We start from the raw sequence: 64,994 nt of genomic DNA, 5'->3' as shown, positions 1-64,994 counted from the left end.
GCTGTCCGGCAGCTTGTTCAAAACGAGATCAGTGTTCCACGTCCACCGCTGCAATCTACTTTGCCAAGCATCACAGGGAGGCCAGCGGATGTGATGCTCACAATTACGCTACAGCCAGGTGGTGAAGTTCAAAGTACTCTGGGCCAGCTGCAGGCCCCAGTTCAGCCTGCAGGGATCTCGCAAGGGGAATCCCCTCCCTCAATCCCACAAGAGGCTCCAGCTCAGACTCCAGGCCCTTCTGTAGACCTAGAGCCTTTCCCGAGTAATCAAGAGGAGTCTGCTCAGTATGCTGAGCCTTCAGTGGAGGTGGAACCTCTAGGCCAGCAGGTGGCCCCAATTCCTCCCGCTCCAGGCCCATCTGTGGGAACAGAATCTCTTCCAGGCCACCAGGTGACCCCAGCTCAGAGTGCACGTCCTTCTGTGGAGGTCACATCTCCTCCCACCCAGCTGGAACAGCCAACTCAGGATGCTGAGCCTTCGTTGGAGGCAGAACCTTCTCCAGGCCAGCAGGAACAGTTTGCTCAGCCATCCGAGTCCATTGGACCTGCTGAATCTCCTAAAGGCCAGCCTGGGGAGGACACAGTTCAGCCTCCAGAGCACCAGGAGGAAATATTCATAGCTTCAGCTCGCCACCACTGGCAACAACACATGGACTTACCCAGTATGGCTGCTAAACCTGCACATTTGCAGAATACAATGCAAGCAGATACAGAAGATGGCTTGCCAATAAAGCACAATGCTGAAGCTCAGCCTGAGGCCCCAGCTGCGCCTCCAGAAGCTTTTGAAGAGGTTGAGTCTATTTCTTCGCCGGAGGTGGTACCTCAGGAAGAGGAACCCTCATCTGAGGAAATCAGACTGTCTCCAGCCCAGCAGGAAGCTCCAGCTCCGGTGTCAGAGACCAAAGAAGTGAAATCTCCACCTGCAGAGTCTCATGAGGCGACAGTTCCTCCTGAAGGTCAGTCTCCAACATTGCCGAGTGTGTCTGTTAACCCTGCAGAGACCATGACCGAGGCTATAACTTTCAAGCCAACAGGAAGTTGCAGCTCAGGCCTCGGGGAACAATGAGCTGGACCTGACACTCCTGAAAGGAGGTGACCACTCAACAGTTTCCACAAGTATGGATAAGTCAGTAGATCCTGAGGTCACCTTCACTTCACCTTCAGAGGTTGAGCCTTACCCAGCCTTACCTTCTGCAGCTGAGCCAGAGGCCATGGATGAGACTGCAGCTTCCCCTAAGGAGATAGAGCCTATCCCTACAGAATGGGAATCTCCAGCTGAACCCCTGGAGGCCCTTCCGATCACCCTTCCGTCTCCACCACGGCTGAAAGTGTCCGCTCAACATCCGGAAATGACTGTGGGTTCCAAAAGCCAACCCCAAGTATATTACCTGACTCCATCTCCTACTACAGAGGGTGTCATTTCTTCGGAGCCCCTAACCCAACCTCCAGAGCCACTTCAAGAATCTGTAGATGAGGAGGCAACGGTCCCCAAACCAGCTCAGGAACAGGCTCCGTATCTAATATTACCCAGGGTCACCTTTCAGCCTTTGAAGCTGCAGCTGACTATAACTCCAGGACCCAGTGTGGAGGCTGAACATTCTACAGCCCTGAAGACCACAACAACTCTGGACTCTGAGATTTCACATCCAGACCAGGTCCAGACTCACCATGCAGCCCTGCCCAAGGTCACAGTTGCACATTGGGACCTGGGAAATACCCCAACTCCAGAACTCAATATAGAGGTTGACCAGGCTCCAACCACTCAGGAGACCCCTGTGCAGCTTACAGAGCCATCTACAGAGGTGGGAGCTCAACCTCCAGTGTTGCAAGAGGTGGCCGTTCCAACGCCAGCTCCACCTCAACCTCCAGTGACACCCAGTGTCACAGATCAGACCTTGAACCTACCACCTACACCTACCAATGGTCCAGAACCCACTGCAGAGGCTGAGCATGCAACCGCCCTGAAAGAACCTACAGGAACGAGTCCAGATGCAATTCTGACTCAGCATCTAAACCCGAGTCCTGCTGTGGAGGTCGAACATTCTACAGCCCCGAGGAATGCCAAAACACCACCTCCAGGTGTCCCTGAGGTGACACTTCCACAGGCAGAGCTGGTTCAGGCGCAGCATCCAAACCTGACTGAAGTCACAGTTCAGGCGTTTGATATTCAGCTGGCTTTTCAATCCAGAATTGCGGAAGTTGAATCATCTCCAGCCCTGCAGAAGACCTCAGCTCAGCCTCCAGAGCCTCCATTGGAGGTTGTAGCTCCAATTCAGCATATAGTGCCAGTCAGTGTCACAGTTGAAGCTGTGAAGACAGAAATTTTCAAAATCCCAGAACCCACCACGTTGGCTGAACAGTCTACAGCCCTGGAGACTACAGCAGCAGCACCTCCAAGGCATTCTGAGGTGCCACCTACATATACAGACCGGAGCCAGACTCAACAAGTCACAGGCAATCCTCTCAATTTATCTACAGAGGTCAAGCCTACAACTATTTCGGTTACTCTAACTCGGCCACCAGAGCCAACTAGTGATATAGTAACTGTAGCAACATCAACCGGAGTCACGGGTCAGCCTTCAGATTCCCGAGTCACGGGTCAGCCTTCAGAGTTGGAGCCTATCAAAGCTCCAGTCCCTGCTCCAGAGGTTGGCCCTTCTAAAATCCTGAAGACTACAGCTCCACCTGCAGGGCAGTTTCCAACTTTGTATCCTGAAGTCAAGGCTGCTGAGTATGCTACCCGGCTAACTACTTTCATTGAGTCAAAAGAAAGCACCCCCAACAGCACGGACATCTGCGAGCTCTGTACCTGCAAAAATGGAATGCTGTCATGTACCAATCTCAGCCCGTGGCAGAAGCTCCACCAAGTGCCTGTGCCAGGATCCTTCAGTGCCCACAATGACACCTTCACCATCTTGTAAGAACTACCCTTCCTCAGAGTTCTCTAGATCTTGTCTGTCATGGTAGCCTTTTGCTCAGTACCTTGCTGGGCCTTCCTCCTGACTCAACCTGTATTTCCTGACTTCCTATTGTGACATTTTTCTTGTCACCTTTCCTTCTCCTTCTCTTAAAAAAAAAAACTACTAGATTTACTGGAAAGGCAGAATTACAGCAAGAAGAGAGATCTAGAAAAAGTGATCTTACTTCTGCTGCTTTACTCCTCATATTGCCACAATGGCTGGGGCTGGGCCAGGCCAAAGGTAAGGAGCAAGAGCTTCTTCTGGGTCTCCTGTGTGGGTTCAGGGGCCCAAGCACTTGAGCCATTTTCCACTGTATTCCCAGGCACATTAGTGGGGAGCTGGATAGGAAGTGGAGAAGCTGGTCATCAAACCGGTACCCACATATGTATGGGATGCCAGCATCCTGACAGCCTGACCTGTTACCCTTGACTATTGGAATCAGCAAGGCTTAGTAGACAGCTTGTCTGCCAAGAACTGACTTACAAAGCAATGAAAGATATTAAATGAACAACCTTGAATATCAGCTACAGGGGTTTCAGAGTTATACTATGAGCTGCAGAAAACCCTGAAAGTTTTCAAGCAAGAGAGAGGTGATCAAAACAGAAAGATTATTTTTTTTTTAAAGATTTATTATTATTATTTTTTATTGGAAAGGCGGATATACAGAGAGGAGAGACAGAGAGGAAGATCTTCCGTCCGATGATTCACTCCCCAAGTGAGCGCAACGGGCCGATGCTATGCTGATCCGAAGCCAGGAGCCTCTTCCGGGTCTCCCACACGGGTGCAGGGTCCCAAAGCTTTGGGCCGTCCTCGACTGCTTTCCCGGGCCACAGGCAGGGAGCTGGAAGGGAAGCGGGGCTGCCGGGATTAGAACCGGTGCCCATATGGGATCCCGGGCGTGCCTGGCAAGGACCTTAACCACTGCGCCACGGCGCCGGGCCCAACAGAAAGATTATTTTTAAAAATTTTAAAAGAAATTGATCATTGTCTTAATTTTTTTCTGTGCATTTACTCAAAAGGCAGAGAGACAGATTCAGAGAGAGAGTTTCCATTTGCTAGTTCATTCTCTAAATGCCTGAACAGCAGGCACTGGGTTGGTCAAAGTGGGCTAAGAACCCAACCCAGGTCTGCCATGAGGGTGGCAGGAGGGCAGCTATTGGAGCCAGCTCCACTACCTTCTGGGTGTGTGTGGGCAGAAAGCTGAAGTCAGTAACTGGAGCCGGGTAGGAGCCCAGGCACTCTGACGTGAGATGTGTTTTAGTTACTAGGCCAAATGCCTGTTTCAGAAATATGATTTTAGACACTATATGGAGAGTCATCTAGAGAGGAAAGCTTACTTCAGGGACATTAAAAAAAAAGACCTCTAGTAAAATCAAGGAATAAAATGAGAATGAGACCAAGTCACCAGCTCTGATAGGAATGAAAAGAAAGTCCCTGAGATGAAAAAGGCCGGATGGACCTAGAAACTGATCAAAGGCTGGTGGGTGGATGTATGCACAGAAGAAAAAATATGACTGCAAGCTTTGTCCTGGGTGCTGGTGAGAGTGAGTGGCCTCACAGGTGCAGACAGCAATCAGAAAGGAGAGGCAATCTGAGGGAGGTGTGTTCAGTTTTAATACTTTATGTTGGTGAACATAGAGCAAAGCCTTCTGGTTGAATGGGAATGTCCACCAGGCAGAACACGCAGGTACAACCGTGTTGTACATAAGCCATGCAGGTGCACTGTTGATGATGGAGTGAAGACAGAAGCACAGGTAAAGACTCAAAGTTACCCAGACTTGAAACTTACAGTATTTAAGATTGCTTTGGAATGTGGATGATTCATGGGTACATTCTTACTTTGCCAAAGGATCATGGAACAAAGAGAAAAATATCAGAATCTACACCCCCACACCCTTTATCATCCTATCCTCTCTACTCCACTATCCATAAGTCACTCCCATCTCCATGAGGATATGTGTCCCTCCTTCCAGTTTCTCTCCCTTGCACTTTTCCCTGAGGGAGGTGATGTTTTGCTCCTGGCTCAGTCATTTGATTTTTCCATCCCTCACCATGGCTATGGCCAGTGACCCATTCGTGTCAACGCATTAGTCCATCTGATTTTGCATTGTCCATGTCCATTCACGTAGGTAGAATAATTGCAGTAGAAGGTACTTGGCCAAAGTGTTAGAATTACTGTACGTTGGAGTTTCTTTATTCTTATTTGCTGCTGAAGATAAATTGATCCATTGTTCTCAGCTGAATTATTTTCTTACTGATTTGCAAAAGGACCAGTTTAGACACCCAGGGCATTTTGGAGGCAGTATGTCCCTCAAATGCAACTGATTGGCATTATCTATCAAAGAGATTGCACAAAGAGGAAGTTAAGCTTCTGAAGTGACACCTCAATGTTTGTGCCAGGACCCCATGTTCTTCTTTCTTAATTGTGCCTGCCATCAGGTGAAGCTCTAGAAACTAGAAAGCTGGTAGTAATATCCATATTCAATATCCCCATGAAGTTGCTACGAGTGTTTTCCTTGTTCTGTTCATTGTGTTCCTATCTATTCAAGGATATGAACTGTGCTTCTTTACAGAAATTTCCAAGGGAACGCTATATCCTACATTGACAAAAATGTATGGAAAGCATATCGCTGGGCTGAGACTTTGTGAGTATATTCTCTCTAAATATGGATACAAAAACAAAGTAACTGCATCTTAAACTCTTTGGTCCAGTATTAGAGGTCAGAATGTCTTGGAAAAGGTATTTACCCCTTCATGTTAACAAATCAACCTCTACTTATTACAGTTCTAAAACACAGTATTTGCAATGAGACCACTGAAGTTTATTTTTCATCTTGTAAGTAATACATGATTATATTATTTTTTATTTAAGATTTCTTTGCTTTTGTTGGACAAATTATTCTTACAAAGAGGAGAGACAGAAAGATTCTGTTATCTGTTGGCTCACTTTCCAAGTGGCCTCCACAGGCAGAGCTGAGCCGAGGTGAAGCCAGGAGCCAAGAGCCTCTGCTGGCTCTCTCTTATGGGTTCAGGGTCCTAAGGCTTTAGGCCATCTTCTACTGCTCTTCCAGGCCCTAAGGTAGGGAGTTGGATGGAAAGTGGAGCAGCCGGGACGTGCACTGGTGCCCACATTGGATCCCAGCTCTTGCAAGATGAGGATTTAGCCATTGAGCTTTCATGCTGGGCTCCATGATTATGTTCTTAAGAGACTAAAAACTGATACAGTAAAAATCTTCTTGTAGTGTAACATTCCATCCCTGAAGTAAGCTGCTGTGACTGTGATATACATCGCTTCAGACCTTCTCTTATGTTTTTCTGCACATCATTTAGACACAGGAAAACTAGTGTGATATGTGGGCTTTTTTTTTTTTTTTTAAGATGTAATTGTTTTACTTGAAACTCATTAGAGTTACAGAGAAAGGGAGAAAGATCTAACTTGCATTTAAGTGGCACCCTACTGAGGGTTCCTCCACATCAGAGTTATTCCTGAATAAAAATTGTTGTTATTCTTCATTTTGATCCAGGATTCTCAGTGAAAATTATTTGACTGAATTACATAAGGATTCATTTGAAGGCTTGCTATTCCTGCAGCACTTGTAAGTTAGTTAAGCACATTTATTTCTGAGATTTTAGTTGTTTTCTATCAAATGAATAAGGTGTTTCAATAATCTCTAAAGTTTCTTCTAGTATTAAAATAACAATTCTGTAAGTATGTATAGGGTCTCATGCATTGAATCCATACTATTCATTTTGTATTCTTCAAGCGTAATAGCTGGGTATTTGGAGGGGTTGGTCAGGGGGAGGAATGCCAAGGATTTGGCCATCTTCCACTGCCTTTCCAGGCATATAGCAGGAATGTAGATGGAAAGTGGAGCAGTGAACTCAAACCAGGGCCCAACTGGGATGTTGGCATGGCAGGGCTGTTTTACCTACTATACCACAATGGGCTCCAAATGCCATGCATCTTTATTAGGCCGATTATTGCTACTCTTAGGAAATAGATTCTTCTTTCCAATTTATACAGCTGAAGGACAGTGGGTAGAAACAGCCTCATCTGACACTAACAATAATCCTTTGAATGACCAAGCTCTCTAGGCCTGAAGGGGACAATTGCTTCCATCTTTTTCTTCTGGACTCCCAAACCTTATAGACCTGATCTGGAGAAAAACAGAAGAGATAATAACTGTCCAGTACAACAGGCCCTTCCTTGCTTTTAGTGGGAAGTCCTTTGCAAGCTAGTTATTCTCTGTCGGCATCTATATTGTCATCCCTTTTTAAAATGCCATCATTTTTCATAACTGAAAGAGAATGCTAAGCACTTAGTCTAGTTTGAGGCTCTAAAATGTGTAAGGCAGGCTTCCTACCCTCCTAGGAGCTGCAAGATCGCTTGCAGGGGAAACACGCACAGAAATCAAACATGATCCAGCAAACAGGTCGATGACAACACACTGCAGAGGGTCAGTGGAGTAATGCAACCACATTCCTTAAACACTAGTGATTTAGAAAAAAAAAATTAAAAGAAAAAAAAACTAGTAACTTGTTCCTCCTTCCGTTCACTCACTCCTTAGCTATTCCTTTATTTCCTAAGTATCTGAGTTTGCTTTGTTTCCATGAGCCAGGTGGAAACATGGTAAGCAGTGCGCATGAACAAGGCCAAGTCCATGCTTTCAAGGTGTTTATGCTTTGAAGGAAGGGGAGAGGCAAGGGTAACAATGTGAAAAAGAAAAGGGCACAGACATGATGTGCAAATTGCTTCTGGAGAACAGAACAGGGAAAAGAGACTCCAAGTTGGATCAGGGGGCTGTAGCGAGAGTGATATTGGTTAAACAGGGCATCATTGGAAGGACACTGTGTAGAGCCACTGGGCATCATTGGGAGGACAGTGTGGGGCGATACCCTCAGACCGCAGAAGGAAAGTGAGAGAAGGGCAAAACATGGGAGAGTGTCTGAGGAACGCCATGAGTACCTGTGGAGTCCACGGAGGAAAGCCGTAAGGAGTGTGGGGCCACAGCCTCCAGGGCTTTGACTGTCATGCAAAAGTCACCAGCCAGGAGAGCCACGTGTTCCTGGCAGCGCTCTGAAGCAAAACCGAGCCTGCATCAACGTCATCCAGGGGCTTGCAGAACTAGGTTCTGTCTCTACCACCCCAGCCCTGCCGAGTTCCTGATTGAGTTCTAGATCCGGGCCGAGAATTTGCATCTTCGGTGCCTAAGTGAAGCCAGTGTTTGAGAACCACTTCTGGAGAGTTCCAGAAGAGAGACTAGAGATGGAGACAGCCACAGTGGGCAGTTGGCAGCCATGCGGGTGAAAAGTGAGGCAAGCTGGGATCCATGTTACTATGGTCACAAGTGAGTGTTTTCCAACAAGAATCCAGTTCATGCTGTTTTCTGTTCTGCTGCCACTGCGCAGCTGAAACAAATCTGCTTTTACGCAATGTCAAGACGACGTGAAATCAGAAAAGAATTCCTACTAAGGATAATATAATTCTGAATTAATTCAAAATGATGAGTTCATCTGAGGAGTAGCTTCCCTTCAAATGATTTGAAAGGTTCTCTGGTTTATTCTGGAACTGAACTAGTTCCAAAAAGAGAACCACACCAGGCAGGTATAAAAGTAGAATATTCGTCTGAATATTAGAAATTACAGATAGAGGTACAAACTTTGATCTCATTGTCTTGAATTTGATGAGACTACTAAAGGTCATCTGATCATATCTCTTGCTGCCAGGAAATTTTCCCTTCAGAGTCTTATCAAGAGCTATAGCCATGCTGTATATTTTATTTATAAAGACCCAGAAGGTGAGACTGTTAGGAGAGGTTATAAGTTTGATTAGGAGCTCTGGAATGTTCAAACAGATGCCCAAAGGTGTGGTTTAGACAAAAACTGCATATTCAACATTAAGAAATACAAATTCTGTTCATTCCTACTCACTAGAGATCTAATAGACATTTTGCTTTTTCTTTTCCTAGGGATTTATCCTATAATAAACTAAAATTTTTTGAAAGGAGTACATTTGAGTCACTCCTCTTTTTCACATCATTGGACTCGCTGAATCTCCTAAAAGCAAGCCTGAAGAAGACACAGTTCAGCCTCCAGAGCAAGCAGAGGAAATATTCGTAGCTTCAGCTCGCCACCACTGGCAACAACACATGGACTTGCCCAGTATGGCTGCTAAACCTGAACATTTACAGAATAACATAACATTGCAAGCAAATGCAGAAGATCGGGTTTTAAGATGGCCGACGTAGGAGGAAGGCTGTGAGGGAGAGCCCAGTGAGAGAGGGATAGAACGCTACAGAAGCAGCAAAGAGGAACAGCAAAGAACCGCAGGGAGAGGTGCGTGAAGTTCCCTGGACAGTGTGGAGCCAAAAAGATCCACACAACTCGGAAGAACAACGAGAACAAAACAAAACAAAAGGCAGGGAAGACGGCATCCCGCTCCAGACCTGCTGAGTCACCTTTAAGAGCAGCCGACAGGAGACGCAGCCGACCCAGAGACAAGGAAACCGGGAGGGATCGTCACCGGCAAAGGTCTTCAACAGCAGCAGAGGCAGACTGCAACAGCCGGAGGTTCGGGTGAGCCAGGGAAGGGTTAACAGCCTTCCAGGGGCGGGCACAAAGCCCAAGCCTCTGGGGTGCTCCTTTTACCCTCCCCCCCTGCAGAGGTTTCAGCCTCTGAGAACACAGGGCAAGCGCCTTGAAACTGCCGAATCTGTGCCTTGGAAGTGGCGCACAGTAGTCCTGGGTGCTGAGAAGGCACAAAGAAAGCGCCCCAAATATTCCCGCGCTGTGTGGGCCAGTGCATCTCAGTGCACAGAAACTACCAGCGAGGGTCTAGAATCCCCCACACCCTGATACCCTGTGGGTGGGTGACACACCAGGAGGGCTCTGAACACCGCGCTGGGCTAGGCGGTCCCGCCTGCAGAAACCGCCTCCGCAGTGCAGGGGCTACACAAGGAGGGCTGAACATTTACAGAATACCATCACAATGCAAGCAAATGCCGAAGATGGCTTGCCAATAAAGCACAATGCTGAAGCTCAGGCTGAGGCCCCAGCTTTGCCTCCAGAAGCTTTTGAAGAGTTTTAATCTATGCCTTCATCTAGGCAAGGAGTATTTCCACTTGCAGAGCCCTGCTGTCTTCCAGAGGTTCTTAAATTGTTTCCTGCAGCACTGCTGTTTTAGAAACATCTTATCAGATTCTGGAAGAGCAACCACTTCTGAAGAAGCACTTTCCTCAGACCTTGGGAGGAAAACTTTCCAGCAGAGGGAGAGGCTTAGGAGGTAAGTCGATGAGACTCTGTAGTGCAAGGAATTGAGGCCGCTTACTGACATTTTTGTGCTGAGGGAATTTTTCTCCTGAATGTTAATCTCAGTTTGACTTTGACGGTTCTGAAGACAGGATGAGGATCAATTTTACGTAAGCAGGAATTCACTCTGGAATATGAGCTTGGTTCTGTTGCCTCTTTTTGACTCTACCTTTGGATTTTCTAATGTAAGCATGGTGTCTTTTAACCATTTGTTTTTGAGCTCAGGGAGGGACTTTGCAAGGGCTGCAGAAGGTGACCCATCCGTGATGTGCTTCTTCAAGGAAGAGGCGGCTTGGCTTCCTGTTCCTCTGTGAGTTGGGGGCTCCAGGTAGGAGGAGTTGGCCACCAGGTGCCACGGCCTCTGCGCTGGCAGGGGGAGATTCTTCTGGCCAGCCATTCTATCCATCAAAGTGTTTAAATTTGCTGCAGCAAGGCTGGCTTCAAGAATGTCTTCTGTAGGAGATACTGGAAGAGCCATCGCTTCCAGGGAAGGCAAATCCTGAGAACTCGGGTCTCCAGAAGAGGGAGAAGGCTCTCGGGGAGGGGAATCTCTGTAGGCCAAGCAACGCAAGCCTTTTTCCATGGGTTTATGGAATTCTGACTTCCATGTGTTGAGGGAGTTCTTCCTTCTCAACTTTAGTCTCCGTTTGGCTTTGGGGGTTTTGAACACTGGAGGGAGATCAATATTACTTAAGTGGTAATTGACTTTGAAGCTGTGCATGGTTCTGCTGCCTCTGTCTTTTTTGTCCTACGTTTTGCTATTTTTAAAATATTCATGTGTCAATCAGCCTTTCTTCTGGCTCAGAGAGAGACTTTGCATGGGCTGCAGCAGATGGCCTGCCCTCCTCTTCAGGGAGGAGGCGTCCCTGGCATTGTGCTCCTCTGTGAGTGGGGGCTCTGGGTAGAAGGCATTGGCCACCAGGTGCCAGGGCCTCTGGGCCACATGAAGCTCCTCCTGCTCCCTGGCTCCTGCTCTTCCCAGCTGGCTTTGCAGGGTGCCCTCCACCAGGGGGCACACGTTCTCTTTCCTCCTGATTGTCTCACGCTGCTGCCTTTTCCTTAGGCCCTTTGGCCCCTTGATGGCTTTTTTCACTCTTTGTAATCTTTGCCTTGTGCTTGGGGTGGGCGCCAGGCTGATGTGCTGTGAGTGGGTACTTTATAACTTTCTTAGGAAGAATCGTCCTTTCCCTAACAGACTCTGCATCAGCAGGGCAGCTTTTATCTCTCTTTTAACCTCATCCATTTTTTCTTGAATGTTTCCTTTCCAGAAAGTGGATCTTTCTCAATTTCCTTTTGTAAGGATTTATAGATTAATCCCTTGACTTGCTTTTTAAGTAACCAAGGATCTATCTCCTTGTGGACTTGAAAAGAGCAGCTTAATGAATGATAGCAACACTGAGTCTTCTAGATTGCTCCCTGAGAATTAAGGCAGTGGTTACCTTAGTGCACTGATAACATCGCATTTCTCATTCAAGTCTAGCTGCTCATTTGTAGAGTCTGGAATATCAAGGTTGCATTTCTCTGAAGTGTCCATCTCTGGATCAATAATCAACTCTGTGCTGGTCTTCCACTTCCAGGCCTGCAACATCTCAGCAATGTCCCTTTGGGATTCCCCACAGATGCTTCTTCAACTGTCAGAAAGGAAGAGAATGCTTTTCTTAACAGGAAACTGACAGTCTTTGTACAATCATGTATTGCCAGCAGTTAAGTTAGGAGTCACCAATATACGGGTACCAAATAGGAAGAAAAATTAACCCAGACTTAAGCTTATGAAATGGCAGCAACACAAGAGAGGAAAAAGAGTGTCCTCAGAGGAGTCCCGAGTATGAAAAAGCAGTCGCTGTTTAGGTTTATTCCATTGGTTCCCTAGTGGCCAACCCCAAGACCTGACCCACTTGTCTACTGACAGGCACTGTATCCTACTCTGGCCTGGCCTGGCCTGCTCCCAACCATGGTCCTCACGCCCAGCAGCCGGGACTGCATCTTAATAGGGGAGTTCCCCTAGTTCCCCAGTCAGACCAACACTCAGTCACGGATCTTGTGCACATTGGTGGGTGTTTGGTTCAGCCTGATTTGGCTCACTTCTGTTCCCAACATTAGCCAGCAGTTACTGCAGCCTTGCCATTCCAGCTCAAATCTATCTGGCTCTCACTGCTACAGTCCAGTCCTCACTGGCTAGCAGTTTTACAGCCCAGCCCTGCCTGAACCCCCAGACCCGGTTCTCATGCAAATCAATGAGTGCCACAACCTAGCCCAGCCTATCACACACCCACTCTGGCTCTCATGAATGCCACAGGTGCTGGAGCCTAGCCCACTCTGACACACCTCAGGCCAAGCCCACACACATGCTGAGGGACTTTGCAACTATGTTCAGCCTGGTCTACCCCCATTCCCAGTTCTTGCATTCAGAACTGTAGGCCAGCAGGGGTTTGGTGGGAATCTCCTTTGCTCCCCTCCAAGGCTTGATCCCAGGGACAGATATTTACACATGCTGGTGGGTCTCCCACGCGGGTGCAGGTTCCCAAAGCTTTGGGCTGTCCTCGACTGCTTTCCCAGGCCACAGGCAGGGAGCTGGAAGGGAAGCGGGGCTGCCGGGATTAGAACCGGCGCCCATATGGGATCCCGGGCATGCAAGGCGAGGACCTTTAACCACTTGCGCCACCGCGCCGGGCCCATGTGGTATTTTTTTTTAAGATACAGTTTTAATGCCAACACAACTCACGATTTTACTTTTAAAATAAGCTGGTATGGGCCTGTCTTAGGTTGTAGACTCAAGGCACACGATCCGTCATAGGGAGGCTGCGTAGCTTGACGTAGTCCCTGTCTTAGACCGATAATTGTCTGGGTCTATCTTACCCGTCATGGGCTACAACCATGGCGGTTGTAAAGAGCAATGTCTCGACAAGGCAGTTATAAGAGTGACTACCCTCTCGCGTGCAATGGACAAGTCCTGCGAGGTGCAAGGGCTAGTCAGGTACATCATGCTCGAACTCAGTGCAATGCCATAATGGCCTGAGGTGCAGGAGCCATGATGTCCATGCTCTTAACTAAGCCTGTTGAAGCATGCTCAACCATACCATTGTTTTTGCATATCTTGTGGGACAGAAAAGGTAGTTACTGATTCCCGTCTCAGAAGTAAAGCCAGTGGTTGGTTTTTGCTTTCCAATGGCCCCACACTCAGACCTTCCCACAGCTAAACCAGAAGGGGAAGTGGGCACAGTGTGCGGTACACACACGCACACACACACACTCGACCACTCTCCCTCCCCCTGCACTCACCACTCACCAGCATAAAGGAATCCAGCTCCATCACCCAGATAGGTGCACGACCTTATCAAGTGCATTGCCAGTTACCTTTAAATTATAAATCTAAACCAAACCTGGCAATTAAAAAAAGAATAAATCTGGGAGCACACACAATGGCTGGTAAAACTCCTACAACGACTTCTGGGAGAGGGTTTCTCTCTCCTTGGGCCAAGGGACCCACAACCTTTTAATAATACAAGAACCCAAACCGGATTTATCTATGCAAAGTGAAGGCAGGAAAGTGGGCAGCCACGAAATTTATAAAAGCTCTTCTTCCATCTCAACCCCTGGGAAACCAAAATTATAATGAGTTAAAAAAGCAAAACATGAAAACTGCAACATGCTGTCCAACAAAAAAGGGGCAAACCACTAAACGCATGAACCCTAGACACAAGCGCAGCACTACCACCCTGTCTGGCTGCGTGCTGGAGGCCCCAGCTCCTGGTCCTGACCCTGGTGCCAGTGCGCCGCCCAGCTGGGCACTTCCCAGTAGGACGTCTGGGGCAGGCACAGGTGGGCGCCATCAGGAGACACTTGGAGCGAGGGGCAGAACTTCAAGGGCACTCCGCGCAGTGCCTTCTGCCATGTCCTCGCCCCTCCTGCGTCCACAGGGATCCTCGCCCCAGTCCACAGGGTCCGGCTCTAATGGAGCACAGTGATGCTCAGATAAAGTATGTACAGGGCTGGGAGGTAGATGTTTTCCAAGACTTGGGGTAAGACTACTAAGTTACTAAGAAAGGGGTGGTCATTGTAATGGGTCACAAATGAAGGAGTTGGGGAGAGGTAGGGAGTTTGGGATCAAACTGTGGGGAGCTGGGCAGGGACTGTGGGAGAATGGGATAACAAAGCCAAGCCAGAGACAAGGGACACCAGAAATGGGGGATCTTGGGCACATCCTGCATAAGGCTTTCAGGTTGCCAGAGCAATGAGTGGCAAGGGTAAGGTTGCCAGGAAACTAAGATAGGGTCATGAGAGCAGCAGTCTTCACTCATGACCGCTGGCATGGTGATGGGATAAGGCAGAGAGAGGGTCACGAGTGGGAGCAGCTGTCTAGGCCAGCAGCGGTGGGGTGGGAGCAAGCCGAGGGGCAGAGCTGAGGCGCGGGCAAGGACGGGTGAGGGCTCCGAGGGCGACAGACTCACTCCAGCACCAGCGCTGCAGATTCACGGGGAGGGCTGCAGGCCCGGCAAACTGCAGCTCCTGCACTGCGCTCCTTGCTCCCGGTGCCGACTCACCTAGGGGAGCAGGCACAACGGCAGGGAGCACTTTCGGCCGCGGTGCTCCTCGGCTCCCAACTGCCGCCCTCGGCACCTAACGGCCCAAGGAACCCGAGCCGCCAACGGCTCTCCCTGCGCCAACTCCTGGAAGTAGGTGAGCGGAACCCGGGCGCGAGACCTGGGGATTTGGCCAAGGCGCCCTTCCTCGCTCAGGTCAACCCTCGCGCGCTGGGTCCATAGAAGGATCCCGGGAGAGGAAGCTCGAGGCCGCGTGCCCTCCCCTCCCCTCTGGCTGCAGGAAAAGTGGCCGCGGGCGCCGGTGCTGGCGCAGCCCTGGCAGGCATCGGGCATCGCCACCCTCCGGGTGACTGAGGATCCAGCCGGCCCCAGAGACGCTCTGCTGCCAGCTCTGCGCCCTGGGAGACTCGGACGGGGTCGGCATTTCCGACATCACTCACAAGGGCGGTGCGACCGTCAGCTGAAGGAGGAGAAGCGGCAGCCCCAACATTGCGTAGATGGCACCGAGGGCAAACGAGGGCAGCAACCTGAAGCCAGAGCCCGGTCTCTCGCAGACGCTCGGGCAGGGTCAGCACCAAAGGTTCCCGGTTGCGCCCCCGAGTCTCACGTCCCCAAGCCAGCTGGCACAGTCCCGGACGTCTGCGCTGGGAGCGCCCCTGGTGGCGGCGGGTCCTACAAAAATCTTGGAGTCGTCCCTGATTTCATGGTAATTCCTACCAAATAGAGTGAGTGAATGATCAAACATGGACAGAAAGGATACTGAGGCTCTAGAGGAAGTGGACACACTTTTAAGTAAGTAGCCATAAGAAGCATTCTGCCCCTTTCCTAGCTGGCTCTGGTGAGAGGAAGAGCATCTCTTGGATTTCAACTCAAGAGGAGGCAGAGTTCTGGCTACCAGATTCCGACTAGCCATTCTGAATACTCCAAGAAGCCAGGCCTTGTGACTTCCTTGGGAAGCTTTGCCTCCTTCCCCCCACTACAATGGTCTGCTAGTGTCCTGGGGCCACCTGGGCTTGTGATCCTCAGCCTGCCTTGCGGATAGAGGGAATCTGGTGAGAACAGCTGTCTTTCCTGCAGGAGAAGGGCAGCAGTGACTGTGAGAAAAAGGTGCCCAAGTTCAGAGCAGCAGAGACCAACAAAGGCTGTGTAATGAAGATGTCATCAGTAAAGGGCGGGGCAGAAGGCAAGGTTACTAAGGAACAGGTGCCAAGGGACTCTCATATGCTTCACACCTTTGAATAAGGTGGATTGCTTTTCCCTTGGTAGTTTGATCTACTGCTTACAAAAAACCCTGACCCCTCCCCGCCCGCTACCAAAATGAGCCTTTGGCTTATACTGCTGTTGCAGTTAGTACAGGCAACACCTCCTCAGGAGTGGGACCAGAACTTGGTCCAGCTGACTCCTGAGGCCTGGTCTACCCAATCTATGGGTAGACTAGATGAGTTGCTCAGTGCGCTGACAACTGAAACAGACCCCAGTGGCTTTGATGACCTGGGGTCTACAAATGTTCTAGATGACAATGTCGTCTATCCTGGTGGCTTCCCGATGGAATTAGAGGAACACCCAGGTGAGCTCCTGGAGCCCTTTGATGGGGCAGAACCATCTGAACTTCAGCCAGAGGACATACCTCAAAGCCCCGAGACTCTTGAGGAGGGCCAGCCTTCGTTGCTCCAAAAAGAAGGCCTAGCCCAGGTTCCACAGCCTCTCAAGGAGACTACACCTTCTCCAATGCTGCAGGGGTCTCCAATTCAGATCTCTGCTGCTGAAGAAGCTGTCCGGCAGCTTGTTCAAAACGAGATCAGTGTTCCACGTCCACCGCTGCAATCTACTTTGCCAAGCATCACAGGGAGGCCAGCGGATGTGATGCTCACAATTACGCTACAGCCAGGTGGTGAAGTTCAAAGTACTCTGGGCCAGCTGCAGGCCCCAGTTCAGCCTGCAGGGATCTCGCAAGGGGAATCCCCTCCCTCAATCCCACAAGAGGCTCCAGCTCAGACTCCAGGCCCTTCTGTAGACCTAGAGCCTTTCCCGAGTAATCAAGAGGAGTCTGCTCAGTATGCTGAGCCTTCAGTGGAGGTGGAACCTCTAGGCCAGCAGGTGGCCCCAATTCCTCCCGCTCCAGGCCCATCTGTGGGAACAGAATCTCTTCCAGGCCACCAGGTGACCCCAGCTCAGAGTGCACGTCCTTCTGTGGAGGTCACATCTCCTCCCACCCAGCTGGAACAGCCAACTCAGGATGCTGAGCCTTCGTTGGAGGCAGAACCTTCTCCAGGCCAGCAGGAACAGTTTGCTCAGCCATCCGAGTCCATTGGACCTGCTGAATCTCCTAAAGGCCAGCCTGGGGAGGACACAGTTCAGCCTCCAGAGCACCAGGAGGAAATATTCGTAGCTTCAGCTCACCACCACTGGCAACAACACATGGACTTACCCAGTATGCCTGCTAAACCTGCACGTTTGCAGAGTACAATGCAAGCAGATACAGAAGATGGCTTGCCAATAAGGCACAATGCTGAAGCTCAGCCTGAGGCCCCAGCTGCGCCTCCAGAAGCTTTTGAAGAGGTTGAGTCTATTTCTTCATCAGAAATACCTCAGGAAGAGGAACCCTCATCTGAGGAAATCAGACTGTCTCCAGCCCAGCAGGAAGCTCCAGCTCCGGTGTCAGAGACCGAAGAAGTGAAATCTCCACCTGCAGAGTCTCATGAGGCGACAGTTCCTCCTGAAGGTCAGTCTCCAACATTGCCGAGTGTGTCTGTTAACCCTGCAGAGACCATGACCGAGGCTATAACTTTCAAGCCAACAGGAAGTTGCAGCTCAGGCCTCGGGGAACAATGAGCTGGACCTGACACTCCTGAAAGGAGGTGACCACTCAACAGTTTCCACAAGTATGGATAAGTCAGTAGATCCTGAGGTCACCTTCACTTCACCTTCAGAGGTTGAGCCTTACCCAGCCTTACCTTCTGCAGCTGAGCCAGAGGCCATGGATGAGACTGCAGCTTCCCCTAAGGAGATAGAGCCTATCCCTACAGAATGGGAATCTCCAGCTGAACCCCTGGAGGCCCTTCCGATCACCCTTCCGTCTCCACCACGGCTGAAAGTGTCCGCTCAACATCCGGAAATGACTGTGGGTTCCAAAAGCCAACCCCAAGTATATTACCTGACTCCATCTCCTACTACAGAGGGTGTCATTTCTTCGGAGCCCCTAACCCAACCTCGAGAGCCACTTCAAGAATCTGTAGATGAGGAGGCAACGGTCCCCAAACCAGCTCAGGAACAGGCTCCGTATCTAATATTACCCAGGGTCACCTTTCAGCCTTTGAAGCTGCAGCTGACTATAACTCCAGGACCCAGTGTGGAGGCTGAACATTCTACAGCCCTGAAGACCACAACAACTCTGGACTCTGAGATTTCACATCCAGACCAGGTCCAGACTCACCATGCAGCCCTGCCCAAGGTCACAGTTGCACATTGGGACCTGGGAAATACCCCAACTCCAGAACTCAATATAGAGGTTGACCAGGCTCCAACCACTCAGGAGACCCCTGTGCAGCTTACAGAGCCATCTACAGAGGTGGGAGCTCAACCTCCAGTGTTGCAAGAGGTGGCCGTTCCAACGCCAGCTCCACCTCAACCTCCAGTGACACCCAGTGTCACAGATCAGACCTTGAACCTACCACCTACACCTACCAATGGTCCAGAACCCACTGCAGAGGCTGAGCATGCAACCGCCCTGAAAGAACCTACAGGAACGAGTCCAGATGCAATTCTGACTCAGCATCTAAACCCGAGTCCTGCTGTGGAGGTCGAACATTCTACAGCCCCGAGGAATGCCAAAACACCACCTCCAGGTGTCCCTGAGGTGACACTTCCACAGGCAGAGCTGGTTCAGGCGCAGCATCCAAACCTGACTGAAGTCACAGTTCAGGCGTTTGATATTCAGCTGGCTTTTCAATCCAGAATTGCGGAAGTTGAATCATCTCCAGCCCTGCAGAAGACCTCAGCTCAGCCTCCAGAGCCTCCATTGGAGGTTGTAGCTCCAATTCAGCATATAGTGCCAGTCAGTGTCACAGTTGAAGCTGTGAAGACAGAAATTTTCAAAATCCCAGAACCCACCACGTTGGCTGAACAGTCTACAGCCCTGGAGACTACATCAGCAGCACCTCCAAGGCATTCTGAGGTGCCACCTACATATACAGACCGGAGCCAGACTCAGCAAGTCACAGGCAATCCTCTCAATTTATCTACAGAGGTCAAGCCTACAACTATTTCGGTTACTCTAACTCGGCCACCAGAGCCAACTAGTGATATAGTAACTGTAGCAACATCAACCGGAGTCACGGGTCAGCCTTCAGATTCCCGAGTCACGGGTCAGCCTTCAGAGTTGGAGCCTATCAAAGCTCCAGTCCCTGCTCCAGAGGTTGGCCCTTCTAAAATCCTGAAGACTACAGCTCCACCTGCAGGGCAGTTTCCAACTTTGTATCCTGAAGTCAAGGCTGCTGAGTATGCTACCCGGCTAACTACTTTCATTGAGTCAAAAGAAAGCACCCCCAACAGCACGGACATCTGCGAGCTCTGTACCTGCAAAAATGGAATGCTGTCATGTACCAATCTCAGCCCGTGGCAGAAGCTCCACCAAGTGCCTGTGCCAGGATCCTTCAGTGCCCACAATGACACCTTCACCATCTTGTAAGAACTACCCTTCCTCAGAGTTCTCTAGATCTTGTCTGTCATGGTAGCCTTTTGCTCAGTACCTTGCTGGGCCTTCCTCCTGACTCAACCTGTATTTCCTGACTTCCTATTGTGACATTTTTCTTGTCACCTTTCCTTCTCCTTCTCTTAAAAAAAAAAACTACTAGATTTACTGGAAAGGCAGAATTACAGCAAGAAGAGAGATCTAGAAAAAGTGATCTTACTTCTGCTGCTTTACTCCTCATATTGCCACAATGGCTGGGGCTGGGCCAGGCCAAAGGTAAGGAGCAAGAGCTTCTTCTGGGTCTCCTGTGTGGGTTCAGGGGCCCAAGCACTTGAGCCATTTTCCACTGTATTCCCAGGCACATTAGTGGGGAGCTGGATAGGAAGTGGAGAAGCTGGTCATCAAACCGGTACCCACATATGTATGGGATGCCAGCATCCTGACAGCCTGACCTGTTACCCTTGACTATTGGAATCAGCAAGGCTTAGTAGACAGCTTGTCTGCCAAGAACTGACTTACAAAGCAATGAAAGATATTAAATGAACAACCTTGAATATCAGCTACAGGGGTTTCAGAGTTATACTATGAGCTGCAGAAAACCCTGAAAGTTTTCAAGCAAGAGAGAGGTGATCAAAACAGAAAGATTATTTTTTTTTTAAAGATTTATTATTATTATTTTTTATTGGAAAGGCGGATATACAGAGAGGAGAGACAGAGAGGAAGATCTTCCGTCCGATGATTCACTCCCCAAGTGAGCGCAACGGGCCGATGCTATGCTGATCCGAAGCCAGGAGCCTCTTCCGGGTCTCCCACACGGGTGCAGGGTCCCAAAGCTTTGGGCCGTCCTCGACTGCTTTCCCGGGCCACAGGCAGGGAGCTGGAAGGGAAGCGGGGCTGCCGGGATTAGAACCGGTGCCCATATGGGATCCCGGGCGTGCCTGGCAAGGACCTTAACCACTGCGCCACGGCGCCGGGCCCAACAGAAAGATTATTTTTAAAAATTTTAAAAGAAATTGATCATTGTCTTAATTTTTTTCTGTGCATTTACTCAAAAGGCAGAGAGACAGATTCAGAGAGAGAGTTTCCATTTGCTAGTTCATTCTCTAAATGCCTGAACAGCAGGCACTGGGTTGGTCAAAGTGGGCTAAGAACCCAACCCAGGTCTGCCATGAGGGTGGCAGGAGGGCAGCTATTGGAGCCAGCTCCACTACCTTCTGGGTGTGTGTGGGCAGAAAGCTGAAGTCAGTAACTGGAGCCAGGTAGGAGCCCAGGCACTCTGACGTGAGATGTGTTTTAGTTACTAGGCCAAATGCCTGTTTCAGAAATATGATTTTAGACACTATATGGAGAGTCATCTAGAGAGGAAAGCTTACTTCAGGGACATTAAAAAAAAAGACCTCTAGTAAAATCAAGGAATAAAATGAGAATGAGACCAAGTCACCAGCTCTGATAGGAATGAAAAGAAAGTCCCTGAGATGAAAAAGGCCGGATGGACCTAGAAACTGATCAAAGGCTGGTGGGTGGATGTATGCACAGAAGAAAAAATATGACTGCAAGCTTTGTCCTGGGTGCTGGTGAGAGTGAGTTGCCTCACAGGTGCAGACAGCAATCAGAAAGGAGAGGCAATCTGAGGGAGGTGTGTTCAGTTTTAATACTTTATGTTGGTGAACATAGAGCAAAGCCTTCTGGTTGAATGGGAATGTCCACCAGGCAGAACACGCAGGTACAACCGTGTTGTACATAAGCCATGCAGGTGCACTGCTGATGATGGAGTGAAGACAGAAGCACAGGTAAAGACTCAAAGTTACCCAGACTTGAAACTTACAGTATTTAAGATTGCTTTGGAATGTGGATGATTCATGGGTACATTCTTACTTTGCCAAAGGATCATGGAACAAAGAGAAAAATATCAGAATCTACACCCCCACACCCTTTATCATCCTATCCTCTCTACTCCACTATCCATAAGTCACTCCCATCTCCATGAGGATATGTGTCCCTCCTTCCAGTTTCTCTCCCTTGCACTTTTCCCTGAGGGAGGTGATGTTTTGCTCCTGGCTCAGTCATTTGATTTTTCCATCCCTCACCATGGCTATGGCCAGTGACCCATTCGTGTCAACACATTAGTCCATCTGATTTTGCATTGTCCATGTCCATTCACGTAGGTAGAATAATTGCAGTAGAAGGTACTTGGCCAAAGTGTTAGAATTACTGTACGTTGGAGTTTCTTTATTCTTATTTGCTGCTGAAGATAAATTGATCCATTGTTCTCAGCTGAATTATTTTCTTACTGATTTGCAAAAGGACCAGTTTAGACACCCAGGGAATTTTGGAGGCAGTATGTCCCTCAAATGCAACTGATTGGCATTATCTATCAAAGAGATTGCACAAAGAGGAAGTTAAGCTTCTGAAGGGACACCTCAACGTTTGTGCCAGGACCCCATGTTCTTCTTTCTTAATTGTGCCTGCCATCAGGTGAAGCTCTAGAAACTAGAAAGCTGGTAGTAATATCCATATTCAATATCCCCATGAAGTTGCTACGAGTGTTTTCCTTGTTCTGTTCATTGTGTTCCTATCTATTCAAGGATATGAACTGTGCTTCTTTACAGAAATTTCCAAGGGAACGCTATATCCTACATTGACAAAAATGTATGGAAAGCATATCGCTGGGCTGAGACTTTGTGAGTATATTCTCTCTAAATATGGATACAAAAACAAAGTAACTGCATCTTAAACTCTTTGGTCCAGTATTAGAGGTCAGAATGTCTTGGAAAAGGTATTTACCCCTTCATGTTAACAAATCAACCTCTACTTATTACAGTTCTAAAACACAGTATTTGCAATGAGACCACTGAAGTTTATTTTTCATCTTGTAAGTAATACATGATTATATTATTTTTTATTTAAGATTTCTTTGCTTTTGTTGGACAAATTATTCTTACAAAGAGGAGAGACAGAAAGATTCTGTATCTGTTGGCTCACTTTCCAAGTGGCCTCCACAGGCAGAGCTGAGCCGAGGTGAAGCCAGGAGCCAAGAGCCTCTGCTGGCTCTCTCTTCTGGGTTCAGGGTCCTAAGGCTTTAGGCCATCTTCTACTGCTCTTCCAGGCCCTAAGGTAGGGAGTTGGATGGAAAGTGGAGCAGCCGGGACGTGCACTGGTGCCCACATTGGATCCCAGCTCTTGCAAGATGAGGATTTAGCCATTGAGCTTTCATGCTGGGCTCCATGATTATGTTCTTAAGAGACTAAAAACTGATACAGTAAAAATCTTCTTGTAGTGTAACATTCCATCCCTGAAGTAAGCTGCTGTGACTGTGATATACATCGCTTCAGACCTTCTCTTATGTTTTTCTGCACATCATTTAGACACAGGAAAACTAGTGTGATATGTGGGCTTTTTTTTTTTTTTTTAAGATGTAATTGTTTTACTTGAAACTCATTAGAGTTACAGAGAAAGGGAGAAAGATCTAACTTGCATTTAAGTGGCACCCTACTGAGGGTTCCTCCACATCAGAGTTATTCCTGAATAAAAATTGTTGTTATTCTTCATTTTGATCCAGGATTCTCAGTGAAAATTATTTGACTGAATTACATAAGGATTCATTTGAAGGCTTGCTATTCCTGCAGCACTTGTAAGTTGGTTAAGCACATTTATTTCTGAGATTTTAGTTGTTTTCTATCAAATGAATAAGGTGTTTCAATAATCTCTAAAGTTTCTTCTAGTATTAAAATAACAATTCTGTAAGTATGTATAGGGTCTCATGCATTGAATCCATACTATTCATTTTGTATTCTTCAAGCATAATAGCTGGGTATTTGGAGGGGTTGGTCAGGGGGAGGAATGCCAAGGATTTGGCCATCTTCCACTGCCTTTCCAGGCATATAGCAGGAATGTAGATGGAAAGTGGAGCAGTGAACTCAAACCAGGGCCCAACTGGGATGTTGGCATGGCAGGGCTGTTTTACCTACTATACCACAATGGGCTCCAAATGCCATGCATCTTTATTAGGCCGATTATTGCTACTCTTAGGAAATAGATTCTTCTTTCCAATTTATACAGCTGAAGGACAGTGGGTAGAAACAGCCTTATCTGACACTAACAATAATCCTTTGAATGACCAAGCTCTCTAGGCCTGAAGGGGACAATTGCTTCCATCTTTTTCTTCTGGACTCCCAAACCTTATAGACCTGATCTGGAGAAAAACAGAAGAGATAATAACTGTCCAGTACAACAGGCCCTTCCTTGCTTTTAGTGGGAAGTCCTTTGCAAGCTAGTTATTCTCTGTCGGCATCTATATTGTCATCCCTTTTTAAAATGCCATCATTTTTCATAACTGAAAGAGAATGCTAAGCACTTAGTCTAGTTTGAGGCTCTAAAATGTGTAAGGCAGGCTTCCTACCCTCCTAGGAGCTGCAAGATCGCTTGCAGGGGAAACACGCACAGAAATCAAACATGATCCAACAAACAGGTCGATGACAACACACTGCAGAGGGTCAGTGGAGTAATGCAACCACATTCCTTAAACACTAGTGATTTAGAAAAAAAAAATTAAAAGAAAAAAAAACTAGTAACTTGTTCCTCCTTCCGTTCACTCACTCCTTAGCTATTCCTTTATTTCCTAAGTATCTGAGTTTGCTTTGTTTCCATGAGCCAGGTGGAAACATGGTAAGCAGTGCGCATGAGCAAGGCCAAGTCCATGCTTTCAAGGTGTTTATGCTTTGAAGGAAGGGGAGAGGCAAGGGTAACAATGTGAAAAAGAAAAGGGCACAGACATGATGTGCAAATTGCTTCTGGAGAACAGAACAGGGAAAAGAGACTCCAAGTTGGATCAGGGGGCTGTAGCGAGAGTGATATTGGTTAAACAGGGCATCATTGGAAGGACACTGTGTAGAGCCACTGGGCATCATTGGGAGGACAGTGTGGGGCGATACCCTCAGACCGCAGAAGGAAAGTGAGAGAAGGGCAAAACATGGGAGAGTGTCTGAGGAACGCCATGAGTACCTGTGGAGTCCACGGAGGAAAGCCGTAAGGAGTGTGGGGCCACAGCCTCCAGGGCTTTGACTGTCATGCAAAAGTCACCAGCCAGGAGAGCCACGTGTTCCTGGCAGCGCTCTGAAGCAAAACCGAGCCTGCATCAACGTCATCCAGGGGCTTGCAGAACTAGGTTCTGTCTCTACCACCCCAGCCCTGCCGAGTTCCTGATTGAGTTCTAGATCCGGGCCGAGAATTTGCATCTTCGGTGCCTAAGTGAAGCCAGTGTTTGAGAACCACTTCTGGAGAGTTCCAGAAGAGAGACTAGAGATGGAGACAGCCACAGTGGGCAGTTGGCAGCCATGCGGGTGAAAAGTGAGGCAAGCTGGGATCCATGTTACTATGGTCACAAGTGAGTGTTTTCCAACAAGAATCCAGTTCATGCTGTTTTCTGTTCTGCTGCCACTGCGCAGCTGAAACAAATCTGCTTTTACGCAATGTCAAGACGACGTGAAATCAGAAAAGAATTCCTACTAAGGATAATATAATTCTGAATTAATTCAAAATGATGAGTTCATCTGAGGAGTAGCTTCCCTTCAAATGATTTGAAAGGTTCTCTGGTTTATTCTGGAACTGAACTAGTTCCAAAAAGAGAACCACACCAGGCAGGTATAAAAGTAGAATATTCGTCTGAATATTAGAAATTACAGATAGAGGTACAAACTTTGATCTCATTGTCTTGAATTTGATGAGACTACTAAAGGTCATCTGATCATATCTCTTGCTGCCAGGAAATTTTCCCTTCAGAGTCTTATCAAGAGCTATAGCCATGCTGTATATTTTATTTATAAAGACCCAGAAGGTGAGACTGTTAGGAGAGGTTATAAGTTTGATTAGGAGCTCTGGAATGTTCAAACAGATGCCCAAAGGTGTAGTTTAGACAAAAACTGCATATTCAACATTAAGAAATACAAATTCTGTTCATTCCTACTCACTAGAGATCTAATAGACATTTTGCTTTTTCTTTTCCTAGGGATTTATCCTATAATAAACTAAAATTTTTTGAAAGGAGTACATTTGAGTCACTCCTCTTTTTCACATCATTGGACTCGCTGAATCTCCTAAAAGCAAGCCTGAAGAAGACACAGTTCAGCCTCCAGAGCAAGCAGAGGAAATATTCGTAGCTTCAGCTCGCCACCACTGGCAACAACACATGGACTTGCCCAGTATGGCTGCTAAACCTGAACATTTACAGAATAACATAACATTGCAAGCAAATGCAGAAGATCGGGTTTTAAGATGGCCGACGTAGGAGGAAGGCTGTGAGGGAGAGCCCAGTGAGAGAGGGATAGAACGCTACAGAAGCAGCAAAGAGGAACAGCAAAGAACCGCAGGGAGAGGTGCGTGAAGTTCCCTGGACAGTGTGGAGCCAAAAAGATCCACACAACTCGGAAGAACAACGAGAACAAAACAAAACAAAAGGCAGGGAAGACGGCATCCCGCTCCAGACCTGCTGAGTCACCTTTAAGAGCAGCCGACAGGAGACGCAGCCGACCCAGAGACAAGGAAACCGGGAGGGATCGTCACCGGCAAAGGTCTTCAACAGCAGCAGAGGCAGACTGCAACAGCCGGAGGTTCGGGTGAGCCAGGGAAGGGTTAACAGCCTTCCAGGGGCGGGCACAAAGCCCAAGCCTCTGGGGTGCTCCTTTTACCCTCCCCCCCTGCAGAGGTTTCAGCCTCTGAGAACACAGGGCAAGCGCCTTGAAACTGCCAAATCTGTGCCTTGGAAGTGGCGCACAGTAGTCCTGGGTGCTGAGAAGGCACAAAGAAAGCGCCCCAAATATTCCCGCGCTGTGTGGGCCAGTGCATCTCAGTGCGCAGAAACTACCAGCGAGGGTCTAGAATCCCCCACACCCTGATACCCTGTGGGTGGGCGACACACCAGGAGGGCTCTGAACACCGCGCTGGGCTGGGCGGTCCCGCCTGCAGAAACCGCCTCCGCAGTGCAGGGGCTACACAAGGAGGGCTGAACATTTACAGAATACCATCACAATGCAAGCAAATGCCGAAGATGGCTTGCCAATAAAGCACAATGCTGAAGCTCAGGCTGAGGCCCCAGCTTTGCCTCCAGAAGCTTTTGAAGAGTTTTAATCTATGCCTTCATCTAGGCAAGGAGTATTTCTACTTGCAGAGCCCTGCTGTCTTCCAGAGGTTCTTAAATTGTTTCCTGCAGCACTGCTGTTTTAGAAACATCTTATCAGATTCTGGAAGAGCAACCACTTCTGAAGAAGCACTTTCCTCAGACCTTGGGAGGAAAACTTTCCAGCAGAGGGAGAGGCTTAGGAGGTAAGTCGATGAGACTCTGTAGTGCAAGGAATTGAGGCCGCTTACTGACATTTTTGTGCTGAGGGAATTTTTCTCCTGAATGTTAATCTCAGTTTGACTTTGACGGTTCTGAAGACAGGATGAGGATCAATTTTACGTAAGCAGGAATTCACTCTGGAATATGAGCTTGGTTCTGTTGCCTCTTTTTGACTCTACCTTTGGATTTTCTAATGTAAGCATGGTGTCTTTTAACCATTTGTTTTTGAGCTCAGGGAGGGACTTTGCAAGGGCTGCAGAAGGTGACCCATCCGTGATGTGCTTCTTCAAGGAAGAGGCGGCTTGGCTTCCTGTTCCTCTGTGAGTTGGGGGCTCCAGGTAGGAGGAGTTGGCCACCAGGTGCCACGGCCTCTGCGCTGGCAGGGGGAGATTCTTCTGGCCAGCCATTCTATCCATCAAAGTGTTTAAATTTGCTGCAGCAAGGCTGGCTTCAAGAATGTCTTCTGTAGGAGATACTGGAAGAGCCATCGCTTCCAGGGAAGGCAAATCCTGAGAACTCGGGTCTCCAGAAGAGGGAGAAGGCTCTCGGGGAGGGGAATCTCTGTAGGCCAAGCAACGCAAGCCTTTTTCCATGGGTTTATGGAATTCTGACTTCCATGTGTTGAGGGAGTTCTTCCTTCTCAACTTTAGTCTCCGTTTGGCTTTGGGGGTTTTGAACACTGGAGGGAGATCAATATTACTTAAGTGGTAATTGACTTTGAAGCTGTGCATGGTTCTGCTGCCTCTGTCTTTTTTGTCCTACGTTTTGCTATTTTTAAAATATTCATGTGTCAATCAGCCTTTCTTCTGGCTCAGAGAGAGACTTTGCATGGGCTGCAGCAGATGGCCTGCCCTCCTCTTCAGGGAGGAGGCGTCCCTGGCATTGTGCTCCTCTGTGAGTGGGGGCTCTGGGTAGAAGGCATTGGCCACCAGGTGCCAGGGCCTCTGGGCCACATGAAGCTCCTCCTGCTCCCTGGCTCCTGCTCTTCCCAGCTGGCTTTGCAGGGTGCCCTCCACCAGGGGGCACACGTTCTCTTTCCTCCTGATTGTCTCACGCTGCTGCCTTTTCCTTAGGCCCTTTGGCCCCTTGATGGCTTTTTTCACTCTTTGTAATCTTTGCCTTGTGCTTGGGGTGGGCGCCAGGCTGATGTGCTGTGAGTGGGTACTTTATAACTTTCTTAGGAAGAATCGTCCTTTCCCTAACAGACTCTGCATCAGCAGGGCAGCTTTTATCTCTCTTTTAACCTCATCCATTTTTTCTTGAATGTTTCCTTTCCAGAAAGTGGATCTTTCTCAATTTCCTTTTGTAAGGATTTATAGATTAATCCCTTGACTTGCTTTTTAAGTAACCAAGGATCTATCTCCTTGTGGACTTGAAAAGAGCAGCTTAATGAATGATAGCAACACTGAGTCTTCTAGATTGCTCCCTGAGAATTAAGGCAGTGGTTACCTTAGTGCACTGATAACATCGCATTTCTCATTCAAGTCTAGCTGCTCATTTGTAGAGTCTGGAATATCAAGGTTGCATTTCTCTGAAGTGTCCATCTCTGGATCAATAATCAACTCTGTGCTGGTCTTCCACTTCCAGGCCTGCAACATCTCAGCAATGTCCCTTTGGGATTCCCCACAGATGCTTCTTCAACTGTCAGAAAGGAAGAGAATGCTTTTCTTAACAGGAAACTGACAGTCTTTGTACAATCATGTATTGCCAGCAGTTAAGTTAGGAGTCACCAATATACGGGTACCAAATAGGAAGAAAAATTAACCCAGACTTAAGCTTATGAAATGGCAGCAACACAAGAGAGGAAAAAGAGTGTCCTCAGAGGAGTCCCGAGTATGAAAAAGCAGTCGCTGTTTAGGTTTATTCCATTGGTTCCCTAGTGGCCAACCCCAAGACCTGACCCACTTGTCTACTGACAGGCACTGTATCCTACTCTGGCCTGGCCTGGCCTGCTCCCAACCATGGTCCTCACGCCCAGCAGCCGGGACTGCATCTTAATAGGGGAGTTCCCCTAGTTCCCCAGTCAGACCAACACTCAGTCACGGATCTTGTGCACATTGGTGGGTGTTTGGTTCAGCCTGATTTGGCTCACTTCTGTTCCCAACATTAGCCAGCAGTTACTGCAGCCTTGCCATTCCAGCTCAAATCTATCTGGCTCTCACTGCTACAGTCCAGTCCTCACTGGCTAGCAGTTTTACAGCCCAGCCCTGCCTGAACCCCCAGACCCGGTTCTCATGCAAATCAATGAGTGCCACAACCTAGCCCAGCCTATCACACACCCACTCTGGCTCTCATGAATGCCACAGGTGCTGGAGCCTAGCCCACTCTGACACACCTCAGGCCAAGCCCACACACATGCTGAGGGACTTTGCAACTATGTTCAGCCTGGTCTACCCCCATTCCCAGTTCTTGCATTCAGAACTGTAGGCCAGCAGGGGTTTGGTGGGAATCTCCTTTGCTCCCCTCCAAGGCTTGATCCCAGGGACAGATATTTACACATGCTGGTGGGTCTCCCACGCGGGTGCAGGTTCCCAAAGCTTTGGGCTGTCCTCGACTGCTTTCCCAGGCCACAGGCAGGGAGCTGGAAGGGAAGCGGGGCTGCCGGGATTAGAACCGGCGCCCATATGGGATCCCGGGCATGCAAGGCGAGGACCTTTAACCACTTGCGCCACCGCGCCGGGCCCATGTGGTATTTTTTTTTAAGATACAGTTTTAATGCCAACACAACTCACGATTTTACTTTTAAAATAAGCTGGTATGGGCCTGTCTTAGGTTGTAGACTCAAGGCACACGATCCGTCATAGGGAGGCTGCGTAGCTTGACGTAGTCCCTGTCTTAGACCGATAATTGTCTGGGTCTATCTTACCCGTCATGGGCTACAACCATGGCGGTTGTAAAGAGCAATGTCTCGACAAGGCAGTTATAAGAGTGACTACCCTCTCGCGTGCAATGGACAAGTCCTGCGAGGTGCAAGGGCTAGTCAGGTACATCATGCTCGAACTCAGTGCAATGCCATAATGGCCTGAGGTGCAGGAGCCATGATGTCCATGCTCTTAACTAAGCCTGTTGAAGCATGCTCAACCATACCATTGTTTTTGCATATCTTGTGGGACAGAAAAGGTAGTTACTGATTCCCGTCTCAGAAGTAAAGCCAGTGGTTGGTTTTTGCTTTCCAATGGCCCCACACTCAGACCTTCCCACAGCTAAACCAGAAGGGGAAGTGGGCACAGTGTGCGGTACACACACGCACACACACACACTCGACCACTCTCCCTCCCCCTGCACTCACCACTCACCAGCATAAAGGAATCCAGCTCCATCACCCAGATAGGTGCACGACCTTATCAAGTGCATTGCCAGTTACCTTTAAATTATAAATCTAAACCAAACCTGGCAATTAAAAAAAGAATAAATCTGGGAGCACACACAATGGCTGGTAAAACTCCTACAACGACTTCTGGGAGAGGGTTTCTCTCTCCTTGGGCCAAGGGACCCACAACCTTTTAATAATACAAGAACCCAAACCGGATTTATCTATGCAAAGTGAAGGCAGGAAAGTGGGCAGCCACGAAATTTATAAAAGCTCTTCTTCCATCTCAACCCCTGGGAAACCAAAATTATAATGAGTTAAAAAAGCAAAACATGAAAACTGCAACATGCTGTCCAACAAAAAAGGGGCAAACCACTAAACGCATGAACCCTAGACACAAGCGCAGCACTACCACCCTGTCTGGCTGCGTGCTGGAGGCCCCAGCTCCTGGTCCTGACCCTGGTGCCAGTGCGCCGCCCAGCTGGGCACTTCCCAGTAGGACGTCTGGGGCAGGCACAGGTGGGCGCCATCAGGAGACACTTGGAGCGAGGGGCAGAACTTCAAGGGCACTCCGCGCAGTGTCTTCTGCCATGTCCTCGCCCCTCCTGCGTCCACAGGGATCCTCGCCCCAGTCCACAGGGTCCGGCTCTAATGGAGCACAGTGATGCTCAGATAAAGTATGTACAGGGCTGGGAGGTAGATGTTTTCCAAGACTTGGGGTAAGACTACTAAGTTACTAAGAAAGGGGTGGTCATTGTAATGGGTCACAATGAAGGAGTTGGGGAGAGGTAGGGAGTTTGGGATCAAACTGTGGGGAGCTGGGCAGGGATAACAAGGCCAAGCCAGAGACAGGGACACCAGAAATGGGGGATCTTGGGCACATCCTGCATAAGGCTTTCAGGTTGCCAGAGCAATGAGTGGCAAGGGTAAGGTTGCCAGGAAACTAAGATAGGGTCATGAGAGCAGCAGTCTTCACTCATGACCGCTGGCATGGTGATGGGATAAGGCAGAGAGAGGGTCACGAGTGGGAGCAGCTGTCTAGGCCAGCAGCGGTGGGGTGGGAGCAAGCCGAGGGGCAGAGCTGAGGCGCGGGCAAGGACGGGTGAGGGCTCCGAGGGCGACAGACTCACTCCAGCACCAGCGCTGCAGATTCACGGGGAGGGCTGCAGGCCCGGCAAACTGCAGCTCCTGCACTGCGCTCCTTGCTCCCGGTGCCGACTCACCTAGGGGAGCAGGCACAACGGCAGGGAGCACTTTCGGCCGCGGTGCTCCTCGGCTCCCAACTGCCGCCCTCGGCACCTAACGGCCCAAGGAACCCGAGCCGCCAACGGCTCTCCCTGCGCCAACTCCTGGAAGTAGGTGAGCGGAACCCGGGCGCGAGACCTGGGGATTTGGCCAAGGCGCCCTTCCTCGCTCAGGTCAACCCTCGCGCGCTGGGTCCATAGAAGGATCCCGGGAGAGGAAGCTCGAGGCCGCGTGCCCTCCCCTCCCCTCTGGCTGCAGGAAAAGTGGCCGCGGGCGCCGGTGCTGGCGCAGCCCTGGCAGGCATCGGGCATCGCCACCCTCCGGGTGACTGAGGATCCAGCCGGCCCCAGAGACGCTCTGCTGCCAGCTCTGCGCCCTGGGAGACTCGGACGGGGTCGGCATTTCCGACATCACTCACAAGGGCGGTGCGACCGTCAGCTGAAGGAGGAGAAGCGGCAGCCCCAACATTGCGTAGATGGCACCGAGGGCAAACGAGGGCAGCAACCTGAAGCCAGAGCCCGGTCTCTCGCAGACGCTCGGGCAGGGTCAGCACCAAAGGTTCCCGGTTGCGCCCCCGAGTCTCACGTCCCCAAGCCAGCTGGCACAGTCCCGGACGTCTGCGCTGGGAGCGCCCCTGGTGGCGGCGGGTCCTACAAAAATCTTGGAGTCGTCCCTGATTTCATGGTAATTCCTACCAAATAGAGTGAGTGAATGATCAAACATGGACAGAAAGGATACTGAGGCTCTAGAGGAAGTGGACACACTTTTAAGTAAGTAGCCATAAGAAGCATTCTGCCCCTTTCCTAGCTGGCTCTGGTGAGAGGAAGAGCATCTCTTGGATTTCAACTCAAGAGGAGGCAGAGTTCTGGCTACCAGATTCCGACTAGCCATTCTGAATACTCCAAGAAGCCAGGCCTTGTGACTTCCTTGGGAAGCTTTGCCTCCTTCCCCCCACTACAATGGTCTGCTAGTGTCCTGGGGCCACCTGGGCTTGTGATCCTCAGCCTGCCTTGCGGATAGAGGGGATCTGGTGGGAACAGCTGTCTTTCCTGCAGGAGAAGGGCAGCAGTGACTGTGAGAAAAAGGTGCCCAAGTTCAGAGCAGCAGAGACCAACAAAGGCTGTGTAATGAAGATGTCATCAGTAAAGGGCGGGGCAGAAGGCAAGGTTACTAAGGAACAGGTGCCAAGGGACTCTCATATGCTTCACACCTTTGAATAAGGTGGATTGCTTTTCCCTTGGTAGTTTGATCTACTGCTTACAAAAAACCCTGACCCCTCCCCGCCCGCTACCAAAATGAGCCTTTGGCTTATACTGCTGTTGCAGTTAGTACAGGCAACACCTCCTCAGGAGTGGGACCAGAACTTGGTCCAGCTGACTCCTGAGGCCTGGTCTACCCAATCTATGGGTAGACTAGATGAGTTGCTCAGTGCGCTGACAACTGAAACAGACCCCAGTGGCTTTGATGACCTGGGGTCTACAAATGTTCTAGATGACAATGTCGTCTATCCTGGTGGCTTCCCGATGGAATTAGAGGAACACCCAGGTGAGCTCCTGGAGCCCTTTGATGGGGCAGAACCATCTGAACTTCAGCCAGAGGACATACCTCAAAGCCCCGAGACTCTTGAGGAGGGCCAGCCTTCGTTGCTCCAAAAAGAAGGCCTAGCCCAGGTTCCACAGCCTCTCAAGGAGACTACACCTTCTCCAATGCTGCAGGGGTCTCCAATTCAGATCTCTGCTGCTGAAGAAGCTGTCCGGCAGCTTGTTCAAAACGAGATCAGTGTTCCACGTCCACCGCTGCAATCTACTTTGCCAAGCATCACAGGGAGGCCAGCGGATGTGATGCTCACAATTACGCTACAGCCAGGTGGTGAAGTTCAAAGTACTCTGGGCCAGCTGCAGGCCCCAGTTCAGCCTGCAGGGATCTCGCAAGGGGAATCCCCTCCCTCAATCCCACAAGAGGCTCCAGCTCAGACTCCAGGCCCTTCTGTAGACCTAGAGCCTTTCCCGAGTAATCAAGAGGAGTCTGCTCAGTATGCTGAGCCTTCAGTGGAGGTGGAACCTCTAGGCCAGCAGGTGGCCCCAATTCCTCCCGCTCCAGGCCCATCTGTGGGAACAGAATCTCTTCCAGGCCACCAGGTGACCCCAGCTCAGAGTGCACGTCCTTCTGTGGAGGTCACATCTCCTCCCACCCAGCTGGAACAGCCAACTCAGGATGCTGAGCCTTCGTTGGAGGCAGAACCTTCTCCAGGCCAGCAGGAACAGTTTGCTCAGCCATCCGAGTCCATTGGACCTGCTGAATCTCCTAAAGGCCAGCCTGGGGAGGACACAGTTCAGCCTCCAGAGCACCAGGAGGAAATATTCGTAGCTTCAGCTCACCACCACTGGCAACAACACATGGACTTACCCAGTATGCCTGCTAAACCTGCACGTTTGCAGAGTACAATGCAAGCAGATACAGAAGATGGCTTGCCAATAAGGCACAATGCTGAAGCTCAGCCTGAGGCCCCAGCTGCGCCTCCAGAAGCTTTTGAAGAGGTTGAGTCTATTTCTTCATCAGAAATACCTCAGGAAGAGGAACCCTCATCTGAGGAAATCAGACTGTCTCCAGCCCAGCAGGAAGCTCCAGCTCCGGTGTCAGAGACCGAAGAAGTGAAATCTCCACCTGCAGAGTCTCATGAGGCGACAGTTCCTCCTGAAGGTCAGTCTCCAACATTGCCGAGTGTGTCTGTTAACCCTGCAGAGACCATGACCGAGGCTATAACTTTCAAGCCAACAGGAAGTTGCAGCTCAGGCCTCGGGGAACAATGAGCTGGACCTGACACTCCTGAAAGGAGGTGACCACTCAACAGTTTCCACAAGTATGGATAAGTCAGTAGATCCTGAGGTCACCTTCACTTCACCTTCAGAGGTTGAGCCTTACCCAGCCTTACCTTCTGCAGCTGAGCCAGAGGCCATGGATGAGACTGCAGCTTCCCCTAAGGAGATAGAGCCTATCCCTACAGAATGGGAATCTCCAGCTGAACCCCTGGAGGCCCTTCCGATCACCCTTCCGTCTCCACCACGGCTGAAAGTGTCCGCTCAACATCCGGAAATGACTGTGGGTTCCAAAAGCCAACCCCAAGTATATTACCTGACTCCATCTCCTACTACAGAGGGTGTCATTTCTTCGGAGCCCCTAACCCAACCTCGAGAGCCACTTCAAGAATCTGTAGATGAGGAGGCAACGGTCCCCAAACCAGCTCAGGAACAGGCTCCGTATCTAATATTACCCAGGGTCACCTTTCAGCCTTTGAAGCTGCAGCTGACTATAACTCCAGGACCCAGTGTGGAGGCTGAACATTCTACAGCCCTGAAGACCACAACAACTCTGGACTCTGAGATTTCACATCCAGACCAGGTCCAGACTCACCATGCAGCCCTGCCCAAGGTCACAGTTGCACATTGGGACCTGGGAAATACCCCAACTCCAGAACTCAATATAGAGGTTGACCAGGCTCCAACCACTCAGGAGACCCCTGTGCAGCTTACAGAGCCATCTACAGAGGTGGGAGCTCAACCTCCAGTGTTGCAAGAGGTGGCCGTTCCAACGCCAGCTCCACCTCAACCTCCAGTGACACCCAGTGTCACAGATCAGACCTTGAACCTACCACCTACCACCTACACCTACCAATGGTCCAGAACCCACTGCAGAGGCTGAGCATGCAACCGCCCTGAAAGAACCTACAGGAACGAGTCCAGATGCAATTCTGACTCAGCATCTAAACCCGAGTCCTGCTGTGGAGGTCGAACATTCTACAGCCCCGAGGAATGCCAAAACACCACCTCCAGGTGTCCCTGAGGTGACACTTCCACAGGCAGAGCTGGTTCAGGCGCAGCATCCAAACCTGACTGAAGTCACAGTTCAGGCGTTTGATATTCAGCTGGCTTTTCAATCCAGAATTGCGGAAGTTGAATCATCTCCAGCCCTGCAGAAGACCTCAGCTCAGCCTCCAGAGCCTCCATTGGAGGTTGTAGCTCCAATTCAGCATATAGTGCCAGTCAGTGTCACAGTTGAAGCTGTGAAGACAGAAATTTTCAAAATCCCAGAACCCACCACGTTGGCTGAACAGTCTACAGCCCTGGAGACTACATCAGCAGCACCTCCAAGGCATTCTGAGGTGCCACCTACATATACAGACCGGAGCCAGACTCAACAAGTCACAGGCAATCCTCTCAATTTATCTACAGAGGTCAAGCCTACAACTATTTCGGTTACTCTAACTCGGCCACCAGAGCCAACTAGTGATATAGTAACTGTAGCAACATCAACCGGAGTCACGGGTCAGCCTTCAGATTCCCGAGTCACGGGTCAGCCTTCAGAGTTGGAGCCTATCAAAGCTCCAGTCCCTGCTCCAGAGGTTGGCCCTTCTAAAATCCTGAAGACTACAGCTCCACCTGCAGGGCAGTTTCCAACTTTGTATCCTGAAGTCAAGGCTGCTGAGTATGCTACCCGGCTAACTACTTTCATTGAGTCAAAAGAAAGCACCCCCAACAGCACGGACATCTGCGAGCTCTGTACCTGCAAAAATGGAATGCTGTCATGTACCAATCTCAGCCCGTGGCAGAAGCTCCACCAAGTGCCTGTGCCAGGATCCTTCAGTGCCCACAATGACACCTTCACCATCTTGTAAGAACTACCCTTCCTCAGAGTTCTCTAGATCTTGTCTGTCATGGTAGCCTTTTGCTCAGTACCTTGCTGGGCCTTCCTCCTGACTCAACCTGTATTTCCTGACTTCCTATTGTGACATTTTTCTTGTCGCCTTTCCTTCTCCTTCTCTTAAAAAAAAAAACTACTAGATTTACTGGAAAGGCAGAATTACAGCAAGAAGAGAGATCTAGAAAAAGTGATCTTACTTCTGCTGCTTTACTCCTCATATTGCCACAATGGCTGGGGCTGGGCCAGGCCAAAGGTAAGGAGCAAGAGCTTCTTCTGGGTCTCCTGTGTGGGTTCAGGGGCCCAAGCACTTGAGCCATTTTCCACTGTATTCCCAGGCACATTAGTGGGGAGCTGGATAGGAAGTGGAGAAGCTGGTCATCAAACCGGTACCCACATATGTATGGGATGCCAGCATCCTGACAGCCTGACCTGTTACCCTTGACTATTGGAATCAGCAAGGCTTAGTAGACAGCTTGTCTGCCAAGAACTGACTTACAAAGCAATGAAAGATATTAAATGAACAACCTTGAATATCAGCTACAGGGGTTTCAGAGTTATACTATGAGCTGCAGAAAACCCTGAAAGTTTTCAAGCAAGAGAGAGGTGATCAAAACAGAAAGATTATTTTTTTTTAAAGATTTATTATTATTATTTTTTATTGGAAAGGCGGATATACAGAGAGGAGAGACAGAGAGGAAGATCTTCCGTCCGATGATTCACTCCCCAAGTGAGCGCAACGGGCCGATGCTATGCTGATCCGAAGCCAGGAGCCTCTTCCGGGTCTCCCACACGGGTGCAGGGTCCCAAAGCTTTGGGCCGTCCTCGACTGCTTTCCCGGGCCACAGGCAGGGAGCTGGAAGGGAAGCGGGGCTGCCGGGATTAGAACCGGTGCCCATATGGGATCCCGGGCGTGCCTGGCAAGGACCTTAACCACTGCGCCACGGCGCCGGGCCCAACAGAAAGATTATTTTTAAAAATTTTAAAAGAAATTGATCATTGTCTTAATTTTTTTCTGTGCATTTACTCAAAAGGCAGAGAGACAGATTCAGAGAGAGAGTTTCCATTTGCTAGTTCATTCTCTAAATGCCTGAACAGCAGGCACTGGGTTGGTCAAAGTGGGCTAAGAACCCAACCCAGGTCTGCCATGAGGGTGGCAGGAGGGCAGCTATTGGAGCCAGCTCCACTACCTTCTGGGTGTGTGTGGGCAGAAAGCTGAAGTCAGTAACTGGAGCCGGGTAGGAGCCCAGGCACTCTGACGTGAGATGTGTTTTAGTTACTAGGCCAAATGCCTGTTTCAGAAATATGATTTTAGACACTATATGGAGAGTCATCTAGAGAGGAAAGCTTACTTCAGGGACATTAAAAAAAAAGACCTCTAGTAAAATCAAGGAATAAAATGAGAATGAGACCAAGTCACCAGCTCTGATAGGAATGAAAAGAAAGTCCCTGAGATGAAAAAGGCCGGATGGACCTAGAAACTGATCAAAGGCTGGTGGGTGGATGTATGCACAGAAGAAAAAATATGACTGCAAGCTTTGTCCTGGGTGCTGGTGAGAGTGAGTTGCCTCACAGGTGCAGACAGCAATCAGAAAGGAGAGGCAATCTGAGGGAGGTGTGTTCAGTTTTAATACTTTATGTTGGTGAACATAGAGCAAAGCCTTCTGGTTGAATGGGAATGTCCACCAGGCAGAACACGCAGGTACAACCGTGTTGTACATAAGCCATGCAGGTGCACTGTTGATGATGGAGTGAAGACAGAAGCACAGGTAAAGACTCAAAGTTACCCAGACTTGAAACTTACAGTATTTAAGATTGCTTTGGAATGTGGATGATTCATGGGTACATTCTTACTTTGCCAAAGGATCATGGAACAAAGAGAAAAATATCAGAATCTACACCCCCACACCCTTTATCATCCTATCCTCTCTACTCCACTATCCATAAGTCACTCCCATCTCCATGAGGATATGTGTCCCTCCTTCCAGTTTCTCTCCCTTGCACTTTTCCCTGAGGGAGGTGATGTTTTGCTCCTGGCTCAGTCATTTGATTTTTCCATCCCTCACCATGGCTATGGCCAGTGACCCATTCGTGTCAACGCATTAGTCCATCTGATTTTGCATTGTCCATGTCCATTCACGTAGGTAGAATAATTGCAGTAGAAGGTACTTGGCCAAAGTGTTAGAATTACTGTACGTTGGAGTTTCTTTATTCTTATTTGCTGCTGAAGATAAATTGATCCATTGTTCTCAGCTGAATTATTTTCTTACTGATTTGCAAAAGGACCAGTTTAGACACCCAGGGAATTTTGGAGGCAGTATGTCCCTCAAATGCAACTGATTGGCATTATCTATCAAAGAGATTGCACAAAGAGGAAGTTAAGCTTCTGAAGGGACACCTCAACGTTTGTGCCAGGACCCCATGTTCTTCTTTCTTAATTGTGCCTGCCATCAGGTGAAGCTCTAGAAACTAGAAAGCTGGTAGTAATATCCATATTCAATATCCCCATGAAGTTGCTACGAGTGTTTTCCTTGTTCTGTTCATTGTGTTCCTATCTATTCAAGGATATGAACTGTGCTTCTTTACAGAAATTTCCAAGGGAACGCTATATCCTACATTGACAAAAATGTATGGAAAGCATATCGCTGGGCTGAGACTTTGTGAGTATATTCTCTCTAAATATGGATACAAAAACAAAGTAACTGCATCTTAAACTCTTTGGTCCAGTATTAGAGGTCAGAATGTCTTGGAAAAGGTATTTACCCCTTCATGTTAACAAATCAACCTCTACTTATTACAGTTCTAAAACACAGTATTTGCAATGAGACCACTGAAGTTTATTTTTCATCTTGTAAGTAATACATGATTATATTATTTTTTATTTAAGATTTCTTTGCTTTTGTTGGACAAATTATTCTTACAAAGAGGAGAGACAGAAAGATTCTGTATCTGTTGGCTCACTTTCCAAGTGGCCTCCACAGGCAGAGCTGAGCCGAGGTGAAGCCAGGAGCCAAGAGCCTCTGCTGGCTCTCTCTTCTGGGTTCAGGGTCCTAAGGCTTTAGGCCATCTTCTACTGCTCTTCCAGGCCCTAAGGTAGGGAGTTGGATGGAAAGTGGAGCAGCCGGGACGTGCACTGGTGCCCACATTGGATCCCAGCTCTTGCAAGATGAGGATTTAGCCATTGAGCTTTCATGCTGGGCTCCATGATTATGTTCTTAAGAGACTAAAAACTGATACAGTAAAAATCTTCTTGTAGTGTAACATTCCATCCCTGAAGTAAGCTGCTGTGACTGTGATATACATCGCTCCAGACCTTCTCTTATGTTTTTCTGCACATCATTTAGACACAGGAAAACTAGTGTGATATGTGGGCTTTTTTTTTTTTTTTAAGATGTAATTGTTTTACTTGAAACTCATTAGAGTTACAGAGAAAGGGAGAAAGATCTAACTTGCATTTAAGTGGCACCCTACTGAGGGTTCCTCCACATCAGAGTTATTCCTGAATAAAAATTGTTGTTATTCTTCATTTTGATCCAGGATTCTCAGTGAAAATTATTTGACTGAATTACATAAGGATTCATTTGAAGGCTTGCTATTCCTGCAGCACTTGTAAGTTAGTTAAGCACATTTATTTCTGAGATTTTAGTTGTTTTCTATCAAATGAATAAGGTGTTTCAATAATCTCTAAAGTTTCTTCTAGTATTAAAATAACAATTCTGTAAGTATGTATAGGGTCTCATGCATTGAATCCATACTATTCATTTTGTATTCTTCAAGCGTAATAGCTGGGTATTTGGAGGGGTTGGTCAGGGGGAGGAATGCCAAGGATTTGGCCATCTTCCACTGCCTTTCCAGGCATATAGCAGGAATGTAGATGGAAAGTGGAGCAGTGAACTCAAACCAGGGCCCAACTGGGATGTTGGCATGGCAGGGCTGTTTTACCTACTATACCACAATGGGCTCCAAATGCCATGCATCTTTATTAGGCCGATTATTGCTACTCTTAGGAAATAGATTCTTCTTTCCAATTTATACAGCTGAAGGACAGTGGGTAGAAACAGCCTCATCTGACACTAACAATAATCCTTTGAATGACCAAGCTCTCTAGGCCTGAAGGGGACAATTGCTTCCATCTTTTTCTTCTGGACTCCCAAACCTTATAGACCTGATCTGGAGAAAAACAGAAGAGATAATAACTGTCCAGTACAACAGGCCCTTCCTTGCTTTTAGTGGGAAGTCCTTTGCAAGCTAGTTATTCTCTGTCGGCATCTATATTGTCATCCCTTTTTAAAATGCCATCATTTTTCATAACTGAAAGAGAATGCTAAGCACTTAGTCTAGTTTGAGGCTCTAAAATGTGTAAGGCAGGCTTCCTACCCTCCTAGGAGCTGCAAGATCGCTTGCAGGGGAAACACGCACAGAAATCAAACATGATCCAACAAACAGGTCGATGACAACACACTGCAGAGGGTCAGTGGAGTAATGCAACCACATTCCTTAAACACTAGTGATTTAGAAAAAAAAAATTAAAAGAAAAAAAAACTAGTAACTTGTTCCTCCTTCCGTTCACTCACTCCTTAGCTATTCCTTTATTTCCTAAGTATCTGAGTTTGCTTTGTTTCCATGAGCCAGGTGGAAACATGGTAAGCAGTGCGCATGAACAAGGCCAAGTCCATGCTTTCAAGGTGTTTATGCTTTGAAGGAAGGGGAGAGGCAAGGGTAACAATGTGAAAAAGAAAAGGGCACAGACATGATGTGCAAATTGCTTCTGGAGAACAGAACAGGGAAAAGAGACTCCAAGTTGGATCAGGGGGCTGTAGCGAGAGTGATATTGGTTAAACAGGGCATCATTGGAAGGACACTGTGTAGAGCCACTGGGCATCATTGGGAGGACAGTGTGGGGCGATACCCTCAGACCGCAGAAGGAAAGTGAGAGAAGGGCAAAACATGGGAGAGTGTCTGAGGAACGCCATGAGTACCTGTGGAGTCCACGGAGGAAAGCCGTAAGGAGTGTGGGGCCACAGCCTCCAGGGCTTTGACTGTCATGCAAAAGTCACCAGCCAGGAGAGCCACGTGTTCCTGGCAGCGCTCTGAAGCAAAACCGAGCCTGCATCAACGTCATCCAGGGGCTTGCAGAACTAGGTTCTGTCTCTACCACCCCAGCCCTGCCGAGTTCCTGATTGAGTTCTAGATCCGGGCCGAGAATTTGCATCTTCGGTGCCTAAGTGAAGCCAGTGTTTGAGAACCACTTCTGGAGAGTTCCAGAAGAGAGACTAGAGATGGAGACAGCCACAGTGGGCAGTTGGCAGCCATGCGGGTGAAAAGTGAGGCAAGCTGGGATCCATGTTACTATGGTCACAAGTGAGTGTTTTCCAACAAGAATCCAGTTCATGCTGTTTTCTGTTCTGCTGCCACTGCGCAGCTGAAACAAATCTGCTTTTACGCAATGTCAAGACGACGTGAAATCAGAAAAGAATTCCTACTAAGGATAATATAATTCTGAATTAATTCAAAATGATGAGTTCATCTGAGGAGTAGCTTCCCTTCAAATGATTTGAAAGGTTCTCTGGTTTATTCTGGAACTGAACTAGTTCCAAAAAGAGAACCACACCAGGCAGGTATAAAAGTAGAATATTCGTCTGAATATTAGAAATTACAGATAGAGGTACAAACTTTGATCTCATTGTCTTGAATTTGATGAGACTACTAAAGGTCATCTGATCATATCTCTTGCTGCCAGGAAATTTTCCCTTCAGAGTCTTATCAAGAGCTATAGCCATGCTGTATATTTTATTTATAAAGACCCAGAAGGTGAGACTGTTAGGAGAGGTTACAAGTTTGATTAGGAGCTCTGGAATGTTCAAACAGATGCCCAAAGGTGTAGTTTAGACAAAAACTGCATATTCAACATTAAGAAATACAAATTCTGTTCATTCCTACTCACTAGAGATCTAATAGACATTTTGCTTTTTCTTTTCCTAGGGATTTATCCTGTAATAAACTAAAATTTATTGAAAGGAGTACATTTGAATCACTCCCCTTTTTGACATCTATGTAAGTTATAATGTCATCTTTGGAATTACAGTAAGTCTTAATTGTAACCCCCCTTGGTAGTCAATCATATTTCGCAATATCATTATAATTCTTACTTGTAGAAAGTTAGCTAGAATTATGTAGCAAATCTTTCTAATCTCCAGAGATATTTTGGGCCAATGTCAGGGTGCTGCGAAATCACCTGCCATGAATTGTTCTAGAACAACTGCCATGTACAGGACAGACCTCCACAAAGAAGAATTACCCAGCTCAAAACTCTAAAGTGCTCAAGTTGTGAAACCTTGTTCCAGAGAGAGGAAATGAAAATCACTGAGCACAAGTATTTGTCGCGTGTGGTTTGGTGTACCTAATGCACCGCCTGTGTAGATGTGAAAGTGTTAAGTCAGAAGCCAGAGTCTTCCAACTGGGAAGTCTTGAGTGTGTGGAGGCGATGTTTCACCTGTACAAATTAGGATCACTGCTGAAAGATGAATGTTCTAAAAGAGTAACTTTCTTCTTAATTTGTGTCTTTTCACAGAAATCTTGGTTGCAATTTACTCACAGAAGTGAGTTTTGGCACATTTCAGGCATGGCATGGAATGCATTTTTTGCATGTGATGTAAGTGAAATACAAGATAAACACATATTAAAGAGCTGTGTATATGTAAAATCTATATAGTTATCTTTAGCTGAGTGTAAGTCATGAACAAATTCTGCAAAGTATGGCTTAAGTTCCACTCTTTTTTTTTTTTTTTTTTTTTCCAATGAGGACACCAAGGTGCATTGAGGCTCAGGACTTTGTGTGACAGCTGACATGCTCTGCTTTTCCTAGTGCTGATCTTGGCCTTGGGCAAGAGAGCATAGCTAGCAAATACTATCCAGTTAGCACTGCTGCCAGAGTCCCCACAGTGCTGCTCGGATTCCCAGTGCTCCTTGAGATTCCAGCCCGAATTTAACTGGGATTGCTGCTCAGTCTGGGGAGCCGAGGTGCTGGTGCTTTCTCAGGGTCACTTTCTTCTAAATGATAAAGCAGAAAGAACAACTGAAAATTCAACACAGTCACCCAGCTCATGGTGTGTTTTGACAAGTGAAGTTATAAACCATCTGTGGGCAAGGGAACTTTTGAAGTAGCAAAGGTGGTGTTTATTTTAAGCTATGATGTGAAAAGTAATAGGAAAGCATTGCTCTAGCCTGATTTTGTGTACATCCAGGGCACACTTGAATGAAATGTTGCAGTTTTATTCCCTCCCTGCTTAACAATTCTGTGATGGTCCACGGCCAGGGGAATTGAGATTTGAGATAGAGATTTTCTTCCAAGCCTGACCTTGGACAAGATAGCCACCTGTCCTGTGGTTCATGATTTCACAGTTCCATTTGCATTCGAGGGAGGGGTTTAAGATGTGCTGGGAGTGAGTGGACCAATACTTGTTGCAGATCCTGGCTGTATGGCCTCCTCCCTCCCTCCATTCATGTGGTGCAGGGTCCCAAGCCTTGGGCCATCCTTCACTGCCCTCTCAGGCCACGAGCATGGAGCCGGATGGGAAGCAGGGCTGCCAGGATTAGAACCAGTGTCCGTATGGGATCCCAGCATGATCAAGCCAAGGACTTCAGTTACCAGGCTACTGGGAAGGCCCATTAAATTATTTTTGTTAATTTATAAATTCTCTGTCATATATATGTATATGTATATAAACTTTTGCACATGTTTATACATAGAGAAGAGGTGTATAATTTTTATCCCATTGCATTTTTCAGAAATCTTGATCAGAATCCATTGACAACTGTCGAAGATCCCTATCTTTTTAATTTGCCAGCATTAAAATATCTGTAAGTATGAAAAATAAACCGCATGAATCATGGGGTGATTTATACTCCTTGTTTTTACTTTGATCAAAATTTAAGTATTTTGCATTGAGGCTAAAAAGTTGCAATTTTAAGTTGAACTGGGCTCCTGGATTAAGAAAAGATGTACAATGTGTAAAACAGCCCCAGCAGACAGTGTTGTTGAGCATATTCAGATACATGTAGAGATACAAAGCAGATGAAAAGATATCAAGTAACCAAGGAGTGAAATAGGCAAATGAAAAGGAAGATAATGGCAACAAACCAAACGGTACAGGTTCTGTCCCTCAGTGCCAAGGTCACTGACTTGACAGTGCAGAGTAACTTAAATTTCTTCCATGAGAACTTCCTGGAAGGATCTGCCCTGACAGACTCTTAAGCTGTCTTGTTTTATAGAGTAGCCAAAAGTTAATGCAACTGCATGCTCTTAACTCTTTTTACTTTTTAAAATATCCTAGTTTTTTGTTTCATTTCAATTTTATTAGATTTTGTTCCTTGAAATCATCTTTTTAAGGACAGAACTTTTTCTTGGGGGGTCACATCATGACTGCTTGGGCTTTCTCCCTCAGAGACCTCGGAAGAACACTGGTGTCAATCAGCACAGTTGAGAACATCCTCATGAAGTCTCTCGAACTGGAAAAACTGTAAGTTGTTCTCTTAGGCTTATGTTTTTGTCATTTTGAAGATTTAATTGCTTTCTTACATCAGAGTTATTCAGGAATAATTTGCACATAATAAAACTTAAGTATGCAGTGTGATAAATTTCATCATTGTATCGTTATAAAACCACCACTAAATTCCTAGATTGCTTCTGACATGCCAAAATGGGCCCTCTGGACCCTTTGCAGTCAACCCTTTCCAACCCAGACACCTGTTGCTTTTGCCTTTTCAACATTGCTGAGTTTTTTTTTTTTTTTTTGATGTTAGAAAGATTTATTTTTATTTAATAGCAGATATACAGAGAGGGAGAGACAAAAATCTATTTAATGGTTCACTCCTGAAGTGGCTGCAGTGATCAGAACTGAGCCAATCTGAAGACAAGAGCCAGGAGCTTCTTCTGAGTCTCCCATGTGGGTGCAGGATCCCAAGACTTTGTGCCATCCTCTGCTGTCTTCCCAGGCTGTAAACAGGGAGATGGATGGGAAGTGGAGCAGCCAGGACATGAAATGGCACCCATAGAGCAACTGGTGCTTGGAGGAGGCGAATTAGGCAATTGAGCCGTTGTGATAGGCCCTCGTCAGTGTCTTTTAAGTCATGCAGTGTATGTAGTAGGCTTTAGTGTTGGGCTTGTTTAACTGAGCACAATCTTTGTGAGATTACGCTATTGCCCTGCCATTGGCTCCAGCAGCAGTGCTGTTGCTGAGCAATATCCCAGTTGTGTGAATAGGCCAGTTTGTTTCAGTCACTCATCAGTTTGCATATCTGGACTTTCTCAATTTTTGCAATAATGAATAAAGCTGCTAAAAGCACTCCTAGGCAGACCTTTGTGTAAACATGTTTTCCCTTCCTAGGTGATAAACACAAGGCTAGGGTCGCTGCAGCAACTACTAACTGCATTTTTTCCTCCTTAAGAAACCGTTCAACTGTTTCCTAAAGTGACAGTGCTATTTGCATTGTCACCAGCAGGTTATGGGAGTTGTGATTGCTCCTCTTCTGGTTGCAATCTGTGTGTTTCCATTTCAATTTATTTTATAGTGAGTGGGCAGTGTGGCACAGCAGTTAGAGACGGCTGTTCTCTCCCTGAAACTGTCTGCAGGAAGCCTTAACTCATAAGACAATCAGCTTGGCTATCTTTCACTGCAAGATTTTGTTGTGAGAAAATTCATACCTACATGGGGCCCAGGGTTGTGGCACAGCAGCTTAGGAGTGCTGGTTTAAATCCTGGCTTCTCTGCTTCTAACCCAGTTTTCTACTAATGTGATTGGGAAGGCAACAGAAGAAGACCAAAGTGCCGGGGGTAGGAGACTCAGATGGAGCTCCTGGCTCCTGGCTTCAGCCTGGCCCAGCCCCATCGGAGGATGGAAGATTAACTCTCTTCCTCTCTCTCTTGTGGTATGTGTGTGTCTGTCTCTAACACTCTACTTGTCAAGTAAATATTTTTACCACTGTATTTTTTAAATTATAAATAATCAGTCTCTTATGGATGTTTGATTAATGGATTACATCACAAGATCTTATTACACAATCGCTTCTCCACCTTTTGTCTAAGAGTGAGTGAAGATCTTATTACTCAAAGTACAGGTAAGTATGAAGTGACATAGAGTAAGATTCACATATAATATCCCTAGATTTGACATCATATTATATTAGAGCAAACATATGATATCTGACCTTTTGGGATTGGCTCATTTCCCTTAGCATAATGGTCTCTAGTTTGGCCCATTTGGCCACAAAGTATTGTATTTCATTTTTTAACACCCAAGTAGTATTCCATAGTGTAGATGAACCACAGTTTTTTATCCAGTCCTCTGTTGGTGGGCATTTAGGTTGTTTCCATGTTCTTGCAATTGTTGATTGTGCTGCAGTGAACATTGGGGTGCGTGTTGCTTTCTCATGTAACAAGTCTTTTGGATATATTCCTAGAAGTGGTATTGCTGGGTCATATGGTAGGTGGATTTTTAATTGCCTAAGTGTTCTCCATACTGACTTCCACAGTGGCTGCACCAGCCTGCATTCCCACCAGCAGTGGAGTAGGGTTCCTTTTTCTCCGCAACCTTGCCAGCAGGTGTTGTTGGTAGTTTTCTGCATGTGGGCAATTCTTTCTGGTGTTAAGTGGAACCTCAGTGTTGTTTTTAATTGGAATTTCCCTTATTGCCAGAGAGCTTGAGCATTTTTTCATGTGTCTGTTAGCCATTTGAATTTGTTCCTTTGTAAAGGTCTGCCCATTTACCCCTGCCCATTTCTTGACTGGTTGGTTTGTATTATTGTTCTGGAGTTCTTTGTATATTCAGGAAAGTAGCCCTTTGTCTCCCATGTAGTGTGCAGAGATCTTCTCCCATTCTGTTGATTGCCTTTTTACTTTGCTGATTGTTTCCTTTGCTGTGCAGACGCTTCTTAGCTTAATGAAGGTCCCATTCGTTTATTTTGGTCTTGGCATCCTTTGCTTTTGATGATTTTTCCAGGAAGTCAGTACATACACCTATATCTTGTAGAGTATTTCCAACTTTTTCTTCCAAATGTTTGATGGTTTCTGGGTGTAGATTTAGATTTTATCCATTTAGGTTTGATCTTTGTGTGTGGTGAAAGGTGTGGGTCTTGCAGACTATTACCAGTTATCCCAACAGCATCTATTGAAGAGACCTTCCTTTTTCCCAGATTGTTTTCTGTTTTCTTGCTGAAGATTAGATAGTTGTGCATGTGTGGGTTCCCTTCTGGATTTTCTATTCTACTCCATTGATCTACCTCTCTGTTTCTGTACCAGTACCAGGCTGTTTTGATAACTACCACCCTATAATATGTCCAAAGATCTGGGATTGTGATCCCTCCCGCTAGGTTCTTATTCTTCAGGATGGTTCTGGCTATTCGTGTTTTTTTGTGTTTCCAAATGAACCTTTGTATCATTTTTTCCAGCTCTGTGAAGAATGTTCTTGGTATTTTGATTGGAATCACATTGAATGCATATTTTGCTTTTGGGAATGTGGACATTTTGATGATGTTGACTTTGCCCATCCAGGAACATGGTATTTATCTTCACTTTTTTGAAGTCTTCTATTTCTTCTCTTAATGTTTTGTAGTTTTCCTCATGGAGATCTTCCACATCCTTTGTTAAGTTTATTCCCAGGTGTTTCATTTTCTTCTCTGTTGTGTATTCTCATTTTGGTTACCTTCTATTCTGAAATTCTCTCCTCTGCAACACTGAATCTGTTGTCAAGCTTGCTGCCATATTTTTCAGTTCTGAAATTTCATTTTGGACCCGTTTAATTTCTGTGAGAACTCTTTGAGCTCTTCCCAATACTTCTCATTGTCTATGAAGAGTTTCATGTTCATTTTTAATATTCCTTTTCCGGTAGTTCCTCAATGTCTTTTTCTTGCAACTCTGAGACAGGTTATTTTTTGGTCATTTTTGGGGGGAGTACTGGCTCTTTCATCTGAATAGTTTTTCTGGTACTTCTTCCCATTGTTTTGTGCTTTCTTGTCGTTTTGAGATTTTAGCTCTGGTGTGCTTTGGGGGCTTCTGGGAGCACTGAATCTGTCAGCTGCTCTGTGGGTTGTGAGGCCTCTCAGCCAGCCAGGTAACTAGGATGTTTGTCAGCTGCTGCCACCTTGTGGGCGACCAGTGCTTTCACTCTCCTCCTCATTTGCGTTTCCCAGTTTCAGGCAGGGTGTGGAGCTTTGCGACGGAAAGCCTGCAAATTCCAGTTCTGTGTGCAAGCCCCTGCTGCCCGGCGCCTTCACAGCCTCTGCCCGCTGTGCAGTTGCCGAGAGTGGAAATGACCCAGCCTCTGCTACACAGTGTGCAACCAGTGGCTGGGATCTCCGCACTCTGGGGTGCACCACGCCTCATCTCCAATGGGCAAGCGCCGGCTCGGGGTTATGTGGCTTTGGTTTGCCCTGGAATTTGTACCTGCACCGCTGGGTTCTCCTGCGGTCTGCTGGGTATTGGCACTAACCTACCCTCATGCACTTTTGGAGTCTGCTCTTACGCTGCTGGGTCACTGAGAGAAACCTCTGACCCTGGGGCTCCCACATCTCTGTGTTGGGGGATTCTGGCATCCCTCTGGGTGGCCCAAGTCTGAGAAACCTTGGGTGGGGGTGGTCTCAGGTCTTGCCGACTGTGTCTCCAAACTGCACCTTTCACTTCCCAACTATCCTTTCTCCAATGCCGTTCCCTCCTCTGGGAGAGGCTGCTCATATCTGTGCCTATAGCTTCCTCATTGGGCCATTTTTTTAAATCCCACCAGTGTCCTGATCTGAGAGTCCTTCTGACTCCCTCTGTCTCTTATGGGCAGGCTAAGGCTCCTGCTGGTGTCTTCCCTGCATCGATTCATGACTCACCAGGTTTTTACTGAGTCCTTGCCTGTCCCGGATGGTATCCTGGTATCCGTCTCCACAAGCTCAAGCGGCAGGTTGCCATCCTGAGAGTTCTTCCAGGTTCTCTCTTGCCTGTGTGAAAGTTGCCTCAGTTTCGCCGACTCCAGGGAGCTTCGGACATCTTTTCCTGCAATTCTGCACTTCCTGCTCTCTCTTCTGCTTAATTCTGTCCCTATCTCTCCACACACTCAGCGGCACCCTCAAGTAAATATTTTTACAAATTCAAACTTACTAGACAGAATATAATGGTTGCCCATATACCTGTCACATAGATTTGGAGTAGCCTGTCTTCTTCCCTTCCTTATTCTCTTCTTCCCGCCTTCCCTTCCTTCTTCCTTCAGACAGTTTCACAATAATGCCAGAGATGAAAGCATAATTGAGACCATAAATAAGGTATAGATATATGTATATACAATGAAGTCATCACCCAACTCCAAATGTCTACCACATCAACAGGTCCTTATATCTCTTTGGAACCCTCTGTTCCATCACTCTTGCTCTCCCCGGTGCCTGTGTAAGTCTCAGCATCTTTCTGTTACTATCATATGCATTTTCTAGAATTTTATATGAATGGAATTATATGCTATGCACTCTTTCTAATCATCTTTATTTATGTAATACGATTAAGACACGACTGTTGTCTGTTGAAATAGCTCATTTCTTTTTCTAGTGGAACAACATCTCATTATGTGAACTCAGTATCATTTATCCACTCATCTGTGGCCAGACACTTGGGTTCTTTCCATTTTTGGCTATCCCAAATGAAGCTGTTACAAGAGCAGCAGTAAGCCACCACCTGGGACACTCATACTCACATCAAAGTGATTGAATTCAAGTGCCGGATTCATTTCCAACTCTGGCTTCCTGCTAATGTGCACCCTGGGAGGCAGTAGCTGATGGCCCAATTTATTGGGTTCTTGCCTCCTATGGGGGGGAGACCCAAGTTGAGTTCTGGGCTCCCAACGTCAGCCTGGCCAGCCCTGACTGTGGTAGATATTTGGAGTGAACCAGCTGATGGAACGTTTCTGTTTTTCTCTCCACCTTTCAAATAATTTTTAAAAATATGTCTCAAGAAAAGCTTTTAATCAAATTAGTTTCAGAGTATTCATAAAAACTTTAAGACCTACCATATGTTCCAGCTATTCTACTTCTGAGTATTTATTGAGCTTTACCTGACACCTCCCAGGGTGTTCACTGGAGGAAGGGGAGACAGGATTCAAACCCAGGTGCATGGAATGTGGGTTGCTAAGCAACATATTCACCATTGGGCTAAATGCCTACCCCTGGCAAACTTTTTGTAAACCCCAACATTGACTGAGAGATCCTTTTACTCTGTATCTTTCTTCAACAATTGCTAGAGTCAGTCTTTTCTGCAGCTAGAGTAATTTCTAATATTAGATCCTTCGAACAGCAGATGAGAAAGGCATTCCCAAGGCTGGGGGCTCTGACTCCTTCTCACAAGTCTGACATTATCCCAGAGTGAGACTTGTGAGCTGGGAGGAGATACTCCTGAGTGACAGTACTGACCAGTGGCACTCGCTTCCAGCCCCTGTCACCTTTATCCCGAGCATACCACACCCCCTGCCTTGCTTACCTTTCTGTTGGGCACCTCTGCATCCTTCCCATATTTGCAACATTTAAGAGCAGCACTTGGTCATCAGGTTCCCAGCCACATAGCCTGATGCCACATCTCAAGATTACCTTTTTCACAGCCTTGGCCTGCCTCTTGACCTACTCAGATAATCCTTTAATTATTAGCTGAATTTTCTGTGTTTCCTTTTAACAGGATCTTACCGAACTCCATGGCCTGCTGCCTCTGCCAATTTAAAAAGGATATTGAGGCTGTCTGCAAGACAGTCAAGCTGCACTGTTGCAGTGAGTGTCTGACAAACACTCAATCTTGTGGTGAGTCTCAAATGCCTGGTGATTTTAATTTCTTATTTGTAAATTAGGGATAAATGCTTAAAGCTATTATGTAATTATTTTAGTTCATTCCTTCAGAGTAAAACTCTCAATTTCTGAACTACTCTCTCAATGAACATCAGGCTCCCAGTGACTGATAGGAAATTTGATGCTCTAACTGTTCCTTGTGCATAAAGAATCACAGGAAAGAAATGGAAGGGAAGGAATTAACGCTGAGGGCCACATGGTGCACTGTGCTCTCAGCTTGGTGCTTTGCTTCCATGAGCACTCATTTGTGCACTGCACCACAGTGTGTAGCCTGCTTTTATACACAGTAGGCCTCCAGTGCCTCTGCCCTAGAGAACAGGTGTAGAACATTGTTGTTGGCTTGTTTTTGCAATTGTGGAGAAGAGTATAAGTGACACTGCTTTATTCTGAGCCTGGGAGTTGGTGGTTCCAAGACAGGCATGGCTGCCTGGCTCCTCTGATGGAGTGGAATGCCATCCACCAGTAGACAGCCCAGCTCTGAACCTGCTCCGAGGCTCAGGCTTCTCATTGGGCAGTCACCCAGGGACTTTGCTGTGGTTTTCCGGATATCTGGAGTCCCACTAAGTAAGTAACTAAACTCCACCAACTAACTTGAAGTCCCACTAATGTTGGGATTCCAGACAAGACTGCTCTATTCTCCCTAGAGCTTGGATACACATCTCTGTCAGGATCCAGGACTTCAGCATACTAGTGAATGCCAAACAGTGCTGTTTGTTGTCGAGCACACTTTTCCACCTATTAACCCCTTCTCTCCAAGAGGGGGCAGAACAAACAATTTAATGGACTCACAGAGAGGAGAAACAAGATGGAGGCATGAAGGGATGAAGCCAGACACCCGGTCTTCTGTCCACCGTTGACTCTCCACGCACTCATGTTCCTTCTTTCTCATGACGCTCACCTCCGCCTCTCACTATCACAGCAGGGCCTGGGAGAGAAGCCCAGCCACACAACAGCACACTTGACCTTCCTGCACTTGGAAGTTTGAAGGCTTCCGCAAGTCAAGCTGGAAATACTAGAAATGAAAGCAAAAACTGGCATTTGCAAAAGCAGCTTCTTCCCCCCCCCCTTTTTTTTTAAGATTTATTTATTTTTATTGGAAACTCAGATTTACAATGAGAAAGGGAGACAGAGAGAAAAACTTCTATCCACTGGATCACTCCCCAAGTGGAAGCCATGGCCAGAACTGAGTTGATCTGAAGCCAGGAGCCATGAGTTTCTTCTAGTCTCCCACCTGGGTACAGGGTCCCAAGGGTTTGGGCTATCCTTGATTACATTCCCAGGCAACAAGCAGGGAGCTCAATGAGAAGTGGAACACCTGGGATACGAGCTGGTGCCCATATGGGATCCTGGTGCATACTGGGTGAGGACTTTAGCCACTAGGCTACCACACCAGGGCTCCAGCCTCTTTCCCTTTTACATTTTAGGGCATTGAGCAACATTTACCCAGACACTGCTACCACCCCAGAGAGCTCACAGAACAATCTGTGCATGCGTACCACCTAGCAACCCACAGACCACTCCACCTACATCCCAGACCCCTGGCCATATTTAAAGACCAAGGGTTGATGCGGTGGTTTTCTCTATGAGGAACCTTCTGTGATAAGGGCTAGGAAACATTGAGCAGAGACCAAGTAACTGTTGCCTTGGTGGAAAAGGACACATCCAGAGGAGGAGTAGGCCCCTGTTTTAGCATCTGTGCCTTCACTCCCCTCATGTGAATGTGTCTGGCCATGGTCACCTGTTGACAGCAGCAAGAAGGCAAGGTCGCTGGAGAGGGGGAGAGAGGAAGCCTTGTGCCCCCTGGGTGTCTGAGGCAGGACGGTGCAGGATGTGTCTGTGAGGCAGGCACTTCCACAGGGGCCAGCTGCATGGAGACTGTCTCCCGGCCATGGGCTTTTACTGGGTGCTGGGCAGTTGGCCACTGGGGAGACAAGGAACAACCCTAAACAGTGACTGCTTTTTCATACTCAGGACTCTTCTGATTACACTCTTTTTAAAAATCACTTTTTTCTTCCTTTCTGTTGCTGCCATTTCATAGACTTAAGCTTGGGTTAATTTTTCTTCCTATGTGGTAACCAAATCTTGGTGATTCCGAGCCTAAACTGCTGGGGATGTATGTCTGTACACTGACACTCAGTTTCCTGGTAACGAAAGCATTCTCTTCCTTTCTGACAGAACCAACGACGGGGAATCCCAAAGCGGAATTCCTGAAGATACTGCAGGCCCGGAAGAGGAACACTAGCACGAAATTGTTGAAACAGAGAATTCAGAGAAACATAAGTTTGGCATTCTAGACTCTACAAGTGAGCGACTAGACTTAAATGAAAAAGATGTTATCAGTTCACTAAATTACGTATTGCCTTATTTCTCAGGCAGCAGTGTAGAAGACATAGAGTCAGTGTTACTACCCTACATTAAATTGTTCTTTTCCAGTCCACAAGAAGATAGATCTGTGGATCACTTGAAAACCAATCCAAAAGACTTGTCTTTAAAATCAAATGAACGTAAAATGAGAAAGATCCACTTTCTGAAAAATTTGATAAACTACAAAATTCAACAAAAAATTGATGACATTAAAAAAACACAAAAAGCTGCCATGCTGATGCAGCAGGAGACAATCAGGAGGAGAGAGAACGCGCGCCCCCTTGTGGAGGGCACCGTGCAAGGCCGGCTGGGGAGCGCAGGAGCCAGGGAGCAGGAGGAGCTTCATGTGGCCCAGAGGCCCTGGCACCTGGTGGCCAACTCCTTCTACCCAGAGCCCCCACTCACAGAGGAGCACAATGCCAGGGACGCCTCTTCCCTGAAGAGGTACATCGTGGGCAGGCCATCTGCTGCAGCCCGTGCAAAGTCTCTCTCTGAACCAGAAAAAATAGCAAAAATTAGGACAAAAAAGACAGAGGCAGCAGAACCAAGTTTATATGATGGAGTGAATTACCGCTTAATTGATCCTCATGCTGTCTTCAGAACATCTAAGACCAAAGTGGGAGCAGAACCAGAGTCCAGAGGGAATTACCACCTGAATAATATTGATCTCTCTCCAGTGTTCAAAACCAAACGGAGACTGAAGATGAAAAGGAAAAATCCCATCAACACATGGAGCTCTGTAAAGAGGCCTGCGTTCCTTGCCCTACAAAGTCTCATTGATTCCCCTCCCCGAGAGCCTTCTCCCTCTTCTGGAGACTCGAGTTCTCAGGATTTTCCTTCTCCGAAAGCGATGGCTCTTCCAGTACCACATGCAGAAGATATTCTTGAAGCCAGCCTTGCTGCAGCAAATAACTTAGGAAACACTGTGCCAGAAGAATCTCCCCCTGCCAGCACAGCCCAGGGGCATCCATTGGCCACTGGTTCCCCTGAGATTGCCCCCACTGAGAAAATGCAATGGGGGAACCCTAACATGGGCAGGGACATCCCCTCCATGCCTACAGGCAGTACTTACCCCTTGCAGTCATCCCCAGGGCACCAACTGAACCAGCAGCTTCGGTCCCTCATCCCCAATAATGACGTGAGAAACTTTATTTTAATAGTTATCAGGACTCTGCAGATGGACTGTGCGGACCCCCAGGTGCAGCTGTCCTGTGCCAAGCTCATCTCCAAAACGGGCTTCCTCATGAAGCTCCTCAGTGAGCAGCAGCAAGTGAAGGCCAAGGCAGAATGGGACACAGCCCGCTGGAAAGAAGAGGACTACATCAGCGAGAGCCCAGGAGGCCAGACTGATGCAGGAATGATCGAGCCAAGTGAGGTGAGGACGGCCACGAGACAGGAGAGCTGCCCTTTCCTGTCGTTTAGGAAGTGTCATTAAAGCACCAAGGAGGAGGAACAGGGGCTCCCAGTCCATATCTTGCATTGGGCACATAACTTTGGCCAAGCTGGCAATTTCCCACTTTGCTCCTTTAGAGAATGAAGCAGACCCGACAAGCCAGATGAACTGTAGAGTACCCGTGTGATAATTAGATCATGTAACTTTGGATCTTATGTGGTCTTGAAGATCCTATAAGCCACTCACCTGGAAGAATACGGGCTGGAATAGTTAAGTGTTCATGCTATCTCTTTATTTGATCTCTTTTCATTGCTCTTTTTCTTTTAGCTCAAAGAAGTCCCAAGATACAAAATACTCATCATGGCAATATCTGTCACTGTAGCTGTGATGATCTTAATAACGGGAGCCTGTCTCGTTGGGGTAAGGACAACGATTCACTTAGGTTTCTAGAACATCCTTTTTTTTTTTTTTTTTACAACAGGTTTGAATGCAGAGTGAACATCAAAGCCACTTGCCCACATACTGCCAGTTGACGTTCTTCTATGGTCACAAAGACATACTCTCCTGAAAAGCATATGCTTGAGATTTTGAATAGACCCTACTCCCAGGAAATCTCAGTGCAACTGGAAACTAGGTAGCAAGCCAAGCCACTGGCTATTGTGAGAGGTGGAAGACCAGACTTCATAGATAACAAGATTTCCCCACAGCTATGTCAACTGTTTGATGTGCTTACCACTTCCCTCTCTGCTCCTGTTGGTCTCTCTTCTCGTTGTTGAAATGATGAGCGCTGTATCAGCACCCTCACCTCACAGAATGGTTACTGTCCTCAGGACACTGCCAGAAAACATGTTAAAGATTCTACCTGTTCTAATACATAAGGCAGGTCTAAAGACAGGTTGTTTATGTACCTGAATGTAACTGAATCCTGCTTCCTAAGCTGAACCCTGAGGTGTGCTGTATTTATCCTATCCCATTCCTGGAGCCTGACTCTGTTCACCTATTGTTCAGTTACATAAAGTGCATTACTTTTCCCAACAGGAAAGGGCTTGAATATGAAGTCATTGAAAGATCTGACGGTCTTGACTCTACCCTAGCAGTCCAACCCAGTTTACTTCACTGACACTTCCTGTCATGTCAGCCCTGTCTGTGTTCCTGCCTGAGTGGCCCCTTACCATACCCCAGCCACACCATGGCCATTCCTACTTTCACCTGTGCCTTTTCTACCTAAAATTCCCTCACTTCATGGCATGCCTTGACTCCTCCAACTCTCTTGGGACTAAACCTTCTGTGAGATGGATCATCGTTTCTGTGAAACCACAGAGAGGTATTTCCTCTCCCCTGAGAACTTTAAAAATGTGGCAGTTTTCACAAAGGGAAGTGCCAAGGTCAACACGCGAGGGAGTACAGCAAAGGTATATAAGGACTAAAGAGCTTCCCAGGTCTATTGGCCTCCGGTAACACCCGCCTAGTGTATCACTGTTTCTAAAGGCAGACATGCCAGCCACAGCAGGGGATGGTGACAGGAGCACAGAAAGATGAGAGCCCACCAGCATGCTAGTGGCCATCCTGACATTGCACTAGGGCAGAGGGACAGCCCCAGGCAGATGTGGAGGCAGCCCCCTGGTGAGGCTGAGCCTCTGCAGGAGAGGGACAAATCTGGCCACTCCAGACCTTTCCATTAAACGCTGGGTTCAGCTGATTCCTTTGCATCTTTGTCCTTCCCAAGTTGCCTTCTGATAGTGCTTGAGTGTGCCATGGAGGCCTGCCCCTGCAGAGGCAGCTCCCTGGTCATGCAGTCACAGCTGTTCTGTCTTTTCACTCAGGCTGTGGTGCTGATCAGGTGAGGTTGTTTCCAGTGAGTTTGCTGTTTGTGAAAACAGTCTGATTTCTGAACCCTGGAGCTGGGAGCCACATGGGGTCAACTGCCAAGGGGTCGGTGGAGACAGTATCCTGGATATCTCCAGGTGGCCCCTGGTCTTTGCCTTCGGGGAAATGGCTGAAATTTTGATCAAGTCCTGCGTTATTTTAATGTGTATGTTTAGTTCTGGCTTACTTCTCTTTGTATCCATTCACGTTTTCCTGAGTTCCTCTCCCCAGTTAGATGAGAAGGTTTGTGAGGTCAGGGAGTATGCAGAGTTTTGCCTGTATTAGAAAGATAGTAAGTGTTCAGAGGATCAGAGTTAGGTACAATGTCAAGTTTACGGTGAAGAAGAATGCAATATAATATTCATTTGAAGCAGCATACAGAGTTGAGAGTTCAGTAATACATAGACATGTGTGTTCCTAAAACTTCTGCAGTGTTGCCTCTAGCCTAATCAGTTTGAGAAAACGCTGCCTAGCTGCCTAAGAACTTGGGTTGAATGGCAGACAGTGATAGATGGATACTTCTCATCCTAAATGTATTTCAGTTAATGTCTTTAAAAAAAGAAGACAAAAAGATACTGAGAATAAATTTCAAGCAGTATTTTTCAGTCTTGGGATGGAAAAGAGCTTTCTAAGCCCAGTGGCATAGGAGAAACCTTTGAAAGATTTGTCTGCCTGTGTGTGACACTGCTAGCTGACTCAGCACTTGGGGAGGTCAGGCTTGGGGCAGAGTCTCCCCTGTGTTCTCAACTTAGCCCTTGCAGCAGTTCCCCTTTCACAGGTCATGGCAATCAAGCTATGGGCCCAAATGACAAAGCCAACGTCAGACTCAGATCTCCTGACTGCAAAGAATGCATTCCTCATTCCCTTTGTTCTCTTTCCCTTCCTTACAAACACACTGAGAAATACTGGAAACACTTGAACAAGAAAAAGGCCACCAAAGAGATTAATATATTTATTGTATTAAAAAAAAAAAGGGTTTCTAAACCAACAACAGCAAAATAAAAGCTAACATCCCAACAGAAGGGGGCACACTCTGGGATGGATAGGGAGTTGCTAGCACATAGCCCTGCACCTGCCAGTCTCACATTTTGCTGATGGGATCTGAGTTTTGTTAGGTTCTTGAAACTGATAGAGTAGTAGCATATTTTCTTCTAGGACTCTTGTAACATTTTGTTCTAATTTCTATTTTGTAATCCCTCTGGAGTTATTTTTCAATATGATTGAAGTAGGGAATCTAGCTTATCTTTCTCTACATGAGTTTCTAAATCTTCTAAAATAATTTTTCTTTGAACAGTTCACTCATTCCTTACCAATCTAAAATATCCTGACCTGGACTCTGCTCTTTCCATCGACTCTGTGGTCTTTTCTTCCACCCATACCTGTATCACACAGGTAAACTCCAGTCACTTTATGGCTTAGTTCTGAGTTTTATATTTGTTAGAGCGAGCTCCTGCTCTCTCATGTTTCTTGCACTATTCTTGCCCATCATTCCCCACTGAATGGCAGCCGGTCAGTTTTGTAAAAATGTATCTTCGGATTTGTATAAAACTGAATTGAATTATTTTGATTGATTAATTTGAGGAGAATTGACATAATCACAACATTATAGGAATGCAAGTCTCATGGCTTTCAAAAGGGCTTTAGTGTTTTCATTACACAATCTTACACATCTTTTGTTGAGCTTATTCCAGGATAAGCTTTAATCCTTTCTGTTGGTTACAAACGGGACCCTTCTTGCGTTTTCCCATTAGTTGTTGGCAGCACACAGGAAAGCTACCACAGCATGTATGTTGATCTCTTGACCTGGTGTCTGGCCAACTTTCTGGACTCGCATATTACTTTCCACAAAAATGGTAGTTGATTTTCTTGGGTTTTCCGAGTTGTCCATCATTTCACATTCAGATGACATCTGTTTTGTCTTCCTTTGTGACACAATACTGTATTTGTCTTTTTGAAAAATTGATACTCAAGATTTACCTATTCTTATTGGAGAGACAGTGCTGTTCCACCCATTGGTTCACTCTAAATGTCTGCAACAGCCAGAACTAGTCTGAAGTCAGGAGCCTGGAGTTGCTGTGGGTCTCCCACACAGGCACAGGAGCCCAAGCACTTGGATCATCCTCTGCTGCTTTACTCAGGCTGTTGGCTGACAGCTGAATCAGAAGTACAGCAGCTGGGACTCGAGCCATTGCACAAATGGGATACTGCACTACAGGTAGAACTAAACCTAAACACCATTGCACTAGTCCCTATTTTAGGGCCTCCTCAACAGTGGTAAATAGTAGCAATCCTACTAAGAAGGCCAAGTCTCCTTGACTTCTCTGTTTACTTTTCTGATCCAATTAAAGATGCTTCATCTTTTCCTCTTCAAAGAGGTTTCATGGAGAATTGTCTGCTGAAAGTTATCTAAACAGCCAGTAAAATGTATTAGGCGCCAGATGCATACAAAAAGAAAGGCATGCAAATGATCTGGACATGGTGGTCACTGTGTTGCATAATAATGGCTGTGTCTTCTTCCAAAACAGATTTACTCTCACAGGGCAAGAGCCGACGCCGAGGAGGAGGACATAGGAAAAGGTCTAAGGTAAGTACCAGCCCAGTAATGTGTGAAATGAAACTCGAGAACTAGAAGAGAACACATGGATTCCAGTCACCTCATTGTTTAGTGAGATCTCCACAGACAGGAAGCATACTTCACAGCTGGGGTAGACAGCACCACCATGGCACCTCTGCTGTCCCCAGTCCTTCTTGGATGCAGGGGCTGGGGAGGGACTCCAGCTGTGCCATCCCTGCAGCTGACAGTACTTTGACCATACCAGAGGGCTTCCTGAAGGCTTCCAGCAAGGGCTAGGGGAGTCTGTGTTGCACTGTGGGAGGAGCTGGTCTCCTTAAAGAAGGCAGGAAAAGTTCTTCTCATCCTGCTTGTCTTTATTTTTTTTAATCTGTTTTTCTTTAAGATTTACTCTATTTTTATTAGAAAGACAGATTTACAAAGAGAAGGAGAAACAGAGAAGGATCTTATGGGTCTCCCGTGAAGGTACAGGGTCCCAAGACCTTGGGCCATCCTCCACTGCATTCCCAGGCCACAGGCAGCGAGCTGGATGGGAAGTGGAGCTGCCAGGACACAAACTTGTACCCATCTGGAATCCCCGCAAATGCAAGTCGAGGATTTAGCCAATGAGCCATCACACTGGTCATGTCTTCTCTCTTCTAACCAAGCTTCTAAGAGCTTTAACTGGAAGAGATCTTCAAACTAAAGAGAAGTCTGTCTCTTCATTGTATGACAAGGAAACGAGAAAGAGGCAGCATCTTGGCCCCAGGGTCATACTGTTAACATCAGAGGAGGGTCTCTTCCCAGCTGGGGCTCCTCCCTGGCTTGTAAGGGTTTGGGGCTGTGAGCTACGTTTTCTGTCAGAAATCAGCACCCATGTACCACACAGGCACAGTTGCTGAAAACAATGCACTCTCCTGTTCTGCTGGATTCATAAGGGGTATCTTGGTGTCAGTGCGAGCCTCATCCTTTAACTAATTTCACTCATCACTCTCCCATCAGTGACACCTGCAGTGTGAGGCTGCATGAGCTAGGTAACTGCTGTCAGACTCAGGCCCTGCCTGATGTGATTCAGTTTACAGGGGTCAAGGACTGTGCACATAGAGGCACCTTCTCCCTCACCCCCAGGTGAAGGAGGCATGTGAGACTCAGTCCAGGTGGGGCTGGTGCCAGATGCTAAAGGAGGGAGACAGTGCACGTGCCCCATGTGGTTGTGCGGTCTGTCACTGCACAAGGGCGCTTGGGGAAGGCAGTGGTTGGGGCTGACGACCTCACACAAAGCAGTGGTTCAAGTTGGCCCTTAGCCACTGGGGCACCTTCAGGCAGATCGGAGAGCTCCCAGAAGCCCAGATCCCAGGTCTGTGGTGATTTTGCTTTGTGGTATATGTGGGACAGGGACACGTTTTGTCCCGGGCACACCAGACATGTGCGGGCCATGGAGAGTGACACCAGTCTCTGATTGGCTTGGGCATTTGTTTTCCCCCAGGGACCTTTACGAAGATTCCCTCAAGGAAAGACGGGAGAAGAAGCAGGTAAACTGGGGGACACAGTGTGTCGCTGGAGGGAGGGATGGTGGGAGTAGGGGCAAAACATGCATTCCCCTCCCCATTCCTAAGGGTGCTAAACCTCCTGCATTTTCCTAGGTGGGCTTCTTGGTGAGGTGGCTGCGCTGGCTGAGGGGTGAGCGCAAACCCCGCCGGGCAATGAGCCAGAATGAATTTGGTAAAAAATTATTCAATGAAACCTCTGACGAGGAAGCAATCTTCGTGAGAGGGGCAAGGTAAATGACAGACTGCCTTCCCCACGTTACCTAACGGGAGCAAACGGGGCGGGCAGAGAGGAAAAGTGGCCTGTTCTGTTCCCCACAGCATGAGCGAAGGCCCGGGCGAGATGGCGGCCGCTGAGTCGACTGCCGAAGGAGAAAGCGAAGCCCCTGAGGAGGTGCTCACCGAGTAAGCCCTTTTGCTGGGGCTGCCTCCATTTATAAAAGCACTTCCCTTCTAATATTCGTGTGTGTGGTATTCATAAGCCATCCCAGCCAAGATGATAAGAAATGAAAGTCTAAGTTTTATACAAATCACAAGGCCACAGGCAAGAAAGGCTGGTCTGCATCTAGAAGCCTCCGAGGTAGAAAAATCCTCCCGTGGCGGCACCATGGGCACAGGACGAACAGGGGTCCCACCACATGCCCCCAACAGTCAGGTTCTAGGACATGAACATGTCAAACACCGGGCATTCCAGTGCCTTCTCCCCTGGCTTATTAAGAACCAGTCATTTACCACAGAGGACCTGCCACACTGGCCCCTCTGAGGTCTTCCAGGTTGCCTGGATATTTGGATGTTGAAGCCTCGTGCCCTGTGGCCTGCCTGGACTCCAGGGGCTGCTCCCTTCAATAATAAAAAAAAAAGTGGCTAAATGCTTAGCCACTGTACCTGCATGTCAGCTCACAGTTGAGCTCCACTCAGCATGGTAAGGTTTGACTTCATGCAGCCAAGAAGAGGAGGGGCAGAAGCTTCATGTTGGGAGGAAATCGCCATAATGGCTGGGACCCTGTTCCGAGTCAAGGGGCTGATGTGTTAGGCACCTCATGTAGGACCAAGAGCTTCAGTGCCTCTTCCCATGCAAATTGAACAGCGCCTGACCCACCAGGCAAGGAGGACATAAGTGAAACAGAGTCAGAATTCTGTCTGGACTCGTTCCTGTAGGCTCTTTCAGGGCAATTGCATGCTCAGCCTCTGCAGTGGGTCTGGATCATTGGTAGGTGGTAGGTTCAAGGTCTGATCTGTGACACTGGGTGTCACTGGAGGTTGAGGTGGAGTTGGCATTGGAACGGCCACCTCTTGCAACACTGGAGGTTGAGCTCCCACCTCTGTAGATGGTTCTGTAAGCTGCACAGGGGTCTCCTGAGTGGTTGGAGCCTGGTCAACCTCTGAATTGGGTTCTGGAGCTGGGGTATTTCCCAAGTCCCAGTGTGCAACTGAGACTTTAGGCAGGATTGCGTGGCAAGTCTGGACCTGGACTGGACAAAATCTCTGAGTCCAGAGGTGTTGTGGTCTTCAGAGCTATAGAATATTCAGCCTTGGGCCCGGCGCGGTGGCGCAAGTGGTTAAGGTCCTCACCTTGCATGCCCGGGATCCCATATGGGCGCCGGTTCTAATCCCGGCAGCCCCGCTTCCCTTCCAGCTCCCTGCCTGTGGCCCGGGAAGGCAGTCGAGGACAGCCCAAAGCTTTGGGACCCTGCACCCGCGTGGGAGACCCGGAAGAGGCTCCTGGCTTCGGATCGGCATAGCATCGGCCGTTGCACTCACTTGGGGAGTGAATCATCGGACGGAAGATCTTCCTCTCTGTCTCTCTCCTCTCTGTATATCCGCCTTTCCAATAAAAAATAATAAAAATAAATCTTTAAAAAAAAAAAAAAAAAAGAATATTCAGCCTCCACACTGGGTCCTGGAGTTATGTTCAGCTCCAACTTCAAAGGCTGAAAGGTGACCCTGGGTAATATTAGATACGGAGCCTATTCCTGAGCTGGTTTGAGGACTGTTGCCTCCTCATGCCCTTTTAATGGAGGTAAAATTTTTGAGGTGGCTCTCGAGGTTGGGTTAGGGGCTCCTCTGTATTTGATATAAGGAAATCCTCCAGAGTAGGAGGTGGAGTCTGGTGGTATACTCGGGGTTGGCTTTTGGAACCCACAGTCATTTCCGGATGTTGAGCGGACACTTTCAGCCGTGGTGGAGATGGAAGGGTGACGTGAAGGGTCTCCAGGGGTTCAGCTGGAGATTCCCATCCTGTAGGGATAGGCTCTATCTCCTTGGGGGAAGCTGCAGTCTCATCCATGGCCTCTGGCTCAGCTAAAGAAGGTAAGGCTGGGTAAGGCTCAACCTCTGAAGGTGAAGTGAAGGTGACCTTAGGATCTACTGACTTATCCACACTTGTGGAAACTGTTGAGTGGTCACCTCCTTTCAGGAGTGTCAGGTCCAGCTCATTGTTCCCCGAGGCCTGAGCTGCAACTTCCTGTTGGCTTGAAGTTATAGCCACGGTCATGGTCTCTGCAGGGTTAACAGACACACTCGGCAATGTTGGAGACTGACCTTCATGAGGAACTGTCGCCTCATGAGACTCTGCAGGTGGAGGTTTCACTTCTTTGGTCTCTGACACCGGAGCTGGGGCTTCCTGCTGGGCTGGAGACAGTCTGATTTCCTCAGATGAGGGTTCCTCTTCCTGAGGTACCACCTCCGGCGAAGATATAGACTCAACCTCTTCAACAGCTTTCTGTTCCTGCTGGCCTGGAGAAGGTTCTGCCTCCAACGAAGGCTCAGTATCCTGAGTTGGCTGCTCCAGCTGGGTGGGAGGAGATGTGACCTCCACAGAAGGACGCAGAGTCTGAGCTGGGGTCACCTGGTGGCCTGGAAAAGATTCTGTTCCCACAGATGGGCCTGGAGCAGGAGGAATTGGGGCCACCTGCTGGCCTAGAGAAGGTTTCACCTCCACTGAAGGCTCAGCATACCGAGCAGACTCCTCTTGCTTCCTGATAAAAGCCTCTGTATCTACAGAAGGGCCTGGAGTCTGAGCTGGAGCCTCTTGTGGGATTGAGGGAGGGGATTCCTCTTCCAAGATCCCTGCAGGCTGAACTGGGGCCTGCAGCTGGCCCAGAGTACTTTGCACTTCACTGCCTGGCTGTAGCGTGATTGTAAGCGTCACATCTGTAGGTCTCCCTGTGATGCTGGACAAGGTTGAAGGCAGCAGTGGACGTGGAACACTGATCTCGTTTTGAACAAGCTGCCGGACAGCTTCTTCAGCAGCAGAGATCTGGAGATCCCTGCAGCACTGGAGAAGGTGTAGTCTCCTTGAGAGGCTGTGGAACCTGGGCTAGGCCTTCTTTCTGGAGCAAAGAGAGCTGGCCCTGCTCAAGAGTCTCGGGGCTTTGAGGTATGTCCTCTGGCTGCAGTGCAGATGGTTCTGCCCCATCAAAGGGCTCCAGGAGCTCACCTGGTTGTGCTCCTCTAATTCCACAGGTGACGATTCAGGATAGACAATACAGTCATTTAGAATATTCAGGACTTGTTCTGGAGTCCAGACAGCCAGATGGGCAAGTTTTTCATATTGTGCAATCCTGCTCCAGGTTGGGAGGTGAAACAAATTTGGTTGACCTTGAACTCTGAGGCTCCAAAGGTGGCACAAATACTGGAAATCACTGGAGATGCTTACTTTCCAATTGATTGTAGAAAAACATTCTCATCCCTATCCAGCTCATCTGGCTGTGGGGGAAGCTCTTGAGCAGAATTTGCTTCTTGACATTGGTTCATAAGTAGAAGACCTTGAGCTTGGGCCAGCATCCTTTCTTCAAAGGCAGAAAAACCTAACCCATATTCCAGAGTATGCCAGGCTCTGCTGGGGTTGTGAGTGCATTGGACAGCTCACATGACATTTTAAGGGAGTGGGAAGACCAAAACTCAGGAGTTAGATGAGGTCCTAAGCCTACTCCTAAGAGAAAGTTACCTGCACTGCCAACTGTAAGAGTTGCCATACAAGGAATATAGGTTTATCATTTGGGGGCTTTAGGGGGATTGCTTTTGGGACCCAATTAGTTAAGCCACAAAGAGAAACATAAAATGCACCCTTACAAAGAGCCAAAGCATTCTGGCAGTCCCTTGGCACCTGTTCCTTAGTACCTTTCCCTCTGCCCTGTCCTTATGACACCTTCATTTACACAGCCTTTATTGGTCTCTGCTGCACCACATCCACCCTGGTTCTTTATATCTGGGCAGGGGTCTGGGATGCAGGTGGAGTGATTCATAGATTGCCAGGTGTTATGCATACACAGAATGTTTTGAGAGCTCTCTGGGGGTGGTAGCAAAAAAAACTGCCTTTGCAGATACTATCTTT

General features: G+C 47.7%; 3 protein-coding genes across 3 annotated transcripts; all 3 read left to right on the top strand.

Annotated features, from left to right (window-relative positions):
- The first annotated feature begins 1,137 nt into the window (after positions 1 to 1,137).
- Positions 1,138 to 9,223, top strand: LOC121166562 (leucine-rich repeat-containing protein 37A3-like). Its single transcript, XM_040995754.1, has 4 exons — positions 1,138 to 2,916; positions 5,533 to 5,604; positions 6,484 to 6,555; positions 8,929 to 9,223. The coding sequence occupies exons 1-4, from the start codon at positions 1,211 to 1,213 to the stop codon at positions 9,077 to 9,079; spliced, it is 2,001 nt and encodes a 666-aa protein (XP_040851688.1). The 5' UTR covers positions 1,138 to 1,210; the 3' UTR covers positions 9,080 to 9,223.
- Positions 9,224 to 17,785: 8,562 nt separating this feature from the next.
- Positions 17,786 to 25,797, top strand: LOC121166561 (leucine-rich repeat-containing protein 37A3-like). Its single transcript, XM_040995753.1, has 3 exons — positions 17,786 to 19,491; positions 22,108 to 22,179; positions 23,058 to 25,797. Exons 1-3 carry the CDS (start codon positions 17,786 to 17,788, stop codon positions 23,131 to 23,133), a joined length of 1,854 nt encoding a protein of 617 aa, XP_040851687.1. The 3' UTR covers positions 23,134 to 25,797.
- Positions 25,798 to 32,043: 6,246 nt separating this feature from the next.
- On the top strand, positions 32,044 to 61,413 carry LOC121166560 (leucine-rich repeat-containing protein 37B-like). The gene is given in 14 exon segments (XM_040995752.1): positions 32,044 to 33,795; positions 35,565 to 36,054; positions 38,670 to 38,741; positions 39,619 to 39,690; positions 42,064 to 42,135; positions 42,653 to 42,733; positions 43,870 to 43,941; positions 44,526 to 44,600; positions 50,774 to 50,910; positions 53,113 to 53,190; positions 53,193 to 54,676; positions 55,022 to 55,114; positions 59,086 to 59,144; positions 60,980 to 61,413. Coding segments are annotated over 14 exon segments (3,987 nt in total). The 5' UTR covers positions 32,044 to 32,681; the 3' UTR covers positions 61,068 to 61,413.
- Positions 61,414 to 64,994: the final 3,581 nt, after the last annotated feature.

Source organism: Ochotona curzoniae, unplaced genomic scaffold, assembly GCF_017591425.1.
Source record: "Ochotona curzoniae isolate NIBS_2020 unplaced genomic scaffold, NIBS_Ocur_1.0 patch175, whole genome shotgun sequence".
In the NCBI taxonomy this organism is placed as follows: Eukaryota; Metazoa; Chordata; class Mammalia; order Lagomorpha; family Ochotonidae; genus Ochotona; species Ochotona curzoniae.
Note: the sequence above shows the minus strand (reverse complement) of the source record. Positions and strands in the feature narration are given on the sequence as shown.

Coding starts and splice junctions, on each gene's coding strand:
- LOC121166562 (XM_040995754.1), top strand. CDS start 1,211: ATGGATGAGACTGCAGCTTCCCCTAAGGAGATAGAGCCTATCCCTACA. Junction 2,917..5,532: donor AATGACACCTTCACCATCTT/GTAAGAACTACC, acceptor GCTTCTTTACAG/AAATTTCCAAGGGAACGCTA. Junction 6,556..8,928: donor TTGCTATTCCTGCAGCACTT/GTAAGTTAGTTA, acceptor TTCTTTTCCTAG/GGATTTATCCTATAATAAAC.
- LOC121166561 (XM_040995753.1), top strand. CDS start 17,786: ATGGATGAGACTGCAGCTTCCCCTAAGGAGATAGAGCCTATCCCTACA. Junction 19,492..22,107: donor AATGACACCTTCACCATCTT/GTAAGAACTACC, acceptor GCTTCTTTACAG/AAATTTCCAAGGGAACGCTA. Junction 22,180..23,057: donor TATCGCTGGGCTGAGACTTT/GTGAGTATATTC, acceptor ATTTTGATCCAG/GATTCTCAGTGAAAATTATT.